The sequence below is a fragment of the Notechis scutatus genome, chromosome 2, assembly GCF_049901735.1.
Source record: "Notechis scutatus isolate UNSWTSFEM ecotype Mainland chromosome 2, rNotScu1.2, whole genome shotgun sequence".
Classification (NCBI taxonomy): Eukaryota; Metazoa; Chordata; class Lepidosauria; order Squamata; family Elapidae; genus Notechis; species Notechis scutatus.
This window is the reverse complement of record NC_142010.1, coordinates 106,073,856-106,145,944: the sequence shown is the minus strand read 5'-3', so window position 1 is coordinate 106,145,944 and position 72,089 is coordinate 106,073,856. Positions and strand designations below refer to the sequence as shown.

The following is a 72,089-nucleotide window of genomic DNA, read 5'->3' as shown; positions in this document are numbered from 1 at the left end:
CTCTTTTGCGGGGGTCAGAACTGAGCAGGCACGCGGCCATCCACCCGCTTTCGCGGAAGAGTAGAGACAGCAAGGCTAGAGCGGCAGCAGGGCGGGGCCAAAAGCGGGCGTGTTTTTCCTTCGCCGCTCCGAAGGCAGCAAGCGGGCTTTCAGAATCGGGGGAGGTGGGGTTGCGGGGCGGGGATTGTTAGCCAGCGAAGCTAGAGTGCTTCTTAGATGTGTTCCCTTTGCTCTCGCTATTACTTATTCCCCGTAAAAATCGTTTCAACAGCAAAGCCCTTTGCACATGTTTAGAGGCAGAGTGCCGATCATCTTCTTGCCAAAGACGGCAGCGTCGAGCGCTGCGCCTTCATGCAGACGCAGTTTTGCCGAGAATATATACATGGTTGCAAGGCGCTATTGTACCAAGCAAACTCCAACATGTAGCACATTGAGTGACCTGTTTAGCCAAATCTAATTCTAACTCTCAGCTTACGGCATACTGAAATACACATCAAGGTTTTTGACCATGATACAATAAACCAAACAATTGTCTCGTTCTCCTATTCGGCATCCTTTAAAAACTTCCCTTCCTCACTCCGACGGATCCGCGTTTCTTTGGAACCACCATCCATCCACCAATGTGTTTTTCTTCTAATTAAAACCCTTTTACCCAACCATGTGTCCTCCAGATGTATTGGATTGTATTAATATTTGAAGCGGTTTTTATTTTCATTCTCAAAGCTTATATTTGTGTCTATAAATGTTGATGTGGGTAAGCCCCATTTCTTGTTTGCATTCATTGCAAATGATTACTGTCTTGTCTTTTCCTAGCTATTTATGTTACTTACAATTTCATTACAGCGTCTTATTTTGTTCGTAATTGCTAGCCACCAAGAGTTATGTACCTGGGCGACCATACTACGGTAATAAGCAAAATATTGTTTTAATCAATACGTATTGAAATTTAAGTATATTTTATTAATGAATAGAGTAAGTTTATTTTAAAACTGATTCATATGCATATAGTGTTGTGGGGGGGTATTATGGCTTTAACCTTATCTGCCTGATTTCCCACTTTTTTGTTGAATGTTTAGGTGACTGAATAAGCTGTTGTAATGTGTGTGGCCATGCGCAAGGAAGTTTTGACACTATCAGAAACAAATCCTGAGATTTCTTGTTATGACCTTTTGCTTTCAGTATTGGCCTCTGTATGAAGTTTCTGGAGTTTTAGATATTAGTCATAACTCTTGTTATCTCCAGGAGAAAATCTTCTTCAGAGTCACTTTTTCCCCTTCCTCTCTGAAGTTGCCTAATTCATGTGCAATGATTGTGTTCACTGTAAAAATGTGAACAACCATAAACTAGCTATTTGAATATGCAGTAACTTTAAAATGATTTCTCTGAAACCAGTCCCCACCCAAGGTCATGCTCCATAACAACTTGCTTATGAAAGTACACAGTTGAGCTTATGGTTGTATAAAATGAAATTTTGGAATTGACTAATACAAAATGTGCTGGCTTCCAGCTTAGTTGACTTGAAAAAAAGAGTTTGAATCAAATCATGAGGGCAGTAACCATGAGCCACGACAACAATGTGATTGTCTCTAAAGTTTATCTGCTGGGAGAATAGTGGGCTTCTTTGTGCAGTTGGTTGGCCATTGGGAGAATAAACTGGAGAGCAGACTAGATGGGCCAATTCTCCCATCTAGAGATCCCAATTCCGCAGGGATCTGCTTGTATATTGTTTTAAATGTAACTCTTCTCTATACATATATGTTTATATTTGGAAGAATTTCAATTTGAAGTTTGTTCCTATTGGGTTTCAGATATGTACATGCATAATGATCTTCATTTGATACTTATTTCAGGAGAAAGGTTCCCTACTTATCTGTACATTATTTCTAAAGTAGATCCCAGAGTTAACTCTTCCATTAAGGAAAAGAGTGAACACATATACCACTCCATATATGTTCATTTTTCCCTTTATATTTTCTTGAATTTTTTTTTCAAATTGTATTTTAAATGTTACAGATCAAGCATTTTGTCAGATTGATTAAGCCAGCAGAGATTATATGGAAGACATGGGTTTATTAACTGAATAAAGGGATACAAGAAAAAAAATCAATGTGCTTTTTGGTTATTCTACATCTCTGGAATTTTAAATGTGCTAAACATTGTTTCAGGTTTTTAAATTTGTTCTTTTGTTCCAGTATTTATCCTAGTCACCACATAAAACTTGTCAACAAGGAGGCAAATTGTAGTGAATTTGAGTGCTTCCATCAAGAAAGTGTTATGCAAAAGTATCACAGAAGCAGTATGCAGAAGTTATTACTTCTGAAGGATTGAGTTATCGTAAACAGGGCTGCTGGACAACTGCTGGTACAGTAATAGAGAAGTTAGAACACTTCTTAATCCTGATTACCATAATGTAAGATTAAATATGAGCTTTTACTTTAATACTGGCAGTTCCTAGATTTCTTCTTTAAAGTTATTTAATTCTTATTCTCTAAATTTTTTCTAATTCTAACTTTCTTCAAACAATTGTATCCTTGAACTACTGCCTATAAGTCTTTCAGTATCAGCCAGAAGAAGAGTGACAGGTGATGCAGAAAGAAGGGAAAAACAATGTCACCTATTCTTGGATTTATTTTTACTCCCCACTTGCTTCAATTATGTCCACTATTGGCATGCAGCCTTTAATAGACTACTTTTGAGAGAATATGAGGTTTGATGGGGAGGGGGGAAGACTTCTTACCCCAATTTACATGAAGTTGCTAACCATATTATTTTGCTACATTTGCTTGACTGTACAAATTTGTTATCACGTGCATGACATTGCTACGCTAAAAAAAGCAATAGGATAGTATTTTCATTAAACATGTTTTTTTTAATGTAAGCCCTATTGAATTTATTGGATTATATTTCTGAACAAATATGGACTGTAGTTACATAAGCTAAAATATAAAGGTACATTATAACGAATGTCTTTATATATTCATAAATAATGAACAGAATGCACTGAAGGCAACTGCTTAGGTGCATGATTGAACGATTATTTCAGTTCTGCAATGAAATGAAATAAAGCTGTAATAGAATAAATGAGAAAATTCTTTTCTCTTTATGGGCATGTGGCTTCTTTGATCTTTACATCATATAAAGCCATTTATTAAACACTAGAAAGTACTTGTAATTTAATGTGTCTTCTAAATATCAATATCATAAGATCTTAGTAAGACTGTTCATAGATTCTGTCTCTAGTTGAGAAAAAAACCATTGACTTCAATTGGCCAGCCATATATAAATGAATTCAGTATTACAGTGTTTGAATTTTGCTTTCCACACTATATTTGAGAGGTTAAACATTCTGTTCTATAAGTACAGGAAACATCTGACAACTTAAAATGGGAAAGTGCTTATAGAAATAAATCATAATCTGACAAAGGAATGTACACACAACTGGAAAAAATCCATACCAGACGTCATGCAAGATAAATTGCACATGCAGTGTTATACGCTATTCCAGAAGAAAAGAAGATATGTTATAAAGAGAGTTCAAAGAATAAGACCCCCAAATAGATATTCTCACTGAGCTTGACATTAATGTACGCCACAAGGACTGGAAAATCAGTCAGTCACATTGACTCTAACTCTGTCTAAGAGGAAATAAATTATTGGCTGGCTTGTTTAAAATATAGCTGATTTCTACCCTGGTAATAAATAAAAAGATGTTTGTTCTTATGCGTATTATATTATGCACAATTATGTTCTTAATTTTATCTCTTCATAAGGTTAAGATAGCCTACATTCTAAAAATCAAAGGTCAGTATTTTTGGCTTCTGTGTAGAAATCAACTTCTGTTGCAGCCAAAAATCACTTTCTGTGCAATAAAATATTTTAAACATAAAATAATTCTGCATGATTTTTTTTAATGTACTAATATTTATCTAAAGAACATAGGTGTTGTGCTGGTTTACACCTAGTATAGCTCAATGCATCAGTCAAATAGAACAAGAAGTCAATAGCATATCCAGTCATCTTTTTGAGCAATTGATATTGAGAGACACATTTTATTTATTTATATATTACCTTTGACTCTACTTATTAGCCAAAAATCAGAAATTAAAACTATTATCTAATCACAACTCTACTATAATTTAAGCAACATTATTCTTCCAACTTCAAACAAATCCTGAGAAAAGTGCCATTTTAAATTTCAGGACATCAGATTCCAGATGTAATAAGTAGTACGGTGTTTAATACCAAATAAATTCTGAACGAAAGAGGGTCTTGAAACTTAAAGGAGCCATTCTAATCTACGGAAAAACTAACTGATGCTGATTGAACAGTCAATAGGGAAACTGAAAATACAGGAACATGAAGTGCAATCACATACAAATAGATGCTTCTCTGTTCAATGCCAAGACAACAAACACCAGCAATTAAAAAGTGATACATCTCTAAGGGACCCACCCAATGTAAAGATTGATAAAAGGCAGACATAGCAATGGTTTGAGAGAGATGGCATGATCCACAAATTCTGAACCTTCACCAAAGATTGAAAAGTGACTGCAGGAAGATCTACCAAAACTCTGTTACAACAGTCCATGCAAAATACGAACCATGAACTAACTGCTTAGCTCTCTCAATAAGTAAATGATTGAATTCTCAGGATAATCAAGAACTTCATTACCATTAAACTGGCAAGAATCAGAAAAAGATTGAGGATGAACAATCAGAATGAAAAACAGTAAATTCAGTATTGTATAGATTTAATTTAAAGTGATAAGAACAATCCAACTAAAGGCCTCATCAAAACAATCAGAAAAGGAAGCATGCACCACATCATCCAAACAGACACAGAAGAATACAGCTGGATAATGTCAGCTTATTCCTAACTAGGTGGATCACATATGAACAAGCAAGAATGTAAGTTATCATTATGTACGTATGTATATATGTCTTAATTAATTAAACCATTGCCAATTCCCTCTTGGGAGGAAGAAAGATTTATACATGTAAAACATGAATGCAGCAATAAAGTCTTTCACAATTAATTACTATTGAGATTAATACACTTCCTGCTTTTGTTATCAAATATGCAGTACTGTGCATTATCAAATATGCACTACTAATGTAGTGACATTGCAATATTATCACTTATATTAACTTTTCTCTTTTAAGTGGGATGTTGCATATTGTAACAATAGGATTGGGTGTTCTTTCTCAACACCAGAAGTCATTTTTGCTAGAACTGCTGATATTATCTCTTGGACTGTCACTTGTGAATTTTCATAAAGAATAGCATTTCTTAAAAATGTATCATTTCTATATAATTCAAGTTTAAATATATGTATACAGGAAATGCATGAATGGTTTAAGAACAGCATGTACATAAAATTAAGAGCCAGCTGAAAAAACGCAACCTGTGCATTTTCTATATTTCAGATTGAACTTAATTGCATATGAAATTAAAACTTGTGTCTTTGCATTTCATTGCTCCATTTTGTGTCATTCTCTTTTAAAGATTGAGAAGATAACATTCTAAGTCTGAGATCATCACACCATGCATAATTTATTTAGCCATGTTTTATTAAAAGCTAAGTCTGGGATCACACAACATGTCCCAAAGGTGCTTTTGTGTGTGGTGGGGTGGGGTTTCTTTGAAAACATTTCTCATCCAAGAAGCTTCTTCAGTTTTAACTGACTGGAGGGGAATGGGAAAAAAATTATATTCTTTGCAGTCATTTGATTATTAGCATTCTGAGGATCAGGTCATTAGTTCTCCGAAAGTAGTTGAGGCCATGGGGTTTATCTGTATTCTCAGGTCACCTGTATCAGAATATACATGGGCGTGGAACCTCATTGGGACTACTGAAAGGACTGCATTGTAAACAGGAGAATCTTCATAGATGTTCAAACAACATGCTAAACAAAACCAAATCATGTGATAATCTAATACAATGAACAAATCCAAACAATATATTCCCAGCCTCAAAGTAAAGGAGAAATGTTGTGTGCAGTACAAGTGTGACATTAAACACCTCCAACTATAATGCTAGACAATGGCAAAGCTTGACAAACCTCACCTCAAAAGTCATTTAAATAATCTGAACCTGCCACAATGTTAACAAATGTTACAGACATTTGTTCTTCCAGTATATTGGAATCGATCAACATATCAAAAATTGTGGATTTTTCAGACATGGGGTTTAACTGAAAGAGTGATTGTAGAAATCAAATGAAATCTTTATTATGGTCATAAACAAGGTTAAGAATGATGGTACAATACTGTAAAGTAAATCTATTTCCAGTTTGTATGAATGTTGATATGTGTTCTATGTTGACATTTGCATTAGTTTAATTTTGATACAGGTGCAGGCAAGCAACAGGGTCAAAGGTCTTAAAGCTATTATGTTTTATGTATCACTTCAAAGACTGTATTACTCCTAATGCTATTGTATATATTTTTCTTATTCATTTAAAATGGTGAAATAAAATAAAATAATCCAAAAGAAACTCTCTCACTCTCCATGGACATGTTGAAAAAATGTAAAGCAGTACAGTATGCAGCAGTCTAAATTTGACATTATTGTTAAATTCTCTGATTCAATAAAAATATTGTGTGCATCTATGTGTGTGAGAGAAACTTCCTATCTATCATATATATAAACTTCCTATGTATTTTTTCATTTATTTAGCATCTATTGGAGAACGAAAGGATCATCCAGAAAATGTAATAGTCAGCTGTGTACTGTTTAAATATTGTGATTTCATATTGTCAGACAGTACAACAAAGACACATTTTTCTAATGCCCAGCTGAGCCAATATGCAATGAATGAGCAAACCACAGTCAATAAAGCAAGTTGAAGACATCACTAAGAATGACTCAAAGAATGTGGACATTGAGAAATATAGGAATGCAGTGCAAGATACCATGGTCCTGGGAAGGCATATTAGAAAGAAAGAAAGAAAGACATCCCAAAAGAAAACTAATGTTTGTTAGCAAATATTAGAACAAGGAGAAGGAGAGATATTTGAGCCTAACACATCTGTCCATCTCTGCCCAAACAGAACACAAAGTGTGCCTTATTATTTCCACCTCACCTACAAATTAATTAATTTTATTTATTTATTAATAATCAATCAATCAATTAATTTAATTAATTAAAATAGGTATATGTGAAGTCAAAGTAGTTATTATATTATTCAGGGTTCAGTTTGAGTAAAATATAGCTCTTCCAAGGACAGAGTCAGTTTGGTGTAGTAGTTAAGGTGCTGGCCTTGAAACCATGAGAATCTGGATTATAGTCACTCCTCTAAGTTCAGGCATGAAAACTGGCTAGGAGAGTTTGAGCCACTCTCTCTCAACCTCACCTCATAGGCTTGTTGTTGTGGGGAAAAATAGGAGAAGAAAGGAGTATTGGTGAATTCACCACCTTGAGTTGTGTATGTGTGTATGTATAGCAATAGCACTTAGACTTATATATTGTTTCATAGTGCTTTACAGTCATTTCCAAGTGGTTTATAGAGTCAGCATATTGCCCTCAACATACTGGGTCCTCATTTTACCGACCTCAGAAGGATGGAAGGCTGAACCACTCTTGAGCAAGTGAGAATCAAACTGCTGAATTCCTGGCAGTCAGCAGTCAGCAAAATGCAGAATGTAATATTGCATTCTAACCATTGCACCACTATATCTGTCTGCCTATGTATGTGTCTGTCTCTCTCTCTCTCTCTGTCTCTCTCTCCCTCTCTCTCTCTCTCCCTCTCTCCCTCCTTCCTGTTCTGATTAAGGCTTCTGAAACCGTAATTATGCCCACACTTATTTTAAAAACAAGTCTTATTTTATTGCAACCCTGGGAATTATTTTCATTTCCAACTGACAATGAATCTCAAACAGTCCCTCAAGATAAGCACCCACCTTTCTTTTCTGTGAAGTGCTGCCAATAACAGAAGTGTCAAATAAACTAGAACAAAAACCAACTGAAGTACAAAGAGCTTCAAGAATGAATCTGAACTGAATGAACGACTTTTCTTCCTACAAAGGTTTCATCATCTTGGCCTATCCTTAATACTTTATGGAAGGGGCAATCACCTCCCAGCCTTACTCCCAAGTTGCCCTTTTGTTTCAACTGCTTTCACCTTCTAGCACCTCTGCACACATGTGCACCGGGAACAGGGTCTCCTGGGTCCTCTGCCTTGCTGCTGCCAGACACCAGAGACTCCGGAGGCAGCACCCCACTCCCAGATGGTCCTGGCCCCATCGCTGCATTGAATGCAGAACCCTCGTCTGAGTCCTCTCCAGATTCTCTGACTGGTCCCTGTTCTTCCCCACTGTCTGATTCCGCTGCCCTCTGCACAGGCTGCCAGTGAACCACAACACCTCCCTCCCTCTCCTTCTCCCTCCCTCCCTCCCTCCCTCCCTCCCTCCATCCATCTATCTATCTATCTATCTATCTATCTATCTATCTATCTATCTATCTATCTATCTATCTATTTATCTTTTATCTATCTATCACCACAGGATAGCATATATAGGATTAAAATTTGGGGGGCACCCCACAGATTTACAGAAATTAAAGTCTATAGTTTCCTATTTTTCAATTATTACTGTGGAAAAACAAAACATTATATATATGTATGTATGTATGTATGTATGTATGTATGTATGTATGTATGTATGGTGTTCGGCTTGGTTCGGGTATTTTCCCACGTCATTGTAGTTCTTTTAAAGTTGTAGCAACGTTTCAGCAGAATCTCATCTGCCATCATCAGGCTTCTGTATTGTGTCCGTCTGTGGGTCAGACTTTTACAGTGGTTTCAGATTTAAATTTGGGGCAGCCTATTGCTGTGCCAGAATGGTTTTTTCTTCATCCTGATTGGTTGGGAGTCTTGGTCTGTGTTTATTGGTCTCGGAGTTTGCTGTGTTCTGCTTGATGGGTGTCTCTGATATCTTCTGTCTGTTTTTTGGCTCTTTTTGTATCTTGATTGGCTGGCAGCATTGTGTTACTTTAATGGAGGCCTTTAGTGCAGCTTGGCTTCGGGTAAATGGACGGCTATCATTAGTTAGGAAGCTGGGTTTCATCTGGGTGCCTGGTTGGGGTGTGTTTCAGCTGGAGGTATCAGGGGGGATCTGTTTGTGCCCAGGTGTTTGCCTGGCTTGTGGTGTGGATTTAAATTTAAATCTGAAACCACTGTAAAAGTCTGACCCACAGACAGACACAATACAGAAGCCTGATGATGGCAGATGAGATTCTGCTGAAACGTTGCTACAACTTTAAAAGAACTACAATGACGTGGGAAAATACCCAACCAAGCCGAACACCATACATGTAAGTACCCGCGAAAACTTAAGAATATATATATATATATATATAGATGAAGCTGATAAAATAAGACACCAAGTTACCAACATCTTATGCACAAGCAAACCACCAAAAAGCAACTTACAGAAAAATGAAATCAAAGCACTACAAACCCTGAAAAGAGATAGCAGCATAATCATCCTCCCAGCAGACAAAGGGAATGCCACTGTAGTAATGGACAGAAAAGACTACGAAACAAAATTGACAGACCTACTCCAAGACTCCACATACAAACCCATAAACACAGACCCAACCACATATCTGGAAAAATTAACCAAGAAGAAAATTATAACCAGCCACATAAGCAAAGAGATCCAACACGCGATCATACCCAGAGAGAAATCTTCCAGATGCCCCAAACTATACGGCCTCCCAAAAATACACAAAGAAGGCATACCTCTCAGACCCATAGTCAGCTCCAGAGGAGCACCACTACAAAACCTAGCTAAACACCTAGCAAAAGAGCTACAGCCCCATGCTGAAACAGCAGCTTCTCATGTAAAAAACTCATACCACTTCTTGGAAATGATCAAAGATCTACACGTGGAGCAAGAAGATCTGCTTGTAAGTTTGACGTGGTTTCACTATTCACTCAAGTCCCGATAAAAGAGACCCTTGAAATCATCAAAAATAAATACCAACCAGCTAAACACCTCATGGAACTAACAGAACACTGCTTAACCAACACATATTTCATATACAAAGGACAAAGATACAAACAAATAGAAGGAGCTCCCATGGGATCACCACTGTCACCTGTCATTGCAAACCTGTTCATGGAAGAATTCGAATCCAGAGCCCTGGCCAATGCCATCCTCAAACCCAAACTATGGTTAAGATACATCGATGACACATTCGTGATTTGGCCCCATGGACAAGAAAACCTAAACAATTTCCTAACACACCTAAACAGCGCACACCCCAAAATCAAGTTCACCATGGAAACAGAAACAAACAAACAACTACCATTCCTAGATGTACTAATCTACAAAAAACAGATGGCACACTAGGACACACCATATACCAGAAGAAAACCCACACCAACCGCTACCTCAACGCCCAATCCCACCACCACCCAGCACAGATAAACTCCGTGGCTAAAACACTAATTACCAGAACCAAACGCCTGGCAGACAAGACACACATTAAGACTGAACTATGCACCCTGACTAAAGTACTGACAGCCAACGGCTTCCACAAAAGCAAAATCACCAGCTTGATCCACAAAAACACACTGAAACATAATAGAGACCCAGAAGATGAACAGACCTATGGAACAGCTGTCCTGCCCTACATAAGAGGTACTACAGACAAAATTAGTAAGGTACTACACAGACATCACATCAGGACTGCCTTCAAAACAGACAGAAAAATAGCAGCCATCCTTAGCAACCCCAAAGATAAAATTGACCTGGAAAACCAAGGCATATACGAAGTCCCCTGTGCATCATGCCCGGCCACATACATTGGACAGACCAATAGAAGAATAAGCACCCGCCTGGATGAACACAAAAATGCAGTCAAAAAGCTGGAACACACTTCCTCACTAGTCCAACACATGGAAGCCACAGGTCATAGCATCAACTTCAATGGCACCAAAACCCTGGCCACTATAGAAAACCCTAATCACAGAATCATCAGAGAAGCCATAGAGATTGAAAAAAGACCAGAAAGCATGAATAGAAGAGATGATTCCACCAGGCTGTCAATCATTTGGAAGCCTGCACTCACAAACAAAAAAATCTCCACACCACAAGCCAGGCAAACACCTGGGCACAAACAGATCCCCCTGATACCTCCAGCTCAAACACATCCCAACCAGGCACCCAGATGAAACCCAGCTTCCTAACTAATGATAGCCGTCCATTTACCCGAAGCCAAGCTGCACTAAAGACCTCCATTAAAGCAACACAATGCTGCCAGCCAATCAAGATACAAAAAGAGCCAAAAACAGACAGAAGATATTAGAGACACCAATCAAGCAGAACACAGCAAACTCCGAGACCAATAAACACAGACCAAGACTCCCAACCAATCAGGATGAAGAAAAAACCATTCTGGCACAGCAATAGGCTGCCCCAAATTCAAATCTGAAACCACTGTAAAAGTCTGACTCACAGACGGACACAATACAGAAGCCTGATGATGGCAGATGAGATTCTGCTGAAACGTTGCTACAACTTTAAAAGAACAACTACAATGACGTGGGAAAATACCCGAACCAAGCCGAACACCATACATGTAAGTACCCAAAACTTAAGAAAACATATATATATATATATATATATATGTATGTATGTATGTATGTATGTATGTATGTATGTATGTATGTATATGTATATGTATATGTATATGTATATGTATATGTATATGTATATGTATATGTACCGGTATATGTATATGTATATGTATATGTATATGTATATGTATATGTATATGTATATGTATATTTGTTTTCTGAGGTTCTATATATATATATTTTACCAAAATGGAGTGACATTTGTGAGCATAGATTCTAATAAGCATGAAACCTGCCTAATCTGAAAGAAAGGTACAGAAGTCAGGCTTCTTTAAAGAAAACAAAAAAAAACCCAAATCCTAATATTCTCATGAGAGACAATTTTTCACTTTTTTTATCCAGGATGTAAACATTCCAATTCAATATCCCTGTCCATGTAATATACTATTTATTTGTAGTTGGTATTTCTCTTCTCATCACATTCCACCAACACTGCAATTTTCTTAGAATTCCTAATGAGGGAAACTAGGTAGTGGCTTTTTAAATAAAATTCTGATACAGCTTTGCCAATGTATGTTTTATAGTATTATAAAGGCAGTTAAAAATAAAGCTTAATACTAATAATGATGGAAATAATGGTTTATCTTCCATTAAACTTTACAATTGTTTTCATAAGTTAGTTTTAAAATTGTTTGTGTGTATGTGAAAAACCACTGAGTATCACAATAATCTTAATTTCACTGTTAGAATTCTAAGCCAACGAACAGCACAGCTGACTCATCCTTAGGATCCTTATTTAATACATGCATTTGTTCTCAAATAATATACTTTTCCTGAGGTTGTTTTCTAATTAGTTGGGTTTAATCCTCAACTTACACATTCTTACCTCAGTAAGAGGTTGCTGGGACTAAGCAAACATTTTCTCTCATTTACTAAGGCATCCCCTTTGTCCCAGCTCAGAGCAAATAAGTCATGGAGATAAATGGCAGACCAGCAATTGTCAAAACACACCTGAAATGCTTTATGTTGGTTTTATCATTCAGGAAATGATTGATATACAATGTTTGTCCTATGGCTTCCTGATATAGGATGAAAAAGGTATCCAAATAAACAGGTTTTCAGAGGGGGAGGAGAGGGGGGGGAGAGAAAGAGAGAGAAAGAGACTGGTGAAGGTGAAGAGGTACCTTCAGTGATGGAAGTTTTCCCATTTGAATCAGAATGGGCTTTTAAAGTTCTTTTAAATTGTATACTTGAGGTTAGTCACTATACCTTTTGGGCTTGCTAGTGGAATAAAATGCTTGAATTAAATCAATAAAGATTGTCTTCAGTTAATAACTGTGGGGAGGAATAGGAAAAAGGGCTTGTGAGCATCATTCATTGAGTTAATATTAGAAAACTAGATGTTTTCCCATTACAGTTGCAGATGATTGGACACTTAAAGAAGTACAGATAAAGTACAAGTAACATTAATTAAATAAAAGTGATGTTTGTTCCTATTTTTAAAAGTGTTGTCTGATTCTAAATAATCTGTCAGATTAGTAAATATCAAGAATATCTCCAGCTGATCTCATCCTGACAACATGCATGGCCATTTGAGATCACATGCTGTTTGTCTTAAATGACTTCTCTTGCATAAATGACTAATTCCAAAAACGATGATAGGATAAAATTATGAATTGAAGTTATATGCATTGACCTATTAAGTTATGTGCATATGAGATAAATTAATTACTTTAGGCACAAATATTTGTTATTAGACAATATTTTAGAGCTTTACCAAGCTTATTATACAGTCTGTAACCATATTATATCAACCCTCCCATTTCTCAATTTAATTAAGAGCTAATTACATTTATGCAACATATATTAACAGGGGAGCCTCCTATATAGATGGCTGATTAAGACAATAGTCTCTCCTTTGAAATGCATTTCATTTCTGTTTCTCAGTGGAACATGATTGAATAAGTCATGTACCATGGCACTACCAACCTCCACTCACCCTTTCTGCCTTGCTTTGTAAATAGCTTTGAATGAGTCATATAGATGAAGATTAAATTAAAGCACAAATGCAGTTGATAGTGTACTGAGTTCACTTTAAAATCAATTATACTTTTCTTAAGGACATGTTCAAGGAAATGTTCCATTTATTATCGTAAAGTTGGAAGAGGGTATTAACCTGTAGGTAATCAAACCCAGCCTCCTACACAGTGTAGACTTTATATTAATTCTATTTCTTTGATAGCCTTGATATTAAATACTTTTGTTTCTCTATACATTCATAGTTCCATTGGCATTGAATTACAGTTCCCAGTCAGTTTTACTTGATGAGGACACTTCTTGCTGAACAAGATTTATTCCATTATACTGTATTAGGTACAGGATAGTATGAAGAGTAATATATCCAAATACTGATTCATCTAGATATAATGATGGGCAATAAATTTTGTCAAAGCCATAATCTCTCAAGTCAAGAATAAGCAATCTTTTAGAGCAATTGGATATATTTAGATCATTGAAAACATAATGTGAGCACTCACAAAATGGTTGCCATTAACAGGAGATTTTGACATTCATAACTTATGTCTTGGTAAATTACTGACACTAGCTGTGGTCAGTAACCAATATCCATTTACAACAGACAAAAATTGAAGACATTACTATTAACCCAGAATGAACAAAGTCTTGCAACAAAAGTCAAAGATAGCAAAAAAAGTTTCTTCCAACATATGAATAACAAGGAAAAAAATCAAGAAAACAGTCAGTCCGCTAAAGAAAGAAGACAGCAAGGAAATAACAGGCAGCAGAGAGAAAGCAGAGCTGCTCAACTCTTTCTTTACATCAGTCTTCATGGAAGAAGAAACTATGGCCCAACCTACCAAAAACATAACTGTAAAAGACAGATTAGAAATAAAAGTTAAAATAAGCAAAATAAATAGTAAGAGAACACCCGTCTGATCTTCATGAATACAAATCACCGGGACCTGATGGATTACATCCCAGAGTTCTAAAAGAGCTGGCAGATGTCATATCAGGCCCATTGTACCACATCTTTCAAAAATCCTGGATCACCAGGGAACTACCAGAGGACTGGAAAAGAGCTGATGTAGTTCCCATTTTCAAAAGGAGAGGGGAAACAAACCCAGAAAACTACAGACTAATCAGCCTAACATCAATACCTGGGAAGATACTAGAAAAGATAATAAAAAACAGAGCTACCAACATCTAGAAATGGGTAAAGTAGTAACTAGCAGTCAGCATGGGTTTGTTAAAAACAGATCATGCCAAACTTATTTCATTATTCAACATAGTGACTAAATTAATAGACCAGTGAAATCCTGTGGACATAATATACTTAGACTTCAGCAAAGGCATTCAACAAAGTAGACCACAACCTACTTCTTGGTAAGCTAGAAAAAATAGATAGATAGCACCAGTAACTGGCTGACAAACCGTATTCAACAAGTAGTCCTTATGGGTCTACGTCTACATGGAAAGATATAAGCAGTGAGGTACCACAAGGTTCCATCTTAGGCCCAGTACTTCTCAATATCTCCATAAACGACTTAGGTGAGGAAATAGTAGGGGAACTTATCAAATTTGTAGATGATACTAAGCTGGCAGGAATAGCTAACACCCTAGAAGATAGGCTCAAGATCCATATGGATCTTGACAGACTTGAACACTAGGCCCTATCTAACAAAATGAAATTCAATGTAGAAAAAAGTAAAGTCTTACTTCCACTTAGGCAAGAACAACCAAAAATACACATATAGACTGGGTGAAATCAGGCTTAATAGCAGTAACTGTAAGAGGGATCTTGGAATCTTAGTGGACAACCAGTTAAATATGAGCTAGCAGTGTGCAGTGGCAGCCAAAAAAGCCAATGCAATCCTAAATTGCCTTAACAGAGGATACAATCAAGATCTATAAAGCCTTAGTAAGATCACAGCTAGAATACTGCATCCAGTTTTGGTCACGACTTATCACACTATAAAAAAGATGTTGAGACTCTAAAAAAAGTGCAGAGAAGAGCAACCAAGATGATTAGGGGATATATATGAACATATGAAGAACGGTTACAGGAATTGAGCATGGCTAGTCTAGTGAAGAGAAGGACCAGGGGAGACATGATAACAGTGTTCTAATATTTGAGGGACTGCCACAGAGAGGAAGGGATCAAGCTATTTTCCAAGGCACCCAAAGGCCAGAGAAGGTATAATGGATGGAAATTGATCGAGCAGAGATTCAACCTAGAAATAAGGAGAAATTTTCTGACAGTGAGAACAATCCACCAATGGAACAACTTGCCTTTGGAAGTTGTGGGAGTTTCATCACCGGAGGCTTTCAAGAAGAGATTGGACTGCCATTTGTCAGAAATGGTATAGAGTTCCCTGTTGGGGGGTTGGGGGGTTGGACTTCACTAGATAACCTACAAGGTCCCTTTCAACTCTGATAATCTAATCTAATCTAATCTAAACTTTCCAGGAAGCTGTACTATGCTAGTTTACTTGGGTCTTTATTTCTAGGAGGTTGATTCGGAAGGAAGAGAGGGAGCTGAAGGCATCCGTTGATGCAGTATTTCTGATATGAAGGCAAATATCGCTCTGGAATATATAAGGGAATTGTGTAGTATAAGACATAACCCAATATCTTAAGGTTTTCAAGGCAGAGATATCAGTTATGTCAACCACTAACCAATCTATTTCAAAGCCAGTGAAGCACAGAATGAAGAGACTGTTGAAAGATAAGAAAGGATGGGAAGACTATTCGCATTAAAAAGCATGTCGATGCAGGCCAATTAACCATTCAATGTTGCTTCATTCTTGTTTGCTGTAATGATGCTTACCTAGGTGTCTGTGACTGAGAGTAATCAGCCTAGCAGCTGTGTTAAACCATCTAAGTTGGGAAACTGAAACGTACTCCCTAGAATGAGGAGTCTAATATGTACACAATTTCTGCAACTCCTTAAACTGGGCACACATGATTGTGTTCCATAGCAGCAACAGCAGCATAGTTCCAGGAAAGGTTCAAAGACTTGTCGAAAGTTACATGAGCATGCCTTAGCACGTTTCAGAGCATGATATTTTGCCTCTGAAGTGCTGCATGCATACTATTGGGTTAACCCCACTCATTTATTTAAATTTTACATATTACAACATATAAAGATATCTTTCTAGCATGCACAAGAATCCTTTCATGAACACTACATGCAGTAATTCAGTAGTTACGTGTAGAAAAACAAAGAATTATCAAATTGTACTACAAGTATCATCTGGTCCAACCCTCAGCAATATTCTGAAAAACCATTTAAACCATGACGGGCAGCTGTCCAATCTCTCCTTAAAAAATTTATACGATTTTGGAAATCTGAATGCTTAAAACAAAACAAAAAACCAGCACAATCAAATGGAAAGGAATGTAACAGAGAGCAATGGTCATGACAAAAACAAAACAAAACCTCAGAGTTTCATATAAAATATAGTATAACTCAGTTACCTTTATAGCAGAAAATGCTGGGGGGAAAAAAATCTGACAAATCTGGTTTCTATAAATTAATCTTGACTTGACTGAGGCAGAAATGTCTCCCATGGTGAAAAACAACCCTTCATTATGATATCTAAACATTGCCTTACAGATAATCATTGTATTGTAACTTCTGTTTCAGAAATGTTTTACAAGTCATTATGGCTCATGTGATGTTTGTCATTGGGGAAGTACTAGACCAAGGATTATGTAACATTTGCAATGGCGAAAATTCACAGACTATAGACATTTCATTTATCTTCCATCTATAAACTCTGTGAAAGAGGGTCTGAAAAAGAAAATGGGATTCTATTTTCATAGAAGCAGTGTATTTTGTTTAAAAACAAATAAGCTACAGACTGAGTTCACACATGGTAAATCATTGTTTAAACATAATTTATTGTATAGTTTGAATAAACCACAATAGCTGGAATGGTACAGCCTAACGAGCCATAAAGTGTGCTTCAGAATGGCAAGATATACTCTAAGGCAAAACTATTTTTAATTCGTGTGCAAATACTTGCTCCTCAAAGCTGTTTAAGCTCAGTAGAGAGATTTCACTCAATAGCAGATCAGAGCAGTCCACAAGGCATTTTCTGGAGACTATAAGGATCAGACAGGCTTACAGTGGAAGAAAGCAATTTTTTCAATAAACCAGTGCCAAGCTGTTTAACCAAAAGTTATACAAATGAAGGCAAATATACGTGTCTCAGGATAATGTGGCATAATCCAATTTGGGTCAGTCACCGGGACCTTAATCTTCCAAGATTTTGGACTTGTGTTTGATCCCATCCTCAGGGAACCTCTCTCTCTCTACCACATTCCGGCCCAGATTGGATCCTGCAAAAATTATACTTTGAAAATGGCTCCATGCCTAATACCAACCCCGAAATAATCTTCCCTTGAAGACTATATTGAGCAATCTAGTCGCTACATTTTGCATCAGTCACCACCTATCTCAGTCCCCCAAAGTACAACTACAGGAAGACCATATTTTAATAGCAATTGTCCAGTCCATGTTAAAGACAATACTCCTCACATTCCTCTCATCTCAATATTTTGTTCCAGGTAGTTCAGAGGTCTACTTTGGCCTTCCCCCAGGGGTGGGATTCTACCAGTTCGCACCTATTCGCTAGAACCGGTTGTTAACATTCTAAGCAGTTCAGAGAACCTGTTGTTAGAAGAAATTACTGGCCTAATCCTGTAAGGAAGGCAGGAAGGAAACATTCTGCTGTTGCTTACAGAAACTGCCTCTCCGTTAACCCTTATTACATTCTTGGCAGGACTAGACTTCCTGTCTCTGGAACTTCTGTGGAGTTTTTTCCCCTCCTTTGCTGGTACTTTGATTGTGTGGAGTGACCATTCAAAGTTACAATGGCACTGAAAAAAGTGACTTATGATCATTTTTCACACTTATGACTGTTGCAGCATCCCCACGGTCATGAGAGGCCAGGTAAGGAGATGTGTGCCTCAGTGTGATATTGAGTTGGCCACACCCAGCCAATACATGACCACCAAGCCATGTCCACCCAGTCACATGACCACCAAGCCATGCCCACCACCTAAGCCACACCCACAGAACCAGTTGTTAAAAGTTTTGAATCCCACCCCTGCCTTCCCCCAATTGAGGTCTCTCTTGAAATTTTGTGTTTTAACTTCCAAACTTCCTGTCCAATTCCATCAACACATTTGGAGCTGAGAGCACTAGAAAAATGAAACTGCAAAGAGATTATTCTTGCATTCTGCTTTTTCCATGATTGATTCTCTAGCTGTGCAAATGATGGTTTTGAAGAGTAAAAAAGTTTGAAAGTATTAGAGTAACAAAAGAATTCTAGCAGAGCATTTTGAAGAAAAAGTATTGACAGTAAATCTAGAGGCAATCTTTTAGACCTAAATTAAAGGTACTCTTTTGTCAGGGATCAATGAGATTAAAGGCCTGGAAATAATCCCTGGTGGCAATGCTAAAATACTTAGTCCCTTGATTCTAGCCAGCATTTACACAGTAGTACCAATTGTTGAATTTGGCTGTTACTTTTCAACCATGTTTTGAAAAGACAAATAAAGAATTGCAAATTCATTGAATAAATTTATAATTCTGTTTAGATGCAAAAATATTCTTTTCAATCTCATAACGTAGCAACTGTTACAATGTAGAATTGGTGTCGTTCCCCCCCCCCCTCCCCCCCAGTTCTGACTGCATTCTGACTCTATTTTGGTTAAGTATCAGATTTGTTTAGCTTACTCTTGCTTTTATTGTGTCAAAATCCTACCTAGGATTTTGCTTTCAGCGTAACTTCATGAGCTGGCTTTGTCTTTGGGCTTTGATTATAAGAGCTTCCTGCTTAGATCTGGAATTGCAATACCTTGTTTATTTGCCACACTTTTGAACTCTTGTACTGAAGTCTGCCGGTTTTATTGCCAACATCTATGCTGGCTGGATATTTTGCAGCAAATGAAAAAATAAGTCTGCCAAGGGGATGTGCATCAAGATAAATATCTGTTTTAACAGTCCCACAAATGGTTTGTTAAACAGGAAATTAATGTTTATTAGATGCAAGGTTAACCATAGGTTATCTTGTTTTTAATGTACAGGTCATCTTTGCTGAAAGAAAGTTTCCAAGGGAAGGAATAACATACACATATACAGAGTTACAGATGTACATACTCATCTAACTAAATCATTAACATCTCTACAGAGACTAATATAGATCTTTCTTGCAAACCATTTTTGCCAATTGTAAGCAAAATTGATTTGAGCAAACTACTAGCCTGCACATTCAAGTATTTGTGTAAAATCCTGACAGATCAGATTCCACATATTCCAGCCTTCCTTTTCCAACAATGGTTAACTACTTTCAAAGCTGGGGCTTTGAGCTCATCAGTATGATCATTAATGGTTAACAAGCTACTTTTTATTCAATCAAAACCCTATGATTTTTCAGGACAATCCTATTTTGTAAAAATCGAGGTATTGACTGAGTTCATGCAACATGGCATGCAGCACATTCAAATACCTTTTTCATTCTTACCTAAGGTTTTATTAAGTGAGTTGCTCACCTACCATGAGCAACCCATTTCTATCTGGGCTAAAGAAAATAAAAAGCAGATTTATCCTTACTGGAAAATATATCCAGATGATCGACTATCTGTCATTTCATCTGTCCATCTATCCATGCATTCTTCTATAGATCACAAACCCCCTATCTTTTTTAGTCAGTACAACAGCAAATTGAATGCTAGCTGTATTTACTAGGTTGATCACCAGTTATTCCTTTATTTTTATTTATTTAGTATGCAACTGAAAAAAGCAAAATAAAAACTATATAGCAGCTGGATCAAGATCAATCTACTCTGTAGAGAAAGGCTAATCCTTTGCCTCTTCCCTTTGGTATGCTTCTAAATACGAAACACAAAAGTGGAGCAGTGAAGAATTAGTTCCATTTTAGTACCACTCCTGCAGTAATATTTTTCCATCACCATCAGCTAACTATTTATTTAGGTACAGATAAACATCAGGCCACCTTAAATGCTGCTTAACCAATACATCACAGTTAAAGTACCACCTATAGTTAATAGTTTTTCCATCATAATGCCTAGGTTTAAACAGAGGATGCCAATCTACAAACATCCATAGTTTTTAGAACCAAGTGGTTGGTCTTAGACAAATGGTGCTTGCTTATGATTCAGATATCTTTCAAAATCACTGCCAGTAAAGCTGGCAAAATAGCGGAGTGGAGACCAGTTTTCCCTGTGCTGAAAAGCTTGCATTTTCCCATTCAAATGTGCAATATAATCTGGGGGTTTCACTGGACTCACAACTCCCCTCCATTACAGGTGGCAGCTGTGGCCAGGAAAACCTTTGCACAGCTTCATCCGGTACAACAGTCACACCATTTCCTGGATCAGGAAGCCATTAAAAAAAAAAAAAAAAGCTCATGCCCTAGTCACCTCATAGCTGGACTACTGCAATGTACTTTTCATGGAGCTGGCCTTGAAGACCATTCAGAAGATTCCACTGGAGTGCAGTGGTACAGGCAGTGTGGGCATGCATTGGTGTGCTCATGTGAATCCCTGCTTTGTGAGCCATACTGGTCAACAACTTGTTTCCAGGTATGGTTCAAGGTGCTAGTTATGACTATAAAACCTCAGGTGGCATAGAGCTTGGTTATGTCAGGAACTGCCTGTCTTCTATGTTTTCTGTCTGGTCAGTTCAAACAAAGAGTGCTTTTTCGTCAATTAAACGGAATTTCATATACTGGAAACTAAGAAGTGTGCCTTCTATGTTGCACATTTGCCTTCTGGAATGAGGGGCCACGCCATCCGGAGATCAAGGTGAATCCCTTCATAATAATGTTCTGAGGGGTTAAAAGACCTAGCCCTTCTCCCAGGCTACGGCAAGTTGGAACGATTTTTGAATATGTTGTAGGACAGATTCATTTTCTCACTGACTGTGTCTGCTGTGTAGACCACACATTTTTTTATCTTGTTCTTATATTGTGAGCTGCCCAGAGTCAGTATGGAGTTGGGCAGTGTCTAAATCAAACAAGTAGGCAGACAGGTAGGTAGGTATGTAGGTCAGGCAGATAGGCAGGTGGATAGGCAGGCAGGTAGGTGGATGGAGGGTTAAGTCAACCTTGAGCTGGTCAGGATCAAACTGCTGGCTTAATTTATATGAAAAATATGAAAAAGTCAAATCATTTTATGCTTGTAACATTGATACTTTAAATTGTAACGAACACTGACAGAATATTTTTCTTTTCTATGTTTTTAATTGTCTAAGTCAGGGGTGTCAAACTCGCATCATCACGATGATGTCACGTGACGTATCGTGACTTTTCACCCTTTTGCTAAACCGGGCATGGGCGTGACCAGCATGTGACACATTCAGCCAATGGGCTGTGAGTTTGACAGCCTTGTTCTAAATTATTTCTAAAAATAGGATGTCAATCATTAATACTATACAAATATCATTGTATTAAAACAAAAGAATATATGAAGAATTACAGTGTGCAATACTAATAATAGAATAATAATGTGTACCTTCCCATTCACAAAGTCCTCTTTCTCTGTTATGCTTGGATATACACATCTTTTAAAACAAGCAGCAATGGAAATTGGAATTCTCAGTCCACTTCAAACAAGACTCACGCACATTGGTAAAGGGGGAAGCTGTGACCTCTTCAAATTTCCAAGTTATTATAAGCAACCTCAAAAATTAAATCCTTTATGTTCAGGTTCTCTTTTAATGTGCTAAACAATAACACCCATTGTCCCTTGCAAAAATCACTAAAGATACAACTTTAACAAATCTGGAGCACATCAGGCTGCTTTAATTATATTATTTGTGGCCTTGAAATCTAAAGTCTGTTGTTTATGTTTCAGAAAGACTGTCCCATCGTTTCCCCAGCTTCCTATTCCTTATTGGTGAATCACAATTCCTCTTTCCTTGCTCCAACATAATTACTGTAGGTACATGCCAGCCTATTGTTAAAGAGATGGTGGTGTTGGGAGTTAAAACCAACCCCGCTCCTAGAAAAATGAAATATCTTAGGAAATATTGAAAGGGCAGAATATTTCTCCTAAAAGAGAAGTAGAAACTCAGAGAGGCAGAAACTCAGCCCTCCCACCCTTGTTAATGGGCCATTAAGGCCTGGGCCTGTCTATTCTACAGAACAAAGATCTACTTCCTTCAGGCAGAGCCATTGAATTGCCCTTCATTGTACTTTCAACCAAATTTAGCACACAGAAAACCTACAAAGCTAGCTTTGACCTCTGACAGCAACCAATCAGGATACACTTCCTGTACCCCAGGAAGTTCAAAGTCTCGAGAGGGCATAAAACCCAGGGACTCTCAGCATCTCCTTCCTTTTTTTTTCACCCAAGAGCTCCAAGGCATGTAATCCTGTTCATCAATAAACCTTCTTTCCAAGCAACTTACATGATTCCAGTGTCTTTTTCCCCACTTGGAACTGAACCCAGAAGGATATTTCTTCCAACAGTGGCAACATGCTAATCAGCCATTTTTCTTTCTGTAAATATTTGTGGTTAAAGTAAAACTTTCACTGTTCCCAATGAGCTAATTTACCCTCTTTAGCTTAGTTTGGCATGTAAGTTAGCACGTGCATTTCACACCTTTGGAATACATCCCATTCATTGCCTGGATATCTGCAGGTATGAAAAGGCCATAATTTGGATTGTGATGTTGTACTTAGAGTCTTTGGAGGCACCACTCTTCGTCATGGATACTACTGTTTTGCTGAGTTTCCTTTGTGTGCATTTGTTTTTATGTGATTGTACATATACTTGTGAAAAAAATGCAGGAAAAGTACAGATAGCAAGTGCTCTTAAGCTCAAGTAATTTACTTACAGGAGGGTTACTGTATAAAATATAAGAGGCATATAAGAGATTCTATGAAACTTTGACAAACTAGGCATCTCTAGACCTGCCCCTCTTCATTTCATTAAAGTTTCACAGAAAACTGAAGAAAGGAAGCATGTATAAATCAAATGTAGGAGAGTTCCTTTGCATTCTACTCAAGTGAACTGGTCTGTTTATTTAATATTTGGAATTATGACATAGGCTGATGTTTGTAATAAGCAATCTTTTAGAAGTGAACTCTGAAACATTGCCCTAAGTAAATACATATGTAATATTTGTAACTAAAAAAACCTATGCTTACTTTCTTCTTCTTCTTCTTCTTCTTCTTCTTCTTCTTCTTCTTCTTCTTCTTCTTCTTCTTCTTCTTCTTCTTCTTCTTCTTCTTCTTCTTCTTCTTCTTCTTCTTCTTCTTCTTCTCCTCCTCCTCCTCCTCCTCCTCCTCCTCCTCCTCCTCCTCCTCCTCCTCCTCCTCCTCCTCCTCCTCCTCCTCCTCCTCCTCCTCCTAGTTACAGCCAGACTATTGTGGATATAAAGCATTCTTGAAAAGAAAATTAAAGTCCTGAGAAGGCAAGCTCACATTATGAGACAAGCCCAAGAAAACAAAGTATTGTGCAATATTTCATCTCAGAATGCTGCTGTTTGATACTGTTTTTGTCTGGTAATTAGATGTTTCATCTACTGCATTATCATTTGATGCAATTAAATGTAAGCCACATTGGAACTATGCAATCAACTGATTTGGTTTTTCAAACAAACAAAAACCATAATTTGCAATACAAAATTGACATGGAAAAAAAATCCACAAATAGATGGTCATACAATTATAAAATTGAAGCCTATTCCATCATAAGCACTATGGGAACATAATCCACAAACCAGAAGAGACTAACCTGTATTTCACAAGTATTAACAATACCACCAGGAGTGTAATGGGCTCTTTACAAAACAGCAGCAGTGCTGATGAACTACACTACAGTTTTGCAGTTGGTTTTTTTCCTCTCCACTGTATTCATGAGCTTTAGGATGCTACTGGAGAACTTGATATATCTGTGTGCTGCCGGTGGTGGGGCAGTAATACAGGTAGTCCTCAATTTACACTATTTGTTTAGTGACTGTTTGAAGTTAACAGAAATAAGTGACTTTAACAGATTCTTGCATTTACAAGCCTTACAGTGTCCCCAGGGTCATGTGTTCAAAATTCAGGCACAGAAATTTATGATGGCTGCAGTATTCCAAGATCATGTGATCACCATTTGTGCGACCTTCCCAGCTGACTTAATAAGCAGAGTCAATTGGGAAAGCCAGATTCATGTAGCAACTTCAATAATTTGCTTAACAAACATGGCAAAAAAGATGATAAAATCAGGCACGACTCTTTTAACAACTGTTTTGCTTAACAACAGAAATTCTGGTCCCAATTATGGTCATAAGTCAAGGTCTCCCTGTATTCCCAACTGCTACTTCAATACTATGAGAATAAGATACAGTATTAAGGACAAGATAGTTTGATTTCCATAGTTGCCTGGAAATAGCTAATTTAAGACAAGTCTTGGAAAATATTATTTGGGAGGGACATTTCCAATTTTAAACATACTAAGCCATGCACTGTTTTATTTAAATTCAAATGTGAATTTATGGACTGTGGTAATAAGTCTTTGATTTTCCTTCAGCTCTTCTTTCAGGTGGTGCCTGCCATATTTCCTGGACTACAATACTCATTATCCACAGCTGGCAGGTCACTGAAAACACCAGGTAGGGATAATGGGATTTATAGTCTGAATTGTAGTTATTGTTCTTTTTATTGCAGTTATTTAAACAACACTTTTCTGAACAATCTAGTATGATTTTAAAACAAAAAGTTGTTCAGCATTCATGCCACAGTGACATAGATAATAATAGTTTCATTCCTTACAAGCACTTGCCTTGTTTCTGCAACACCTTCCAACATCCATGGTGGCACAGTGGTTAGAATGGTTAGAATGCAGTATTGCAGGCTAATTCTGCCCACTGCCAGGAGTTTAATCCTGACCATCTCAAGGTTGACTCAGCCTTCCATCCTTCCGAGGTCAGTAAAATGAGGACCCAGATTGTTGGGAACAATATGCTGACATTGCAAATTGCTTATAGTGTTTATAGAAGGTTCTCACTTCCTTTTAACTCATTTTGAGAGCATTGTTAAGTTTAAAAAGTTAGAATAGTGGTGACCTTCTGCAGTTAAGGTTTATAATGGTATTGTGTAATTGGCCATACATGTTCATCTCCACCAATCTTCTTTTGCCATGCAATTCCGACTCCTATTTAGTATACATGTATATGTTGAATCCATCGGGATGTTTTTAAACAATACCTGTGCCAATCAGGTTTTTTTCTGTGATGCACTGAGTCACAAATTAAGACCAACTTTAAATAGCATGTTGATGATGCTATTTAATTGCACAATTAATACTTTAAACAGTCACAACTGCATAATTTCAGATTCCACATCAACATTATTTTAAGTGTCTTCTTGCTCCAGGTTCAGAAACAGATCTTTAACTGGGCTTGTTTATTTACATCAGGAAGCTGTTTGTATAGGTGTGTGGACAAACACAAGTAAAATATAAGTAAAAATATCCAGGAAGAAACTGTATACACTTCACAAATAAGAAGTGGACCTTGAAGAAATGGACTCAGAAACTGTACCTGCCTGTTTTTCATTAAAAATTGAGTTTACTGTGTGAGCTTGAAATAGAATGTGCCTCACTGGTGAATCAGATTTTTTTTGCAGATTACCACTTATAAATTATTCCTGCAGAGATCAATATCTGTTCACTGATGAGCACACGTGAAGCTACAGTTTGTTTAAAAAGAGTTTGTCCAATTAGCTGAGTTTATGAATCACAGTGATTGGGATGACACAATATTCTGAATGAAAATTAAGCAAGAAATATGATATGGTTTAGTACAATAAGTGTGGACAGCCACTTGTGGTTGATTTGATTAGCAAGTGTTGTAAATAGATTCAATTAGCGGGTACTTTCTTTGTAAATAGATATGATTTTTATAGTGGAATATAGTACTTTCAAGTGGAAACCAATTGTTTTGATCTGTTTTATTCTAATGTCATCCCATATGGTATTGAACCTGCCTTCCTTTCCCTGATGGATAATAATTGCTGAAATAAAGACCGGAAGATTCAATTCTGCTTATTCTAATCTAACATCTCACCAACTTTTGATACCAATGAACATGTTATCTGATGAACTGACATGAGTATACTGAGAGTTGCGTTTCTTAAAATGAAGATCTTAATCTGAGTAAGATTCAGTAAGTTGAGACTTTTCTGCCAATCATCAAATGTGCCTCATTCAGCAATGCATCAAGTCATCAGTCATGCTATAAAATCGAATCGAAGGTAAGTACATAGATTTATTTATCAGATTTATCAATATAATTTGCATGATGATGTCACAACAAACACCATCATTTGCTCCACTAAAGTTTCATTCTTCCCACTCAGTTTTGTGTTCAAGTGTTGGTGCTTTTCAGAATGGCAATTTGTCAAGCCACTTCTCCTTAACTGCATGCTGATGCCCAGATATAATGGTCAGAGATGTGCCGAATCAATTGTCCCTCCCCTCCCCCAGCGAACATCTAAAGTCTCCCAGTGCAAATAGGAAGTTCAGTATTCACAACAAACTTTGTAATGCCACAGAACAGTGGAAGCAACCCTCTACTGGGATTTGATCACAGTGGTTGCAAGAGGGATCAGTTTAATTAATGCAGGTAGTGCTTGACTTAAGACCACAACTGACCCCAAAATTTCTGTTGCTAAGCGAGACAGTTGTCAAATGAATTTTCTCTCATATTACAACCTTTCTTGCCATAGTTGTTAAATGAATCACTGCAGTTAATTAAGTGAATCTGGATTCCCCATTTAATTTGCTTGTCAAAAGGTTGCAAAAGGTGATCACATGGCCCCAGGACACTGTCATAAATCTGAGTCAAGCACCTCAATTTTGAACACATGACCATGAGGATGCTGCAATAGCAATAGCACTTACATTTATATCCTGCTCCATAGGTCCTCATTTTACCAACCTTGGAAGGTTGGAAGACTGATTAACTTTGAGCCTGTCAGTTTGAAATGGTCATAAGTGCAAAAAACAGTAATAGGTCACTTTTTTCCAGTGCTGTTGTAACTTCAAACAGTCACTAAGTGCTGTAGTAAGTCAAGGACTATCTGTAATTGGATCTGGAACCATCTGGGAGTCTCCTCAGCATTACAACTGCTTCTACATGTCTATGTACAAACCCCCCCCCCCACTTTTTTTTTTGTTTAAAGAAAGTCATTGAGCAAGTGCAATTTCATATTTTATACCAATTTAACCATGGCACCATAAGTCTTCAGGGTTAGAAAGGGGTTTATTTGCAGCAGCCTTGATGGTTAAAACATTTGCTTGGGTATAATAAATCATTTTTCTAAAAAGGAACAATATAAGGACGTGATGGCGAACTTATGGCATGCAGAATCTTTTGTGCGGGCATGCAAGCCCCAGGCAAACTTACCTCACTGCACATGCACGCGGCCTCCCAGCTGATTTTTGGGCCTTTTTCGGCCTCCCAGAGGCTTGAGGGAAGCCTCTGCAGGTTTTGCAGGCCGAAAAATAGGCCTGTTTTGTCACTTCCTGTATTTCCGGAAATACCAGAAGTGACGAAACAGGCCCAGTTTTCAGCCTGCAAAGGCTTCCCTCAAACCTCTGGCAGGCTGAAAAACGGGTGGAAAATCAGCTGGGAGGTGCAGTACAAGCAAGGGGTCGGGAGGATCACACGTGCATGCACAGGGGACAACATGTGTATTGCCTTCTGGGTGCTGGCATGCGAGCACAAGCGTGCACGCAATTTTTGGCACAGGAGCCCCAAAAGGTTACCCACTGCTGATAAAAGGGATGTACCAAATCCTTTGTCCCCATAGGCCAGGGCTGTCAAACTCCCGGCCCATAGACCAGATGCATCACACGGTGGCCACGCCCACGCCCGGTTTAATGAAGGGGAAAAAAGTCACGCTATGTCACATGCGCCACTGTGACAACATGAGTTTGTCACCCCCGTCATAGGCCAATTGTAATATATTTATTAACTTTTTTCAGAGCAAATGTTACTGTACTTAAAAATGTCAAAGGCCTGATGTTAACAAGTAAGGAAATGTTTGAAAGAAAGTGGCAACTAATTCAAATACTTAATGTCGTTTATATAACAAGTAGTCTATGGGGCCTAACTTTTGGTACATTCTATACTGTATAGTTAATGCAGAAGTACTAAAAGAGAAATAACTTTGAAGCTTTGATCACTAGCATTACCCTACTGGGCTTTTGTACGTCTGGGATGGACTTGTTTGCTCCTGATCCTTGTCTGCTCTCTGTGGTGAACATTTGTGATGTGCAGACCTGGATTTTGGCCTCAGTTTTGCCCTTCTTGTACCAAGGGAAGCTATAAGCTGGCATGCATTTCCCCCTCAGCTGCATTTTCCCCTCTTCACAGTTGCTTCTCTGTTTGTTTGTTTTTTAATGTCAAAGCTTCTCCCTTCTCATATCACAGACCGCCTTTAATTTCATTATTTTAAACAATCCGCAATTTTTTTAAAAAATGAGACACACTCCTAGCAGAAGTTCCAACATTCTTAGCTTCCTCTTTCTTTAAACACCCAAAAGCCGAGCAGTGAACGTTTAAAATTCGGTCTCGAGGCCTGCGAGGTCCCCCCCATAAGGAAAGCCGTCGGTAGCTGTATTCAACTGGCTGCCGTCACTCCAAAAACGGAGAGCGAGGTTTTTTCGGGTTTAGTTAGAAAAGCAAAGTTAAGAAGGCCAGGAGGGCACGGAACCCGCTCCGTACAAAGAAATCCAGTGCCGGTTTTAGCCGCGGTCTCTGGAGTGGGTGGTTTCCGAGGCGCAGCGGTTCCCCCGCCCTCCACTAAGCTTGGGACGCGGAGCGAGCGCCGGCTAGGAGAGCGAGGGCACTGTTGAGCCGAGTGGCCGGACGGCTGGGATGGGTTCGTGCTAGCGGTTTGAGTTTCCCTCGCCATGTAAGCGCAGGCTACGGGCGCTCTCCTCTCTCTTCCCTCCTCTGCTGGATCCGTTCTAAGGGCAGCCCGGCGGGGATCATGCGGAGAGCCCCGGCGCCCGGGCTGCTGCTCCCGCCGCCGTCACCGCTGTTGCTGCTGCTGGGTTTTTTGGTACTGGACAGGGGCTGCACGGCGCAATACTCGAGCGACTTGTGCAGTTGGAGAGGAAGGTAAGAAGAAGCTCGCTGGGCAAGGGGGGCTGCGTGAAGTTGGCGGACCTGCCGCCGCTGTAAGGTGTGTTTTCCAAAAAGGTTGGGTCTTTGTCCGGGCATATCCCAGCTCCTGGGATCAAGGTGCGCTCCTGCGGAATCCAGACTTCAGGACACCCCCCTCCCCCCTTTCTTGCTCGATCCCATTTTCCTTTTCTCTGGGATGGCGTTGCTAAGTCGGAGGCGATTAACGCTGCTTTTAAAGAGACCCTTTGAGGATCTCTCCTTCGTTTTATTGGGGGGCGGGCGGGAGGGAGGGAGAGCCGAAACTCTACTTTGTAGAGGGTCGTTTTTTTTCTTTTTCTTTCCTTAAAAAAAAGGAGGGGAAAATTCCCCTCTTGTGCGATCGGAGAATTTGAGTGGGGTTCACAGCGAAACGAATGCCAAGCTTGGGAATCTTGGATCCAAGAGAGCTGGTTCTCTTCCTCCCCACTCCCGCTCCCCCACCCCCACTTCATCCCAGAGCTGTCGGGGGTGCGTGTTGGGGGAGTAGGGGGTGGGTGTTGAATCCTAGCTGTCCTCGAAACCGCTTCTTCGGAGAAGTTTCGTTCGGGAAGGGAAGGGAGGAGGGGGGCGTATAGTTCCGCGTGGGCTTGCTAGCTCCAGAAGCTCCAGGACACATGGATTTGATTGTTGCAAGAGGGATAAAAGAAATCTTTTCTCTCCCCCCCTTCGGCTGTTTGCTCTGATTTATTGGAAGGAAGAAGGAGAGGGACACTTTGATTAACATTCCAGGAGTGTTCAGGATGAGTATATTGCCAAAGCAACGAGCGAAGGAAAGGGGGCGGGGGGGAAAGGGAAGCCGGAGAGCGCTCAGCAGACAAAGGTAGAGTTTCTCTCCTGGCCACCGCAGCACCCTCCACATCTGTGCAACTCAACGCCAGAATAACATACTTTAAACTTGGTGACCTGCTACCTTTTGTTTGTTGGTTTGTTTGTTGTACTAACTTCAGCGTAACTCGGGGAGGCTTTGCCAGTCGCCTTTGAGAGGGGAAAAACGGAGAAGGGTTTATAATCGGCGTGTTTGCGAATGTGTAAAGATTGTTTCGCCCTTATCAAAGTTGTGACGCTGGGTTTTTTTTTTTCCTCCTTTGCCAGTATATAGCCCCCCCCCCCTTTTTTTTAACCAGTCATCTCAATAGACCTGCCTTTTCATTAATACCTGAATTAGCACCCGGGCTTGTTTATTTCCTCAAAACGCCTTGGATTACTGAAGTTGGTTTCTGTTTTGGTGGGGAGATAGTTTATTCAGATTGGAAACCTGGATGTTTGCTGTGTACATTTGGAAGTTGTTCCCTGGAAACCGTAAAACTGGTGTGTCTATGTGTGGGCAAGGAGGTCTCCAGAGAGAGGCTAGTTAAGATTCTCCTGAGTTCCTTTGGAGTTCACCTGCTATATTGTATAACACAGATCTCATAAAATGTTCGGAGCTGAGCCTCTGTCTCTCTTACACCTGTGGCATAACGTCACCCCTGCTACTTTAGATTTTAATCAGGATTGCTAACAGAAAGCTCTTGGCCATAATTCCTTAGCTGTCGCAGCTATGTTAATCGTCATGCTTGTGAAATCTTTAAATCCCCTTAGCCTCTACATTTTTCTCTGCATCTGACTCCCTTCCTCCCACCCCTTTCAGTGATAAAGGTAGTCCTCAGCTTAAAACAAACAGTTCCTGTTGAGTGAATGTTCAAATTACAACGTGACTTAGGATCGTTCTTCCACACTTAATGACCATTGCAGCATCCCTACAGGCAGGTGATCAAAATTCAGAGGCTTGGCAATTCACTCATGACAGTTGCAGTATCGTGGGGTTATATGATCCCCTTTTGCAACCTTCTGGAAAGCAAAGTCAATGGGGAAGCCAGTTTCACTTAACAACCGTGTTACTAATTCAAAACAACTGCAGTGATTCAAAACAAATGTGGCAAGAAAGGTCATAAAAGGAGGCAAACTCAACAAATGTCTCTCTTAGCAACATAATGTTGGGCTCAATTGTGATCATAAGTTAAGGACCTACCTGTACTTTAAATCTTGTCCTATGGTTTTCAGAAATCTGCTGTAGATCTGAAAAGGCTTTCATTTAGTCATTAATCCATGGCTGCAACCTGTATTTGACGTTTACAAAGCAATTTATATTTAAACAAGTAGAATGACAAGGAATGATTTCTTTGGATTTATGCAAACTGAAAAGGCAATATTAGGGCAGTAGCCCCAGGCTTAAATGATGAGGATCAGTTTTTTCAGGTGTGCATGTGTGTTTTGCTTTGTTTTATGGAAGAGAGAATTCTTTTTGGAAATCCTTTGGGGAAAGATTGAACTCTAGCTATCACAGATTATCTCACCTGTTAAGAATTGTCACATGCCCTGTAGCAAAATAATTCCATTATCTAGAAAGATAAGTCCCTGAAACAGGGAACACTTGTTGAATGTCATGAGATAATTTTACAAGGCCTGTACCTAAAACACAGTTCAGCTAATATAGGGAACCATCTAAAGTTTTGCTGCCATATTCCTGTTGGTATGATTTGCTACAATTGCTTGGTGTAACAAAGTAAACAATTCTTTGGCAGCAGAGTTCTAATCAATGTAGAACCAACTTCTCCCAAGATCAGTATGATGTATTGCTTGAAATTAGTTGTGGACTCCTACACAAAACTTGCTGTAGCCACTGAATCTACACTTCATATGATTCACAAATTTACTTGAACTTATTTTGTATATCTATAATTATAGATGTTGAAAATATGTTAAAGAGTTTGTGTCTCTGTGTCCTTATTAGACCAAAAATATTCCAGACCAAAAATTCTTGGAACCATTTTCTGTTTGCTCATGTATTGAATGAACAATATCTTTCATGCCTGATTTTCCTTTTAATTGAAGTTCATAAATGCACATTGCATGCATGGATTTGATCACATATATGCCCCTTTTTTGAAAATGGGCATTGGCTTGTAGATGTCTCCCAAGACTTCTTTTTTAAAATGTCATACTATCACATTTGATTCAGGTGTGATTATTAACAAGATTGTGTGGAGGTAAGGCCATATCCTTGTCTGAATTATCTCTTCCTAAAATTAGTGGCACAATATTTCCATAACATAAAATGGAAATATTATTTGGGGGAGGAGCAACCTAAAGAGCACGACTTGCTAAAACTCACTTCATAAAATAAAGGACAGAGGCAGTATTCCCGATTTATATCTGTCTCTCAGCTGCAACACTAAACCATTAATATATTACTCTACTGATGAATGAAGTCTCTCTTCTGGGCTTGTCAGTGTCCTGAATGCCAGCCACAAGGGATGTGTGTGAGCAGCATGACTCACTTCCCTGTAATGGGGCTTACCCAACACTTCCCCCCCCCTCCCCAATCTGTCATTTAATATTTTAGTTTCTGGGAATGACGCATGCTTGCGGATACTTGCAATTGCACAAGAAAACATCAGATGTCTGAAAAATAGATGGAATTGACCAAACAGGTGGCTGTGGTATAAGTCACAATACTCTGCTGGCCATAGCAATCTAAGCTTCATGTTTTTAAGTCTCATCTCAGGCACCTCTAGGTAGGACTAGGAACGTTGCTTTGGATTCCTGCTGTATGGGTTTAGCTGTATGGAAGTTTTTCCTTATGGCTATTTCTATCTTTCTAAATGTATTAAGATGCATGATGTCCAGCAATAGGCATATATGTTTCTGAATCCTAGTCAGTAAGGAGCAATAGTAGGAGATGACTATTGCCTTCATATCTTACTCATGGGCTTTGATAATGATAATGCCTTGCAATACTTCAGTATTGGAGGCTTAAAGGGGCTTCAGTGTTCATGGAGAGGTTCATCCAGCCCTTCTCAGCAGTTCCTTAAAATAGTTGTGTTTTTCTTAATATCACATAGTTGCCTTTTACAGCAGCTTTGTGATCCTGGGGGAGAAAAAAAAAAGTTTGATTTAGTTCCAGCAAGTGCTGTGTGTGTGTGTGTGTGTTTCTCCCCTTTCTCAAAAACATCCCCCACATCCCCAAAGTATTGCCAGTGTGTCCTTAATCCAGTGTTTCTCAACCTTGGCATCTTGAAGATGTGTGGACTTCAAATTTACACAACCAGTGGAGGATTAAGGCTCACTGGTGCCCTAAGCACTGACAAATCTTGGTGCCCCCCTTTTTTGTACATACTGTACACACAAAGCCGTATTCTCAACTTTGTGGTGCCCCCTTTGGGCCTGGTGCCCTAAGCACGTGCTTAGTCTGCTTCATGGTTAATACACCACTGCACACAACTTCAGGTTGTCAAGATTGCCTTCATTAAAATCCAGTAGGCTGCTATTATAAATAAAAAACAAGAATGAGCTAATGAATATGAAGGGATAAATAGGTCACAAATTCAGCTTGGCCTTCTGGAAAGGCAAGTTCAGCAGGGCCAGTGATGAGAGGGACTCGCCATTTTTCTTCAAGAGGAGCACAAACTTCTGACAACATTACTTGATGCTGCAAAATAGCGTTTCTTTCTTCTATCTAACATGAGCTGGTGTCTCTGCTTAGAATCTGTCGAGACTCGTGATGAATAAACAGGCATTAATGTGTACGTGAGAATTCTTAAGAATGGTTAGCTTTTAAAATTAGACTTTAAACAAAATCAAGCAGTTGAGCTTCTCATATCCTAGGATAGCTGTGTGCCCTGCAGATGCACTGGGCTACACTTTTCAGTATCCCCTGGCCAGCAACAACAACTCTGAATTCTGAAGGCTTTTTGTCCAGCCCTAATTGCCCATCTTCAAAATTCTGGCACTTTTTCTCTAAGGGTTTTTATACAGTGATTATCCCATTGTTGTATGAAGGATTACAGCCTATTCTTTCTGGCTGTGTAACTTTAGAAGTTATATTTGTTACTGTGGCAGCAGATGAGGTCTAAAGTACAAGCTGCCACTAATCTGTGGTATCCGGCCTTCAAAGTTAAAAGATTTGAATGATAACAAAGGTGTAAATGCCAGCCAGGCCTTCCACTTAAAGTAAGTTCTTCTTTAAAAAAAAAATACAACCAAACCTGTTTTTTCTAAGTTGTCAAGCTGTTCCTGTAGCAGGCTGGTCTTAGAAAGGCCTGAAGTTCCCATTAGTGGATATAAATAACATTGTTCTGAACAAAAAGGGGAACCACAGTTATATATATATATATTCATAACTACTGTCTCTGTCAATGTATGTTTCACTTTGTAAGAATGAATACTGTTGACATATCTTGGTTTGGTTTGGAAGTAAACAAGGCAATTTCTTGTCTGTGGGTGGGATTAGGTAATTCTGAAGTTTTTCCATTAAGGCTAACTGCCTTAAAATGAATTATATGGCCTTACAGTTTTACCTTACATATGTAGGTAAAACTAAAATACTGCATGGATTAATAGCCTTCTACCAGCAAATGGAAAAGAAGTAAGTTATGATTTTTGGTTGTCTTGTTTGTGTAAGAACTTTGGTCATTTATTCTTGCCTTGAAATCAAACCAACGTCATTTTATATATGTAACACTCAAGGTGAGTGTCAATAGCTTCTTCTGCACCCTGAAAGTCAATGCAGGTTTGCTTCAAAATATGGGCACTTGCTTGGTTTAATACTTTGAATAATTCTTTGCATACAGCAGATAACAGGAACATGAGATGATTTGGCAAGTGGTCCTGGAAATGGCTATATATAAATGTGGATTAGAGAAGTTGCTTTGTTCTTAGTTCAGACATTTGATATCACCATATTTATCCGGAAAGGGAAGATTTGTTAGTCCATCAGACCTCTTAACACCTTCTGGTAATGAATCATCTAACCCCTGTCTAAGCAGATGTTTTCTGTCTCCACCAAATCTTTCAAGCCATAGAGAGCTCTCTTATCTCCACCAACTCTTGACAGTTTTAACTAGGTCATGAGCTTTTAGCCAAGTCAACTCAAGTTGTCTTGAAATGCATTCAGTATTGTGAATCATCTATTCAGTCGGAACTTGGTGGATTTGTATCCTGACTTGCTTGTCTTTTTAATTCTGCTTTATTCCTTTATAGTTTCTTTGATATTATTAGCTTCAATGAAAACAATGCACTCTTTCCTTTTAGTCACAAGAAAAGCTTGTGTGCTTAGTTCCAGAGTCACATATTGCTAAAAACTTCAAAGCATGAATACTCTCTTGTTTTTCTTTCAAACTGAAAGGTCCCATTTTGGCATTGGAGAGGTTTCAAATAATCCATGGTATTTTGAATTGGGAACTTCTTCCATTCAGGAAATTACATTATTAAGGCCATCGATAAAGTATAGGTTGTCTGTGGATTAATGAGTTTCAGGACTCAATTTTTTGCACTGGAAAGCTTTTTGTGTTTTGGAACAAACAGTGTGTTTCTGAGCCAAATGCATTGACTTTATTGTGAAGAAATAAATAGCAAATTCACACTTTCAAGTAGGACTTTACTGTAGCTCTTTGTAATATTCAGCCATGCAACAGTCCTACAGGCTTGGTTGAATTATAATTCTCATTTGATTAATGGAGGTGATCAGGAAACCAGAATTGGTAGGACCAGCAGTTGGTGCCTTGAGAAGTGTTCTTGATTCAGTTCTGAGTTTAACTTGCTGCCACAACAATGCATTGACATTTTGAGAAGAGTATTCTTATAATCTGTAACCATAAACACCAACAGACCCACCACTTTAACACTTAAAACTGGTGGTATCTCAGATGTTCTATTAAGAGTTGCATTTCTGAAATCAGTGAGGAGCATGAAGATCAAGAACTAGCTCATTCTTCCACAAGCTGTCAGCTCTTGATGTGCTTGACAAACTTAGTTTCCAGCCAATAAATTTATAATATGATGCTAATGATTAAAATTTAAGTTTCTTGAAGTTTTCCCATGAAACCTCTGAACAGTATATTTTGTTGCTTCTCCAGTATGGCAAGCATTTTATTTCAAATAATAATTGTATGTTGTCCCTTGTTTTCTCCCCACACTCCAAATTGTATCTCCCACAGCTAATTTACGCAGAAGATTAACATTAACATTTATATTATTAAAATTGCATTGACAGCTTTTTAATGCAATCTATTGGAAATCTAATGACTGATTATGGTACATAAATGCATTCTCATGTTGGTTGGCAGGATTGTCACATAGGGTTGAACTTGAGGCTGAAAGTTGTATCTAATCCATTTTTCTCATGAACAGTTTGGTCTTGTTGCTTAATTTATTTTATGGAAGGACTTAATTTGAACATTACTCCATGGTTTGGAATGGACTTGATGTTAGCAGACTTGATTAATTTGGCTATTTGAGGCAAGTAGCCAATACAACTTAATAAAATTGGAAGCTTTTCTAAACCCTTAAAAAAGCCTGAAGCCATTATTTCATTGTAGTTTTCCACAATCGTCTTTCAAGTCTTTTGCAGTAGCTTTTGTCTGAGTGCAAATAATATTCTTGTAAAATAAATCAAGGCACTTCTATTATAATGTCTCTATCTTTCTTTTTTCATAGTGGATTAACTCACGAGTCCCACAGAAAAGATGTTGAACAAGTCTACCTCCGTTGTTCTGAAGGAACCATAGAATGGATGTATCCCACCGGAGCATTGATCGTCAATCTGCGACCCAATATTATCTCTTCCTCTTACAAACATTGGACTGTTTGCATAAAACCTTATAAGAACTCTGCAGGAGCAAATATTTATTTGGAAAAAACTGGAGAACTAAAACTACTGGTCCAAGAGGGAGATCATAGTCCTACCAGTGTGTATTGCTTCAACTTTGACCAAGGTGGCCTTTTTGTTGAGGCTACCCCTCAGCAGGACATTAGTAGGAAGATTACAGGCTTCCAGTATGAACTGATAAGCAAGGGGATGGCATCTGATTTGCACATGATTTCTGGTGAGTTGTGATACTTTACTTCTATTTGGCCTTGCATCTGATTTACAGTTTGATTAATTTTTCTGTTTGTACTTGAACGGTAGCAGTGTTGTTTAATCCTAGGGCTGTTCAGTCTTCCACACTTAATTCTTTTTACAAAGGAAAAATGTTGAAAAGTTTAAACATAAACAACATATATAAATAACTTATTAATGGACCTCCTCCCAAGTCTGTCTATGCAACTTTTTGCTTGTTCAACTCCAGATTTCCAACTTGTTTGCTTTGCAATTGTTACCTTGAGGTGCGAGTCACATACCGGTTTATCCATGTTGTGAGGTTGCTTCCATTTCCTGTTCTCCTTATGAATATATTTAGATGGTGAGATAGGCTTCATCCCAGTTTAATAACTTAAAAGAGAGGTACACCTATTTGTAGGCTTGCTTCTTTATACATGGGTTGGTTGTCTATATATAGATTTTGCTTCCAAAAAAGAAGTTGGTATCCAAATATTAAAATTGCATGATGTTTCATGCATCCTGTCCAGCAATTTACCCCGGGGTGTTGTTGTTCATCCTTTCCCTTCTCCATTTGTTTACTTTTGTTCTTATATTGGACTATTTAATCTTAGTTGTGGAAGAGTGATGATTCCTTCCACCTCTCTAATCACTTTATGAGGGCCACAGTATACAGTGATATATGTACCTTGTTGTGTGGTGTGGTAAGTTGGAATTTTGCTGATTCAGCTCCTATATACGGAGAGGGGCACAACTGTTTCTTTAAACACATTATAACTGCCTTGCAGTTGAAAGTCATATTGAAATATTAACAAATAATTCATCCACTGTTGATTTCTCTGAAAGCAAACCGGGAAAATAAGGGCACTTGTGAGTGCTACTTCCTTCCTAGAGACCATCACTGATATGCAGATAGGTGAAAGAACCGTTAACTTCAATAGTCTTTTAGAGCTAACAATTGATATTTTCAACAGTTATCTCTTGCTTCTACCGTGTTTCTCATATAATAAGACCCGGTCTTATTTTTTTTTGAGCCCCGAAAAAACGGCTAGGCTGTCTTTTCAGGGGTGACTTAATTCCCCCCCCCTTGCATCTTAGGGCGGGCGGCGACAGCTTGGATGTTGACCTCGGCGTTGGTGGGGCACTTTGTATCAGGGTCAACGCAGGCAGCACCATATCTGGGTGTGCAACAAAAGTACTTCCTAACAGCAAGGGCCCCCCCGCCATTTCCCCCCATTTCGCATATTTTAATATAGGCCTTAATTTGGGGGGAGGGGCTTAATTTCATTTCATGCCTATAAAACATGCTGGGACTTCCTATTGGGGGAGGCCGTATTGTTGGAGAAACAGGGTACTAGGATGTACTACAGATATTAATAATGATTGCAACACAACTTATTTTTAGTTTTTGGCATGTTTTTCCTTATTTTTAAACAGGCTTCATTTTTCATCCCTGCAGCAAAAATGTCTTGTACAGATTTTTTTCCCTAGTAAGATTGACTTAGTTCAACAAAAAGTATTAGAAATGTCTGCTTTGTATTGACCTTCATGTCTTGACCTCTGGCTGCTATAAAACTGTAATGTCCCTTAGTAGCTGATAGGTGGCGCATTTGCCATTATTACTAACTTAAGACATCTTGCTTTCAAAGACATTTGTAATTCAGCAGCATTGTCTATCATGTTTTTAAAGTTGAATATTTTAAATATACCTGTCACTGCTGTAAAATCCCTTGTATTTCACAATTTTTAAATGTGTTTTCAGAACTTTTCCCAAAGATTATCTTTGTTTTGGAAATCAAATCCCCCCACTCCCTTTTCATCTCACATACAATATAAATGCTATCCTTCATATTATTTCTCATTGTTATTTGCCTTAGCTGGCTAAACCTGTTTATATTTCTTTAGTTGGCAGTCATTTTGATAGTTGGATATTATTTGGGATGTCTGAACCAAACATTAGCTCAGCTAATCAGCTCATTTTATTGTGAACATTTAATGACAAAATGAGAAATATTTTGCTCTTTAGAAGTAAAGTTTTGTTTTTAATCCAAATTCTAGTTTAGTTTTCCAGATTTGCATTCATTTCCTGGAATGCAGATGTGTAACTTGGTACCCATAGTAATTCCCCTGGTATTAAAGTCCCATTTTCTCTATATGGTCCAATCATATTAATATCCATTAAATGAGATTCTCTTCCAAGGTAAATGCTGATAGAATTGTGGCCTTAAGCTGCTCCTTTGAGGAACTGAAAGTAGATTGTGGGTGTTTGTTTGTTTTTTGGCCAAGTCAGACTTGCATAAATCCTAGTCCGACATGAGAAAAAAAAGTCACTTTGTCCCTTTTTATGGATATACTCAAGTAGAGCATGCTGGATCTCACCACAAGACCTACTGACCACATGAAGCCCTTATAAACAGAAGAACACTGATGCTGACATCCCCTAAACTCTGCTGAAGATGTTATCTAACCTGGTAACAAAATGTTTGGAAACCAGCCCACAAGCTCGGAGAATGACCTTTCATCCTCATCCTACACCCGAGCTCCAGCTATTCCCCATTACTGCATGTTATTTTTTAATAGAACTGGCTCTAAAGCTTTGAGAAGTCTTAAAATTGTTAATCTACTCTTTTCCTAAATGTTTTTATTTTTTTAGTAGACTGACTGCTTAAAAAAACCAAACCCAAACTCTTGGATATATTATTGGAATCTGCCTTTATTTTTGTTCTGATCTTGTCCTAATCCAGCTGTGATCAAAGTTCATGTGTCATCTTATCTTACTTTAAGGCCCTGCTGTGTCCCTAGTCATAACAGTGTTGCAAAAATCAATATATGAGCAAACTGTACTTGGTGGAGAACTGGGATTTTGATTGATACATCTAGCATTTTATTACTTGACACTCTTTTGACTCAGTCTGCACTTTGCAATTAACTGCTGTGAAAACCACTGCCTGTGAATTAGCAGCACATGAATTTTGTGTTGTAAACGAATGGATCCTGAGCTATGCTATATAGCATTATCTATCCAAATTGTCCAGTTTTTGGAAAGTTTCGAAAACAGAACTGGAGCAAGAGACACTACTCTGAATGAAGAAGCCATGGTGGATTTACTCACTCCTACACTTTTTGTAGGCTGAGTTTGTTGCCATGATGACAAATCCTTATGCTTATGATTGATAGAAGCAACTGTACCTTTCTTCGATTCATCACACTTTATCCCACTTTATCCCGGGATGAGTTTGAGACGATATTGTTATGGTGATGTCTTGAGTTCCTCTATGGTAGATACCAACAATCTCGTCAGTTCAAGAGCTAGAAATTGAACTGCTAGTTTCCTGAAGTTTGCTATGTTATGGTTAGAATTACATCATTAGGAAGAACTAATGCAAGAGTTGCTCAGAAATTCTGCAAGAACGTTATCCTTTTGCTGCTTCTGTCAGTCTTTCCTATGAGCATGACATTCGGATAAATGCCGTGCTTAAAGCGCTTTTCTGCTTTTTCATCAATAGTTTCTTATTATTATTGTAGTAATAGTCTTGTAAGCAGTTGGGCAGGAAAAGCAGGTGGGCAGGACTCTAAATTATCTAAAGATATTTATACAATAGGGAAGAAAGGTTTGTATCAAGAAGTTGAACACATGAAATGCAAGAGTTGTTCCTTCTAATGAAATCTTTCTCAATCTAATCCAATTTGAACAGATTGTATTTCCAATTTACCTATTTCAAACAGAGACAAGTACAGGACTTTATTAGCAGCATTCTTGATCGCTGTGGAGAAAATCAGAAAAATGTATAATAGCCTTTCTGCTCCCAATCCTACTGTGCAGTTTCATCAGTCACTTTAGAATGAACAGAAAGCATTTGGTGAAGAATTAGTCGAAGGTAACAACTGTGCATATATATACCCTTAAGAGTGTTCTGCTTGAGTTTGTTTTTTAATGAAAGGAAGAAAAGTTGGGGTCCCTTACTGAGTTTGAATAATCTTCCTTTGCAGCTGTTCATCAAGGATTCCAATCCTTTTATTCATTTAAAAAAGAAGTGTAGTTTGTGGCAGGTTTTTTCCATGTATTTTAAGTGTTTAAAAATGTTCCCTGAAAACCTATTCCTGTTCCAGAGCCAAGGTCTGCAAACTTAATTTACTGGAATTCAGAAATATAAAGCCCTGTTACCTTCAGGGTTTTTAATGTATTTTTTTTTTCAAAAGCAAGTTAAACTTTAACAAACATTTCTTCTATCTTGATGAGATCTGTTTCTTATAAGGCAGCTGGTTCTGCTGGTTAATGGGTTTCCTATATTTTAATGTCCAGTATGTAGTTGTAGGAATTTATAAATGCCAACATTCAACCATAATCAAGTTAAGGGATAATAACCAAGTATTTCCCATATGATTTTTGCTGAATTGAAGGAATATGGCCCTTGGGTATAATACTTCTTCAGGTGTGGTGTAAGGATTTATGGGGGTGGTGATGAGATGGTCTCTCCAAACATCTGCATGTGATAAATTTTAGACTGTTTCTGTGTAACAGCATTTCCCCTACCAGCTGCATAGGATCTCTTTTGATCCTATGATTCAATTCTACTTCCTAACAGAAAAGTATAACTATTTTTTCCAATTGTATATTGTTTAAAACAACATAGTAGTCTAATCATAAATGTCACACTATCATTCTCCTTAGTCAGTGATGGCAAACCTATGATACATTATCACATGCCATCATTTACCAACATCCAACAAGTGAAAGCATGGCCAAGAATGGGATGGGCTCTTGCGTGGCCTCCAGAGCATCTGCACATGGACTGGGCTTGCTTTCATGTGGTTTTCAGAGGCTGCAGAAACTGCGCAAGTCTCCAGACCCTTTGAAAATGCAATGGGAATGGGACCTACTTTTGCATGCACAGTTGCATACCGCTGTTCAGGGTAGCTTATATGGATGGGAAAGCAGAAAATTGTTTCTCTTTTGCTCAGAGGCGGTCAAGTTAGGCACTTTCTGAATGTGTGGCAGGCCAAGTCCAAAAGGTTTGCTATCACTCTTCTAAGACATGCCAAAAGGGTAGTCTACATAAGTAGTAGTTTATCAGCTACAGAACCTGGGACCTATTTGGCACATCCTGCTATATAAACAAGCTTGTTCAAAAAAGGCTACAAATATAATTATGAAATTTAACCAGAATGCCTTATCTTCCTTATTTAGTAAAGAATGCACTCCATAAGAGCTACATGGTAGTTTTATTACCCAGTAATTTTGACTGCAGGTGATCAATTTTTATAGTTAGCATGGCATATTTAATGTTTACACAGAAGATTTATATGAAGGAAGGTCTTATGCCTGACTCATAGTTTCTCCCTGCTATTGCAGTGTTCATTGAAATTCCTCTGAAGTGCTGACCTTTGGGTTTGCTTTACTTTGATTTTTCTTTTTAAATTAAGTCCTTCTGTACTGTTTTCCTATCAGTTGTATGGGAAAACCCCTTTAATAGCATTGTTATGGGGGCTCCAGCTATAAAATGTTGTCATGCTGACTCTTTAATTCCAATTATCAGTGGGTGGGATTATTCATTAAGCTACCAAACAAAATATTTTTTCCAATCAATATCCAGCTTCTTGGATTGATTCTCTGTCAAAACTGACAATCTTAGAAATCCCTGATAATTTCACTGTGATTATTTAGCAAGGAAATGAAGGTGTCTCTGATTGCATGCTATAATAAAAACAACTATAATTCTTTTTAGCTTTTCACAGGTCTCACGTTAAAAATATTGTGGGCTCAGGTGCACAGGAAAATGTTAAGAGCCTTTTTGGATATGAATCAAGGTATTTAATCCTTTCAGGACTGAACTGCCAGCACTTAGTGATGGTTACAGTGAATGTCTTAACCCTGGTAATGTCCATAACAGGGAGTACAATATTTTCAGGATGAGAAATAACTTTGGCCCAACATCAACATTTTAATTAGGCTTAAAAGGGTAGCTGATATGCCTTGACCAGATTCTCTTGTTTTTCACATTTTCCTTTAAATGTAATCCTCTTTCCAATAGCAAAAATCCAGAAGGGCAGGATTTTTGAAGCAAAGAAATGCCATTTGAACAGTTCTTAGGTGACCTTAAAGAGTCATGATTTGCCTTGGTCTTGAAGTAGACTTGATTTTTCCTCTTTGTTTTTCCATGTTTGTTTCTATCTTTAAAGTCTTTACAGTTGTTGTTGTTTATAGTCTCTTCTAACAGCTCTCTGAAATTCTTTGCTAAGTTCTTGAGATCCTTGTCTTTCTTGGGTTTGCATTTGGCTTGGACTTCTCTTCCTGGCAAACTCCACTGTTCTGACATCCAGTTTGTTTTCTTCTATTTCTTGATCTCTTTCACGTTCATTCTTAACAACCCTGGTTTTTTACGAATGAGATTCAGAACTTCAAAGAAACTTATAGTGTTCTTCTTGACAATGACGTACAAATGCTAAAGATCATACTGTGGAAACTTGTTTGCTTTGTTTTTCCACTTTAGCTTGATTTGGAACTTGCATGTGAGTACTTCCATCGTCACCTCTAGGACACATTTTTGCTGTTATAATAGAGCTCTTCCGCTTTCTTATACCAATAATTAGCCAAATTGAGTTTTGTGTACTCCCTCTGATGGATAAAAGTGTTGTTTCGATTGTTTGAAAACTGTGTTAACAATAAAAAAACAATTGAATTGGCAGAAACCAATATATTTGCTCAGGCCATACAATCCAACCCCATTTTCCTCCTTTTCAACTTTTCTAGCCTCCAGTTATAAGTAGCACAACTTGTTTGCCTGTTCCATCAATTTCAGATTGAACTTTACCATAAAACTCATTCAACTCCTGTCTCTTTTTTGCATCAAGATAAGCTTGGATAACTGTTATATTAATGAATTTTCCATGAAGTCTAATTGATATTATTCAGTCACTGATCATGTTGTATTCAAGTACAACTTACAACCATTCATTTAGTGACCATTCAAAGTTACAACGGCACGTTGTGGCAAGTTTTCACACTTATGACCATTGCAGTATCCTCCTGGTCATGTGATCAAAATCCAGGCATTTGGCAACTGGCTTGTATTAATGACAGTTGCATCTACCTGGGGTCATGTGATCACCATTGGTAGCCTTCCCAGCTAGTTTCCAACAAGCAAAGTCAATGGGGGAAGCCAGATTTGCTTAATAATTGCATGTCTCGAGCAGTAAACAGTGTAATTTTCTGAATGAACATGTCCAATTTCTTTCTCAAATAACAAATGTAGAAATTCTATGTCTCATTATTCCAATTATTATGCCTATGGCCCAGTATCAACCACTTGGCTGCATAATTCCGTAGGATTACATTTTCTTAAAATTTTTCTTTCCTGGATGTTTGTATGGAGAACAAATCACCTTATCCAATTCAACCACAAAAGAACAAGAATTATACAGGAACCTAGTGCTAGCTTAGAACTGACTGGACTTCTTTCTTAAATAAGGCTATGGGGTTATGTTTTCAATAATCTGTATCATGTTCTTCCAAATACTAGCAGAACCAACTAGTATATGTGGAAGATTAGTACAAGAAAGAAAGGCCTCTTACGGATTATAATATTTGATTTTTGATCCATCACTGGAAAGGGAAACCTTCCTTTTTGCCACTGCATTTGGGTATAACATATTTTGAAGCTAAAAACGCCACTTTTTGGGAAAAGATCATTATGTTTGGCTCACAAAACTCTACAAAGCTGGTTCTAGGGGCCTAGGTTGATTTAAAATAAACCAGAGCAAGTGACTCTATCCTCTCATATTCTTTCACCATTTTTCTTCTGCCCCCAAATTTAAGCCCCCTAAAATAATTGAATGTCTACTTGATACATTAGAAAAGGACGTATTCCCTCTTTAAATGATCCACCGGAACTTAGATCACCATTCTAGTCATTACCAAGTTAGAAGGCTAGAGAAATCAGTGGAATACCGACAAAAATATGTCAAGCAACAAATAAACAATAAGTAAAGGTTCTGACTGAAGAATGCCAACAAATTTGAAGCACGACACAGTAGTAAATAGATTGAAAGAGGTCGTGTATATCAATATCAGTGAATATTTAGGCAGTAAATACCTTCTGCTTTTTGAGATCATTATGGTAAGGAAGCATCACAGAGACATTCAACTAGAGATAAGGTAGATGGATTCAATTACAGTTGTAGTGGGTACAGCTTGGTACAGCTGAAGAATCGGTCTGGGGACAGATCACCCTGGTGAAGGCTTATATCTGATCACTAAAAGTTATGGAACATAATGACTTGAGAAAAAAATGGTCACATTGTGCTATCTGAAGATGATGGGGTTATGCATGAAATGGGATGGGCATATAGGCTTCAAGGTGAGCCTCATGTCCCATTTATTGGCTTGATATATAAAATTTACTTATAAGTTTATTAAATTTAATATCTTAGTCCTTATCTCAGTGGGACTTAAAACTGAGTAAACAGGTTTAGGATTATATTACAATGAAGATGATAGACTGAACACATTTATCTGCCCTTGAATAGAGTTGTATGGAGAGGAACAGGACATATACAAGCCCTGTCCCCAGGTATGTATTTGGATGCTAATGGAGATCTCTGTGCACTTCATTCAGATGCCTGAAAGAAATATAAGCTATTGTAAAGCTCTTTGTAAGCTTATCCAGGAATCCAGATAAGATGGTGATTAAACACACAATAGTTTCTGTTATTAGAAAAGTACTGAGCAGAATTGCCAGAGGTTCAGTGCTTACTGCAGCTCTTTCTGTAAGTTTATATGGATATCAGTGTAAGCTTAATTGATCTTAGTTCTAGAATTTAAATTGCCAGAACTTGAGTTATCTGATTGCTTACAACTAGAAAGTATCTAACCACACTAGAATGGCCAAATAACACTGAGATAAGTACAAGAGTTGCAGAGTTTTCTGACTTTCTGTTGTCAAGAATATTCTGTTGCCAAAGCGACCCAGAGGAGTATGTCCTTTAAGGTCGCTTTGTCATGAAGTTTTCATTCCATTTTGGAAGAAAATACTCCAGGAGTTATCTTCTCTCTGATTGGTCTGTTTTAGTCAGCCATGGCCCTGGACTATTTTGAACATTGACTATGGCTTTAAATGTTACAGTAAATTGCACAATGAAATGACACAGATCTGAAATGAGCCCAAATCCATGCCTTCTCACACCTATTCCTTCTTTTAGAAACAACATATAAAATATTGCTTAGGTTCTTTTAAAAAGCTTCCTTTAAGGCTTACTTACACTTTGATCTTTTTTTCACCAGCTTGCTCTCCAAGTTTAAGTTTAACCAGCTTCTCGTCATTTAATTCAATTCCACTCCAATCTGGATTCCATATGAAGTTGAGACATTTTACTGGCAGGGTTCCAGCCTGGGTTAATATATACAGTGCTTGCTGTTATTGTCCTGGTATCAGAGGCCAATGGAAAGTTATTTTTGTGCTGGAGCAGAATACCAGATAAGAACTTTTATGTACTAAAGGACAGGAAACTTGTGGTGAGCTATTTTATTGTACCTCTACCCCCTTGCATTTTAAGACTTTCCCCCTCTGCTCAAAAAAGAATATTTATGGTAGTTTAGATGGAATTCCTAGTTTCTGAAACGAAGGTTCTTTGAGTCAGGAAGCAATAAGATATGCCCCCAAGCTTTGGAGGGTTCACAGTAGCCTGAGGAAAATGTTATCTAAGCTGTTTTCACAATTTCAGAGCCACTAGTTCATGTGATTGTTCCACAATACCACATGTGTACAGAGCACATTGATGGCTACATCACTGGTACATGGTATGATGTCATAATAAATGACATCTATTAATGGATTATTAACAGGGATGGGGAGAGGTTAGCGAATTAAGATTATTAGTTTTGAACTTCATAAACGAATTGGTTCCAAACCAATATTGCACTGGTTGCATGTGAGCAATTTTACCATTGGGAATGCTCCTCTGCAACTTTCTTGTTATGGACACAGTTCCAATCACAATGACAGAGGGTTAAAACCCCAGACACTATTAATGCCTCAGTGCTTTCTTTTTCTCTTGCCAGGTGTGATTATTGTTCGGGTTCTTTTTTTGTTTTAGCCACAGAAATATTTGAACAAGATGAAAAACAATATATTTGGTTTGATTTTCAGAGCAAAGTAAATAGTGGACTACATATAACCTTAGCAGTGGGCCACCGGATAGTCAGATGATGATTCTTACCCTGTCTTTCGGAGGAATTCACACAAAGCAGTCTACAAGAAAAATGTTGCTGCAATCCTTGTGGGAAAAGCAAAACACTTGAAGGATCACATATTCAGGCTTGCTTCATAAAGCTTATTTCTTTTCACTGTTCAGAAGTCAAGGATACGCCAATTAAAAATAATTGGTGAGCCAAGGAGATTGTAGTAATCTCTCCACAGTGTGTCAAACTACAATTAGAAGAAGGACTGAAGTTATGAGAAACTGGCAATACGTTCTTCAAGGTCTGCAGAATGTCTGTGATTTACGAACTCCGTACTGGAGCCTTTTGATGTGTAACCCAGTCTCTCTCCCCCCCCCGCCCCCCCTGTATTTTTACAGTGTCAAATAGGAAGCAGAAGCAGGAAGCTTATCCAATCATAGTGGGCAAACATGAACAGTTGTGTTTGAGTCTGAGATAGAGCCATGCCTGGAGTATCTTTTGATGTCACAAAAATAAACAAATAAATTGTGGTAGATGACAGAGGTGGATAAGAACAGACCATCTAAATAGCTGGTGCTTATTTACCTGATTTTGGTGAAAGCTTTTGCTTTAAAAACTCTACCCCAAACTGTACCCCATATTTCTATGGTCTTTTTAGAGTTGCCAGATGCATCCCCTGAGTACTTCTTATACCTAATCGAAATTGCGGGTCTAATCCTTTTAAATTAATTATTTCCAGAAATAATTTAACAGAAACTACATGAAACCAAGTTAGACGTCAACACGATCTTTAATTCCCCCTACACTGTTAAGAGTTTACATTCATTTATAGCCCTCTAAGGAGCTATATGTGCAGGGTTTATCCCACGATGTTCAAGTTTGACCAGGAGTATGCACTTTTTTGTAGCCAGGGGTTACAGTTGACAGGATAGCTTTTGGGAGGTCAGGGGTTTTAGTGGGTGTGGCAATGGTGTATACTTTAGACTTATATACTGCTTCACAGTGCCATGCACTGTCAACCCAGCTCAGCTCCACCGTGCATGCGCCTCCCACTGGCCAATATAGAAATCAAAGCCTATATACCCATGATGGAGAACCTATTGCGGCACGCACGCATGTCATAGGTGGCACACAGAGCCCTGTGGGCACATGCACTGTCAACCCAGCTCAGCTCCACCGTGCATGCGCCTCCCACTGGCCAGCTGGTCTTCGGGCCTCTGCCGGCGCATGCGTGGGCCCCGGCATATGTGCAGGTATGAGCATGCATGGCATGCATGCAGGCATGGGGGAATGTGTGTACATGCATAGGACGCATGCACGTGTTGAATTTTGGGTATGCACGTGCACTTTCAGCTTTCTGTGCCAAAAAGGTTTGCCATCACTGCTATATACACGTATACATAAACCCTAGGAATTAAGCCCTTTTCAAATTAATGGGAATTTGGCAATTCTCTTCCTCGCCTGACAATTGAAAGCCACTTCTCTAGCATTTACATAAGGGTTCCACCTAGCCTGAGAAGGGTTGGATTCCACTGCCAGCTTCAGCTTTTATACTACCAGTGTTTCACAACTGTGATTTAGAGGAGCACAGGAGAATGGAGGGGGGGGGAGGATCAGATTACACACCCCAAACTAGAGCAACACTTTTAAGAGACATGCCTAAGTAGCACACTATGAATCAAGCTTGGGTTTCCTGTGTTTTCCCTACGTGTGATGATTTCTGGGTTTCTAATATCAAGGCAAATATGAGTTAGCTTGTATTTCTAAAGAAGCTAGATTATTTTTTTCTAAGTTGGAAGTGGGAAAAGCTAGCTCACATAAGGCTTGTTTTTTTTCTTCTTCTTGTCAGACACCAAGCTACTACCCCATGGTAGTGAAATACAGTTTAACCCATAAACACTTTTAATAAAAAATATTGTAATCCCAGGAGGCGCAGAGTTCTGCCTTTGAAACAGTTTTATGCATTTTGAGTATTCAGAAAGTGGATTTTTCCCTTAATGATTTCTTTTTCTTGCAATAAACTATCAAAAATCAAAGGGAATTTGAGGTTAATAAATTGTACATATTACTACTTTTTTTTTAAAAAAAAGGAGAACACTTACATTTCGTTTATATATTCCATAGGAGGAAAGCCACGCTAGGCTAATCAGAAGGAATCTGATGGCTCCTTTATTTCATTTTATTAAAAGCATAATATTTCGAAAGCTTGTGTATTTGTTAGTTGGAAAAGACCATCAAGAGTCGTCCAATAGTATATTCTTTTTTCTTTTCAACTGTAGATAGAAATTGCTAGGATCCTGTAGTGAAAACTTTTCACTATAGATGTGCAGAGCTTGGATTTTCGGTTACTTGTGGTGGTCATTGTCATTCCTTTAACTTTTTATTTTATTCTTATGTTCTTGTGCAGAACTTCTATCTGACCCAGATTTGAACTGATTAATTTGCTAAAATATGAATATGTTGAGGAAGAGCCTTTCCGATGACGAAGAGTGTTAAAGACTTGATTTATGAGTCATGTCAGAAATGTGGGATAAGGGATAGGATTCACTTCTTCTCCAAAACAATTGGTATTCTTATATGCTACTAAATCTTCAGGGGTCCCCTTCTCTGAGGGGATAACTTCTTCCTAATGTGAACATTCTGGAACTTTGGGGGAAGTTTGAAGAATTTGAAATAAAGTATTATTTTACTGTTGTTGTTTTTTAAAAAAAATCTAAAATCAGAACACCAGAAGTTAAGAAGGCTACATCTAATCCATCATGTGATGAATAAAGACCTGTTGCTTGTATTAATTCAGTGAAGTAAATGAGTAGGAGATTCAGTATAAACAAGAGTGCATTTCTCCTCTCCCCACCACAGTTTATACCTGAACTGCAGAATCTTCCCTTGCGAATTTGTCTGATGCTTGAATATGAATTCAGTAATTAAGCGGAGTTTCTTTTTACTCAGACAGCTGTAATAAAAAACACCAAGCAAATGAGAGTGCTTCCTCCCTCAAAAAAGAAGAACCCTTACAATGACCATGCTTACTCGGATTGATGGGAATTGTAATCTAAAACATAATAGAAGGCATTAGGGTACCTATTGCTTACTTTTTTTTCTAAAGTAAAAGTTTCAGAGGCAGTTATAAGAAGAGTGTTAGTAACCTTTTGCTGCTATTGTCACTTAGCCTACCTTACTAGTATCTTATATATTAGCCTGAGAAATTCAACGGGAAGCACCAGCTGCAAAAGCTATAACATCTAATTAGTGGGCAGCCTTTATTTCCTTGTTTATCATGTTTAATTGGCTTGAAAAACAGGTATTTGATGGAACCTGTTTGGGAAATACTTGAATTACAAACAATATATTAATACAATAATTGCATTGTTTTCAGTTGATGACAAATAGTAATAAATGGTGCACTCCCTTTTTATATATTAAAAGCAGTTCTGCCTCTTCTTTTTAAAGACAAATATAAAGGGTATGATACTTATTAGAGTAGCAGCAGCATTTCTTTCTCCTCCTGCTGTTGTGGTTGTTTGGCCCTTGAAGACCTCTTAGTTGAAAACAATTCCCAGCTGTTCCTAGTTCCCCATTTAAAGTTTTCAGTCCAGTCAGATTTCATCATAATTGTTGTCAGCCTTGTGGAAAATTTGACGTTCAGAGCCCATATATAATTATGGAAGAACTACTAGTGTTGGAACAGATTTCCTTCTACAATGAATATAATCAAGGCCTGACCACTACTATCAAAGTAGCTGCCAATAGTTCAGCAAGTAGTTTATTTTTGTCTAAATTGTGGATTAAAATGTTGCTGCAAAACCCTATAGAATAGTCACTCCCATACAGTAATAGAAGTATCAAATAATTTGATTTTAATGAAACTTGTAAACAAGACTCTGCTCCATATTCTGCTTCAGAATCATTCTAAAGATGAATGCTAGAATGACTGAACTTCATTTAATTTCAAATTTTCAATTTTGACATTAGATATAATTTATATTATTCCACAAAGGCAGATTGAGGACATTCTCTTGCATGGATTGGGTGCTTTAATTCTGTGCCCATGGCATATCTTTATATAATAAAACCAAAATGAGAATGTTCTAGGAGAAAAGCAGTCCAGTCTCAAGAAGTTTAGGGCTTCTCCCCATCCCAACAAAGAAACAAAAACAACTCTCAGAAGACAAAACATTTTTAATGCCCACTAAAAAATTTTGTTGTGAGAATTTCATATCCAGTTTCTCTGGAAATTGCAGAGAAGAATTCGAAGGAAAATTGATCTGTTAACCATTGCAGGGGAGATTATTTCCATGACTTTCAAGTATAAATGGATAAGGCAGGAACTGAGGCACCTGGTCCTCCAATGCTCATTATAATGTGACAATATAAAAATTCACCTTTCTCCCCTCCCTTCCTACCACTCCATAAAGGTCTTTGGATGCCCTAGCTAGTAAAGGTGAAAAGGTGGCAAGGCATATCTACACTTAGTTCAGGTCATGATACTCCCATCAGAGGAACTCCTCCTACCTGACTTAACATTGAGTCACTACGTTGACAGCAATATGCCATAACCTCCTCAACATCCAGGCATCTGAAAGCACATTGAAACTGCTCTTCCTATCTTGTACTTTCGGTTATTATTGTTGAACATCTGTGAGGTTTGTTTATTTTGGCTTAAAGTCCTGTGTACTGAGATTGTCTAAGCCACCTGGATCACTTGAAGCAGGAAATATAATAGATTAATTTACTTTATTGTCATTGCACCTCATACAACGAAATTAAATGCCATTTTCTTATGAAAATAAACACAAACACACTTCCCTCACACTCCACACATCGAATTGAAAACCCCTGATATCGCATTAATATTTATATTAATATAAAATATGTTCTTAACACATGGTCCAATGTTGAGGAAATTAGACAGCTTTTGCTCATAAATTGTAGTAGTAAGAGATGGATGCACTAACTAGAAAATCAATATGGAGATGTAGGAACATTCTACTGATAAGATTTTATTTCACTTGTAATTGTCTTGATACCCTGTTTCTCCAACAATACGGCCTCCCCCAATAGGAAGTCCCAGCATGTTTTATAGGCATGAAATGAAATTTAAGCCCCTCCCCCCAAATTAAGGCCTATATTAAAACATGCAAAATGGTGGGGGGCTTGCCATTAGGAAGTACTTTTGTTGCACATCCAGATATGGTGCTGCCTGCGTTGACCCCGATACAAAGTGCCCCACCAATGCCGAGGTCAACATGCAAGCCGGCGCCGTGTGCCCGCCTGAAGATGCAAGAGGGGGAATTAAGTCACCCCCAAAAAGACGGCCTAGCCATTTTTTCGGGGCTCAAAAAAAAATAAGACCCAGCCTTATTATATGAGAAACACGGTAGAAGAACATGACTGTATAAACCTTGGCAGCTGCTTAACAAGCAACTAGATCTTGGACAATCAGAATGTCTTTAGACCTTAGTTTCTTTTAGAATATCTGTAGTTGGTATTTCTTCTAATTTCTTATGCAACAGCACCTGCAAGCTCAAGTTTTCTTAGAAAGTAATAAAGGATTTTAGCTCTACTGTTTTTGTTATTCAACAATGGTACTGAATAAAAAGTGTACCTATTTCCAAGGTTACACTTAGAGAATAAGTTGAATTTCTCTTTCAATTGTATGAATGACCTGCTACTTAAAACAGAAGGGTCTTTTAGCTAGCAACATGCCTGTTAAAATGACATCACACAAACTGTTATTGCTGTACTCTATTTGAAAGTCTCTACGTTTAAAAAAAATCATCTAAATATAGATATAATTATTCATGTTTTAAATAACTGCTACATAAATCTGAACCATGAAGATTTAAATCCATTAAAGCAAGAATCTTCCAGTTTTCTTTTCCCTAAGTGCCATCTTGTCATGTTCGCTGGTGACACTGAGCATAGATGCTTAGTTAAATTGATGATTTTTCATTTTTATGATGAATGTAAATGCCCTGCTGGGATAACAAAGGAAGTTGTAGTTTTCCACCCATTCCATTTTTGGGTTTCCAGTGGGTAGATTTAATTAGCCTGCTGCTAGATAGGGCAGAGTTCTGAGTGAAAAGGAATTCCATAGCTGAATAGGGCATTATAGAAGCATCTGCACCACCTTCTCTGTAGAAATAGCTGGCTGAATATAAAAAGCAGCTACATTATTTCCTTGATTAGATTAGTGTGGGGTGTCTCTACTATTTCCAGGCTACACAGTTCTTAAAGTTGTAACAGATCTGGTCTTGAGTGTACACTTGATCTTCCTGTCTTCAGATGTATGTGTCAGCTATTTCTAACATCACAAAGCAGCCATTTTCCCTTGTGTTTCTTGCTACTTCCATCTCTTTGACTAGGTGAAATCTGGTAATTTTATGGATATGAATAGGTGTTTTTTTCCCGTCCTGGCAATAACACCACTGTAATCTATAGTCCTAGCATTTCCTGATGGACTTCCATCCAAACATTAACCAGGTCTTGATCCTGTTTGGCTTCCAAGCAAGATTAGGTTCAGCCAACTGCTCTGACTATTTATTTGTCTGCACCATAACTATTGGGTATTGAATCAAAGATAACAGAATCCTCCTGTGCCTTCTTTGACCCTCTGAAAAAGAAAAATTATTAGCAAGACAATCAGATACCCAGAACACTTGGCAGAATTTGTCTCCCAAATGATGTCATGGTAATTTAAATCCCTATTGCTGCTACCTCATGCCTCTTTGAAAGAATTCCACTTTGCTTCTGGAAAGCATCATCCATATCTCTTTGGTTGGATAAGCTATACTAGAGGCTAATAGTATTGCCATATTCACCCCTCTGCTTATTTAAACCCAGATATCTTCTGCAGTATCACCACGTTAATTCATTTGAATTCCTTAGCAGATATGATACTTTTAATACACAATGCAACTTCTCATCCCTAACTATTACTGCTGTTTAGAAATGTTCAGTTATTTTAAGTCTGAAATTTTCCCAACTTGAAAATGTCTCATCTCAGATTGAAAGCTTACAACAGCTATTAAGCCAGTTGTTTATCAAGGTCGAAAAGTGTTTTGAGCTTGAAACAGGACTATTTATAGATGATCCTCAACTGCCATCACAATTGGGATAGACAATTCATTGATAAATTGTTTGGTCATTTAGTGAAACATTAGGTGACTGTAACTTGTAACTTTCCTGCTGGCTTCCCCATTGACTTTGCTTGTCAGAAGCCAACTGGGAAGGTCCCAATTGGCTATCACATGATCCTGGGACACCACAACTGTGCCCAGATCATGATCACATGACCATGGGGGAATGCTGCAATTATCATAAATGTGAAGACTGGTCATAAATCACTTTTTTCAGTGCTTTGTAAATTCAAATAGTTGCTAAACAAATAGTCCTAATTCAAAACTTGGAATAGTTGAAACAATGTGATCCAGGTTCCAGACATTCTGAATATAAAACATTCTGAACATCCTTGAAATTTGTCCTTTTGAATAAAATAGAACTTTGTTTGCTATATTCCAGTTACTTCATCAGGTATTTACTATGTCTATTAAATCACATTTGTTTTTTTCTAAAATAAAGAGTTCAAGCTAATTTTTATTTCTAACATTGGAGGATTAGTGTTAGGCAACCAATCTGATAAATTTACGAGCCAGTTCTCAACTCTGATTTCCATTAAACATTTTAATAGGTCCCACCAGACCAACTGTCTTCTACATGATACAAGTCCTTACATGATCCTTCATTTGAGGTTTTGGCTTTGAATTCCCACCAGAGATAGTTAAAATCTTTCTGATGAAGGGCATGTTTACCAATCTTTATGCAACTCAATTTATATGCAGCCATAAAACATAATATGGATAAATTTAGGAACTTGGCAAATAAATGTCTTTATGATAAATCCAGGAGTCTTCCCAGTGTATGTATTTTTGTGGTTTCTAGCCTTTGATAAAAAAAATCTCACTCTACAGCTGTTATTTCATTACAGTCCTATAAACTGACCATTTCCAATATTTCTGTATTTCAGTGTTTTTCTACCTTAGCAACTTTTAAGGTTAGTGGACTTCAACTCCCAGAATTCCACAGCCCTCCCAAATTCTGGTAGTTGAAGTGCACAAATATTCAGATGAGAAACTCTGTAGTTATTAATACCAATGAACTCCTTTGGAAAGGACTGATAGAACCAGGTTCCTTGTTAGAGAGAAACCTTCCTTAATGGGAGGGAGGCTCAAGCAAGGAAACCCAAGAAGGCTGGGTCTGACCCTACCTCCCTTTGAATGCCTTAGAGCAAACTTTTTGGCTCGGGGGCCGCATTCACTTTTAAAATTTGACAGACGGGCCGGGTCAGCACAAGATTTTTGGGAATCGCCCCCTTCCCCCTTCTTCTCCTCCTTTCCCTCCCCTCGGAGGCCCCTGAGTCAGGAGTTGCTACTGCCGGCACGGCTCACGCGGCTCCAGTCCCACGTTGCCTCGGGAAGGGAAAGGCAAAAGGAAGAGCCGCGGCGGTGCTTTGCAACGGCAGCAGCGGCACCGAGGTTCAGGCTCAGCGGCTCCTGGTTTTGCCTTTCCCTTCCCAAGGCAACGTGGGACTGGGCCGCAGGAGCTGCGCCGGTGGTAGCAACTCCTGACAGCCCCAGCTGGACACCTGAGCAGAGCCCGGGCAGAACTGCCTGTTGCTGCTGCGGGCGCTGCTGCGGGCGTCTGGCTGCCCAAGTAAAGAACCGCACCAGCTCAGGGCAACTGTGAGGAGCAAGAGGGGAGAGGCAGAAGAAGGAGGCAGAGAAGGAGGAGAGCACCTGGCCAGTTGGGGAGGCTTCTTGTGCTGCCAGTTGGGGAGGCTTCTTCTCCGCTCCACTCTGCTTCTCCAACATCTGGCGCTGCCCTGTTCTGTGCGCCGGCTGCTTGGACTTGCTGGGCCTGACACAGAACAGGGCGGCGCCGGATGTTGGAGAAGCAGAGCGGAGCCGGAGATCATTAGCTGCCTCTTTCGCAGCACAAGAAGAACAGGGTGGTGCCGGACCATTGGAGAAGCGGAGCAAAGCCGGAGATTAGTAGCTGCCTCTTTCAGCTCAGAAAGCTTCCCCCAACCAGCCGGCTGGTCTCTTCCTCCTCGGCCATACAGAACAAACAGGCAGAGAAGGAGGAGAGCAGCTGGCCAGTTGAGGAGGCTTGTGCTGCGAAAGAGGCGGCTAATGATCTCCGGCTCCGCTCTGCTTCTCCAACATCCGGCACCGCCCTGTTCTGTGCGCCGGCTGCTCGGACTTGCTGGGCCTGACACAGAACAGGGCGGCGCCGGATGTTGGAGAAGCAGAGCGGAGCCGGAGATCATTAGCCGCCTCTTTCGCAGCACAAGAAGAACAGGGTGGTGCCGGACCATTGGAGAAGCGGAGCAAAGCCGGAGATTAGTAGCTGCCTCTTTCGGCGCAGAAGCTTCCCCCAACCAGCCGGCTGGTCTCCTCCTTCTCTGCCTGTTTGTTCTGTATGGCCGAGGAGGAGGAGACCAGCTGAGAAGCACGCTGCCAGGTGGGGGCCATGCAGCGCAGGGCAACACGCCACCGCCCAGCCCTGGCGAGGGAAAGCAGTGGGCGTTCCCGGGCGGTGGCCTTGGCCCCGCTACCAGGAAGCGGCTGCCCAGCTCCGTGTTGTGTGTGCAATTTTTGGCGCGTGGCGCGGGGTCTCTTTGGCCGGCCCCAGTTTTTTTTCAGAGAGGAATTTTTTTTTCAGAGGCGGGCCGTATTAAAATGACCAACGGGCCGGATGTGTCCCGCGGGCCGTAGTTTGCCCACCCCTGCCTTAGAGCCTTCTCTAGTCTTTCCCATAAGAAAACTGCCAGTCTGGAAAGATTCTTGTACTATAAGCAGAGAACAATAAAGTAGCTAGTTTGAGCTCTACTGTTCTGACCCAGGCTTTGTCAAACTTAATAAAACACAAACTGATTTTAAATGTAAAACCTATTTTAATGTGATGCTGGGAATTGCTTGCATTCCCAGCCAAAACTAATTATACACAGTTCCTCCAGATAAGAGGTTTCAGTGCTGTAGAATGCTGCTAAAAAACAGAAGTCCAATTAAGGCTTAACATAAACCAATCTAAAAACCCAACAAAAACTGACCAGAGTACAGAGCTTCAAGAAGGACTCGGAAATTACTGAACTGCTTTGCTTCCTGCAAAGCTCTTCATCATTGAGGACTGACTTTTATCCCTTATGGGAAGGGCAATCACTTCCCAGCCTTACTCCTGAGTTGCCCCTTCTGCTCTCGCCTTCTAGCAGCTCTGCGTACATGCGCACTGGGAAGAGGCTCCCTGGGGCCCTCTGCTTCGCTGCTGCCAGACTCCAAAAGCTCTGAAGGCAGCACCTCACTCTCAAATGGTCCTGGCCCCATCCCTGCATCGGATGCAGGGCCCTCGTCCAAGTCCTCACCAGACTCCCTGACTGGTTCATTTCGTCCTCACTGTCCAATACCTCTGCCGTCCGCACCGGCTGCCAGCGAATCACAACATCTATACATGTGGATCTGGTTATTCATGTTTGATGGTCACATTACAAATGGGACAAACAGAAGGAAAAAAATGTTAAACTCTCACAAAATATACTGTATTTCTACCCCCACCCCAAATCTCCCAAAATAAAATGGAGGAAGTGGTCACAAGATCATTTAATAGAGTATGATAAATTGAGAGCCAAAGTTGATTTCCTAAAGAAGAAAAATGAGGAGAAATCAGTAACAACGCAGACTTTATTTATTTATTTTTATCCCACCATATGCCATATGCTAAATAAACAAACAAATAAAAAATAAATTAAATATCCCACCTTTTTTATATATATATATATATATATATATATATATATATATATATATATATATATATATATATATATATATATGTATGTATGTGTGTGTGTGTGTGTGTGTGTGTGTGTGTGTAAGTCAAGGCAGGAAATATATCTCATATTCTTTCCTCTTGTCCCCATAATAACAACTCTCTGATGTAAGTTGGCCTAAGAAAGAAAGACTAACTTAAAGTCACCCAGCCAACTTCCATGCCTAAAACAGGACTAGAACTCACACTCTTCTGATTTCTAGGCCAACAGTCTTTAAGCAGCACAACAAGGGAAGAGGATTCAGAGGCTTGAAACGCATAAAATGTATGCTGACTGGTCTTTTTTAAGCCAGAAAGTAAGCATGAATGGGTTCTTTAGTTTCAGTCACTAATTACTATGCTGAAGGAAGAGGCAGCGTTCACAGAGAAACTGTGGCCCAAGCAAGAGAGGTTAACCCCCCTGTCCCAATATGCGGTGGTACTGAACTGTGTCAGGTCTACAGTCTTTACTTTGTAGCTTAAGACAAAGTCCAAGGGAAAAACATGGAGCTGCACATGGTATTTTAATGTATAGTGTGACCTTCAGACCTCTGCCTAGCTTCACAAACCAGGGATGCAGGTGTAGACTGCCTCTGGCTTTGTCCCACAACCTTGTGGTGCAACTGCTGATGAATAAAGGCTACTGTGTAAGGGCACAAAACAGCTGCTGTCTCTTTCCTAGATGACTCTCTCTCTCTCTTTTTAAAAACTTCCTCTCTGTAGTCTCCTCTAGGCTCAACTACATCTTAAGGCATGGCTATCAGCTGCATCTTTATTTATGTTCTTATTTTAAATGGACTAACCAGTTTTGTTGGGATAATGAGGAATAATTTTTCCTATTGCAATTTCTGATAATTGGAATAAATTCCTAGAATCAAAGATGTTGAATTGTGAATGTATATGTAATCTGCAGGAATTTTTGGTTGCCGAATCTTGAGGAATTACATTTTAAAAGTTTATCCTGACAAGTTAACATCTGCCAATTTAAGGGAATTATTCTGCCAGGAGATACAATTCCATGTAGAATATAGATAGATATCAAAGGATTATTGTAAGAGAAAATATCATATTCTGGATATGACATTACATGAAATGTCCAGAATATGGACATTTTCATAGAAAATATTGCTCTGAAGAAGTAGACTACACATTTGCTGACTGAATTGAATGGTGCATTAAGGTTGACCTTTAAGATGTTCCTGGGTAGAACTTTTATCCTTCTTGAGATACTAAAATGCCCTTCTTTGTTTCATTCTCAGCCCCCTGCCGACCTTGCAGTGACACGGAAGTTCTCCTGGCTGTCTGCTCCAGTGACTTTGGTAAGTTTCCTTGATTTCTGGATAACTGCTGAGTTCACCGTTGTTCTGTAAAATCCCATTCTTCCCTTGTGATAATCTGCTGGATTTGGCCTACAGAAACTTCACCAAACAGTGAACAAACTGAAAGCCCCAGATTGTAACCAACAAGGGAGCCCTTTTCTGCTCATTTTGGAGTAAACAAAGTGTATCCAAGAAGTACAAAGGGGACAAGGGAGGAAAAGCCTTTATGGGGTTTTAGCTCTGAAGAGCTTCAATTAAATCATTGTGTTTGGCTAGTTCTTTTCTACCACGGACAAAGAAAGAGACGGGCTGTGGTAATAGTGGTGGAAGTTCAAAGGTTTTTAGGAGCGAGTAATAGGAATTATCCTCTTGATGTTTCTAAATAGACCCTTGATAAAAACTAAATCCCTGTTTCTGTGGAAGTTGTTGCTTTTAAAGATGAAGTTTATACTTGGTTCTGTAGGAAATAATTACAACAGGGTCTTTTATTTTACTGGACTCCTGACCTTTAAGAAAGGAAGGACTTTCTCAAAATGTACAGAATGAAATAAAATATCGGTAAATGAAACTTTTTCGGGAATAGAAAATATTCTCTTTTTATACTGGCCCAAAACGCTGACTAATTTTTCATTAAGGGTTACTTTTTAAAAATATCATTTGGGGAGAAGGGTTTTATAAAACCTGAAAGCAAAACAGAGTCAATTCAGATAACCTTCTCTGAGTCATTAAGAAAAATAGTTTGACACGTAGATATCCAATAGAAATCTTCTGTAGACTCTCTGGATAGAAAGTGCTACAATATGGTTAGACTTTATCAGTATGCTTATCAGAGATCCAGTAGAATTACGTATTTTTTTTCTCCAAGTACATTTTGCCTGCAAAGATTGCCTGCCTGAAATGCTCAGATCTCAAATAGACATAAACACAGTGATCTGTGCCAGCAAAAGGTATCCCTTTTTCTGTTATGTCTGCCCACAAAGAGACAAGTGGTTTTCCTTAGTATGACCAGTGGGGTAACTGTTTTCCTCTTTATGGTAGTGAAATAGCATTAAAGAAATTTTCCCACACTTGGAATCCAAAGTAAATGTTGTAATGAAACAGCTGGGCATGTCTGGTCTTGGACATGTGCTGCAGATATAAATACAGTCTATTAGTATTGTGGATATAATAGGGGCATATTCTGAACAGGGAGGAGGATGCAACACCCAGACATTGTGGTGGGATTGCTCTTGCTCCGTCTTGATGGAAAATATTGCCTGGACAGGTGGTAGCTTGCTGTGTGTGTTTCTTCAGGGCAGAATGCCAAATAATTCAGTGTAAATGTTTCTGGCCATTAATAGAATGTGATTTAAATTTCTAGGGTAAGTTTGGTTGTAGGCATTTATTTATTTTAATAGTGAGGCTTATCCTGTTTAACTAATAGGCAAACTGGTCTTCTCCAGGTGTTTTGTCCCCTCCAGGTGTTTTGGTTTGGTTCGTTTTTTTAGGTTCCTTTACACATGGATATTTGCAATTGTATTCTGAAACTTCCCAAAAGCTAAACACTGCTCCTTTCTTCATGCTTGTTTCACAGATGAACTCTTAACATTATGCAAATGAAGAAAATATTTGTTTCTATATTTTGTCAATGTTTGCAGTGCATAGATTGAACATTTAATGAAGAAAATACTCGTTTCCCTATTTTGTGATCTTTTGTAGTGGATAGATTGAATGTTGTTTTAGACACAACTGAAATCAAGAACTGACGTGGCTCTAAACCCCAAGGTGATTGCAGTAGGCCGTAGTAGATTAAACATGGATCATAACCTTTCTCAATGGTGAGCCCTTCAAATCTGTTGGACTAGCACTTCCCAAAATTTCCAGCTTTTGTCAGAATTGTAGTCCAACATACCTGGTTAGCAAAAAAATGAAGAAGGGTAGTTTATGATATATTTCTTTTCTGATGATTTAACAATTGACAATTCCTAAAAGAGCCAAATTTCCCAATATTTTTCTGGTTTTTCCACTGAAGAGATAATTTGACTTACATTGGAAGATTGATGCATACCATACATCAATATTAAGGCTTATTAGATAGCCATACCAGAACAATTCCCAAACTGGTAAAAGTAAAACTTTCCCTGTCTGGTTGTTTTTGACTCTAGGGAGTGGTGCTCCTCTTTGTTCTTAGCAGAGGGAGCCAGTGTTGTCCAAGATGTTTATGGTCATCTGGCACATAGAACACTGTTACCTTCCCCTCAAAGTGCTACCTATTTACATACTTGCATTTGCATGTTTTTGAACTGCTAGGTGGGCAGGAGCTGGGACAAGTAACAGGAACTCACCCTGTCACACAGTGCTCGGGTCTCTGTCAGCCTTCCAGCTGACAAGCTCAGTGTCTTTAACTGTTGAGCCATTGTGTCCCTTGCTTCCCAAACTGATGTCTCACATTTGTTCTCAATCTGGTTGATTTGGGGGAGTAGTAACCCAGGACACCTAGAGTTAAATACATTGAGGAAGGCTGCTATAGGAATATTACATTTCAAAACTTGTGATCTGGACATCAGGTTACAAATCAGCACTAATTTTTAACTTTTTAACATTCTCTGAAATATCTAATGATATTTACGTATGAAGCTAGTTAAACTTTGGTTCGGTGCATTACTGTAAGGTCTTGGCTGGAGATTATGAGAGTTAGGAACTCATATATTCAGAATGCAATATTTTTGGCAACATTACTAGTTTTTGTTTAGTTTTGAAAAAATGATTTAAAACAGACTTCTTAATCCAACTTTGCATCATGTTTGTTTTTCATTTTAATTTTAATACGTTGTAGTTTGGGGAGTCATTAATAACAAACAATGTGCTGAAGCTGAAGAGGTACTCATATAAAACTATAAAATTGCTTTTCCTGGGTGTGTTTTAGGTACCTGAAACAGGGAACAAAACCTTTCAAAATATTACTATATTTGCATAAACTTAGAATTATATGTACAGAACTTAAGGTTTCAATGCAGTAATGTATAATTTAATGCATAAATGGTGTATTTAATTTTGAATTTAATTTTAAGAACACAACAGAATTTGCTTATTTTGGGGTAGGAATCTTAACATCTGATCCTGCTATTCTTTTTCTTCCAGGATCCCACTGAGTAAATATTTTGTTAACCAAAATCCCATATATGTTAAAGACAATGATAAATGCTCACATAAAAGTAGATATCAGGGTAGCTCTGTATCTAATTGGGGTTTTTTTTTTTGCTTGTGTTTCTTCCTAGTTGTCAGAGGTACTATCCAAAGTGTAATCAATGAGGAGGATCAGCAAGATTCTGTTATCAGTATAAACATCAACAGAATCTACCGGCAGAAAACAAGGATCTTCAACTCTGCTGAGGAGAACGGTCGGTGGCAAGGACAGATCAAGACTCTGCTTCAATGTGGGGTAAAACCAGGAGAGGGAGACTTCCTCTTCACAGGCAGTATGCACTTTGGGGAGGTCAGGTTAGGCTGTGCCCCACGTTTCAAAGACTTCCAAAGGATGTACAAAGAAGCCAAGGACAAAGGACTAAATCCATGTGAAATTGGCCCAGACTGAAACGATGTTCTTCAGCTGTAGGTTACTCTTAGAGCTCAGCCAGAACTAATTCTTAGTTGCTGCAGATCTGCTGATTTAAATGGAACTAATAACAGAGAGGAACCATCTGATGTCAGGAACAAAATATTCTCCTTTAAAGAGATCTGTAAGAGGACACTGGATGAGCATTGAGTATGGTGGATCATTGAAGTCTAGAGACTCCTTATTGCTGCTTGGAGGCTGGACTTCTTACAAATCCCGAGGTACTTCTAACCCTTACGACTATAAGAACCACACAAGCTGGTCTTCGCGGCCAATGGCTTGGCTTGCTTATGGAATTGACTGAAGTACAAAGCTAGAACACAATCCCATATTTAGTCCATTTGAACTAAATTATTTTTATAAGTTCCCAGGGGTGGGGAGGAACGAAATGTGTCACAATCCATGTCTTAAAAATATCAATCAACCAATGAACCTTTGAATCTTTTGTAATGCTAATGTGTAAAATGTGTTAAGCAGATGTAGCATTTTGCATGGTATACACAGATGACAATGTGGTAGAAGCCGGTGAACCCATTTTAACATTGATGCTTTGTTTAAAAAGAAAAAAGGAAAGGAAAAAAAAAAAGGCTTGTTGTACATTTTTTTAAAAGGTGGTTTCTTATGACAGGAACTTATGGAATTAAACACTTGCTTTTCTTTTTTAAAGAGAGAGAATGTACAATTACCACCTGCAGTTTATGTTCAGAGTGGATGAGTTGTTTCCATTCCAGAGAAATAAAATGTTCCTGGATTTGAGCCAATGTTGTTGTGATTCCCATGCTGCTTCTGCCTTCTGCACTTTTAAATTTAACTGATTGGTATCTGCACCAAGGTGGCAAAAAAGCTATTTTAAGTGCAGATTTTGTTTATGTAAAACACTTGCACCACCTTCCAGGGACTGGAAAACTTGCCTTCTATCTGAAGGCGTTTGAAAAGCTGATAGCATCTTGAATTGTAACACTCTAGTCACTACACCATACTAGCTTTGGTCAAATCTGGGCAATTAAAGAGTGTTGCTCTTCATTTACAGAATTTACCTTCTTGTTTATAAATGAGGCTTAATATTTCATAAAATAATTTCTACAGTGTAGAAATTAATGACAATTGAAATACGTGAGCATCCACAGTGGAATGAAATACAAATTTAATATAATGGAGATGTCTTAGTACAATCCACTCGTGCCTAATATATAGTTATTACTACTTTTTCATTGGGAATTGAATTTCCATTTATTCTCAGTTCTGTTATCTTCATTAATATTCTTCCACGCCAGTCATTCACATTCTCGGCTTTTGGTGTTTATTGTGAGGACTAAAAAAATTGCAGCGATTATATAAAACAATAGTAAAGAAATTGATTATTTAGCATTCCACAACCACTTTGAAGGCCTGGGATAGCCTTTGTACATTATAAAGCCAATAATTCCTTATGTGTCCAATCACACTTGTCCAATAAAGAATTCTATTCTATTCTAATTGATGTAAAGTGGTGTTGCTATAGAATAACAACTCAAAAGGTTTTTCTGCATACTTTTTTCATTTTTACTTATACAGTAATATATATTGAGTCCAAATATTCAGGTACTTCCATTTGACCCTTTTATAAATGTATATACTCCACTTTTGATCAAATGGATCTCCAGATTTACTTTGTGCACCTTCAAGTTCAGCGTTGACTCCTGGCAACTGTCTGGTAAAATCCCTGCAGTTTTCTTGGCAAGATGTCAGAAGTGGTTTGCTTTTGTCTCCTTCTTCCGAGTGCTGAGAGAGTGTGACTGGCCCAAGGTCACCAAGCTGCTGTGTGCCTAAAGTGGACTAGAACTCATTCTCCCAGTGTCCAACCTGCTGCCCTAATCACTACACACCAAACTATATCTCCCAAATTAACTTGCAACAGATTAAAATATGTCTATTACAATAGTTGCAAATTGAAAATTGCAATAAAATCAACAATAAACACTCAATAATAGCACACTGCATTGTTGTTGTTATTCTTCTATGTCCTGCCAAGGCAAATAAAAGCTTTTTTGACTGGTACCCAAGCACTCACAATATAGCATCTCTTTCCCTCTTGGGCCCTTAGTTTCCTCAATAAGTCTTCAGGCCTTTCAGGTTTCTTCTGAAGGAAAATTTCTTCTGATTATATCCCCATATTCTAAAGTTAATTTATGCCTTCCCAGCATGTCCATGAAGCATCTATGTTTGTCCTTTAAATACTGGTTGGAGTCTGGCTTTTCTCTTGAAGTTACCAACCACGCTGATCACTCCCTTTCTAGTTCTATTCTAAGTTCTTTGTCCTCCATACATCTTTGGCTTTGCCATATGGCAAGTTCTCTTTTGTGTGGGAAGTTTTCAAAATTGCTGACATGCATTGCTACATGCTTATTATCTCAATACTGGCAGGTGCACTCATAAAAATTAAAAACTCTATAAGGGAGGAGTCGACAACAGTAATTTAATACACAGCCCATTTTTTTAACAACAAAAAGTCTTTAAGTGAAATATCATAGTAATGATCTTGATGATGGGCCACACCGGATGGCCAGTGATGCTAATCTCTGGCTTTATGTTGTGTTGTCAAACTTAACCTGTGGCTAAGGCCGTTTCTTTGAAAGGCTGTCAGATTAGTTGAAAAGAAAGGATGGTGAGTTGTAAATTGAAGTGGAGAGCCAACTTTCTTGCTATGAACTAGGAAACTTTATGTATCTCATGAATTGCCATTTTCCTTCATACTAAAGCTAATATTATATTATATGACTTTTAAGATTTGGCAGCATTTTAAGACTCAAGGTTTTTTTTCTCCTTAAAAATATTTTAAAGATCCCTTTGAAAGTTGAAGCTGATAGTTTCAAAAACAGCAATATGCGTTTGAATGATGCAATTGCAATGAATTAATTTAAAGCAAAAATGTTAGCGTGTCTGAGCTTTCTAAGTTTGAAAATCTATAGTATTGATAATGGGAAATGTTGGGAAAATAAAAATCATAACTAAAATTTTCAACTATAGCCTTTAGGATCCTGACTTGTCAGCTTGATGTGACAGGTTCCTAAGGGCAGTGGAAGAGGAGGCTAGTATATTGACCTCACTCTGGTAGAGAAGAACTAGAAACAGCAATTCATGATATGAAGAATGATAAAGGTGTGGGATTAAATGATATTCATATTGAACAAATAAAGATTTTGCCAAGCAATGGTGGTTATCACTTTTTAATGTATGTGTGGCCTCAAATTATATTCTGAAGATTTGGAGGGAAGCCCAGCTTATTGCACTTCTGAAACCCAGAAAAGAACTGAACGACCCAAAGAATTTTTTTTGTCCAATTTCCCTCCTTTGCCATTCCTTCAAACTCTATGAGAGAGTTCTATTAAATAAAATATTTCCTGTCATTGAACCAACTCTTATTCCTCAATAAGCTGGTTTCCTCACAGGCCAGATATTTAAACTCATCCAGCACACAAGAGGATGGCTTTCAGTTAGGTCTAATCATGGGAGCTTCTTTTGTGGATTTATCTGGGGCCTATGACACGATCACAGAAAGTTTCTCTTGGAATTATATAATATCGCCCATGATCTTGCTCTGATTAAATGTATTGATTATTTTTCATTACCTTCTAGGGAAAAAAGAACTTTTGGAGAGCCTAATAACATGGCCTTCCACAGAGGAATGTTCTTGCCCTCTGTTATTCAATATACACACCAATGATCAACCTATTGGTCCTGATACATTGTCTTTCATCTGTGCTGATGATTTGGCACCTACTGCTCAGGGAACTAACTTCTGGCTCTTAAGAATATGTCAGAATACTACAATGAGAATGGGCTAAAACCTAACTACCGAAAAACAAGAAATGACTGTGCATTCCATCCCCCAAAACAGGCAGTCCAGACGGAGGCTCGATATTATCTGGGATGGAGTGGCACATTACAAAAAGCCACATTACCTTGGTGTTACATTGGACCAAACATTAACCTTTAAAGACATGGTTGCAATTTATAACAATATATCTACCTGTAATAATCTCCTCAGAAAGCTAGCTGGAACGCTTTGGGGTACCCACACCATTACTCTTTGAATGGCCACCCTTGTATTGTGTTACTCGGTGGGAGAATACACCTGCCCTGTTTGGGGCCAGTTTGCACACCTTACACAGGTGGATAGGATGTTTAGGATACATGCCGCATTCCTGCATTCCTCCCCAGTTGACAAACTATATATCTTGGCAAAATGGCCCTGCCAGGCACTATTCTTCAACAAGCTGGCTTCCTATATAAGTCACAAAACATGGATTATGGAAAGGTATTACATCATCCAGCAAACCAATTATTGGCCAAGTACCCCCTACAAAAAGATTGAAATCAAGAAGGAACTTGAGATGGTTACACCACAAAACACCTCAAAGATAAGGAGATGTTCAAAAAGAACAATTACAAAGATAGAAACTTCTAGTTAAACATCTTCATAATTGGATAGAACGGATTGAGGAGTTGCCCGGAGGCTCAGAGGAGGAATGGACAATTTGGAGATGTTTAAACAGACTGCACAGTGTTTTGCCTAGAACTAAAGACCACAGAGGACAAGGATATGTACTGCAAATATGGCACTATTCAAAGAACTACCCATCTTTTACAGGGCCCCCTGGGACTGATGCATATAGAATGACTTGCTGGTTTGAAATATCCTTACCATCAATGTGGCCCAGCATTGGGCTAGAACTGTATAAATTTATGTTGTATTAAAAATTTTAATCTATTTAAATTTAAATGAATAAATTCCCACTTTTCTGCATTTCTGACACAAGGCGAGATGAGTTTGACTTGTCCTTACCTTTCCTGGGGTGGTTGGGGACTTTTCTACAGCTGGAGAGAAGCTGTTATTACCCATCAATCCAAGAAGAATATGTTTTATATTAAATGTAGGACTACTTTATATCAGTTTAATTTCCATGGAAGACAAGTTAATATCTTCACTGGAAATCCTAGTCTGAAAGAAGAATTATCCTTGCAAATAATAACTCATTCAATATGGCTTACCCATAAATCATGTTTCAAAGGAAGAAACTTCTTAATTTCTAATCTCTTTGATTAGAAGTTTCAAGAGTGGGCTGTTTGGATTGGCAGAGGTGTGTACACCTTGAGCTGGAATAATAAGGGTGTGGCAAATAACATCTTCCTGTGGTAACTTTGGAGCATACCATTGTATTACTATTATTTTGATATTGTAACTACTTGTTGGGGTAGGTTTTTTTTCTTTGTAACAGGATCAGTTTTCATGCAAACAACTTGTGCAAACTGGCCTCTATCCAAGAAGAGCTCATCTATTCATTGTAACAAAATGTTCCATACAATGTCCTAGAAAAGCATGAGGCAATCAGATTTCCAGTCCACTCATAATTGAGATCAAGAGCAAGAGCATCAGTTTGAGAGAAGAGTCCCTGTTACTTCTGATAGTTGGTGGGCAAACCTTTCTCTTCCAGCGAGTAATGGAATGACCTATCGCGTTGGTAATTGGTTGGGAAATAAGACACTGCTGAATGATAGAGGATAGGCATCCATAGGACATCTATCTATCTATCTATCTATCTATCTATCTATCTATCTATCTATGCGATCTCTTAAAAGCAATCCATCGATTAAAAAAAAAATTGATATCAACAATTAGGCAAATGGATTTTAGAAATAAATTATGCATGCTATTTTAATAGAAGCATTTAGATTAGGCTTTCCGAACCTGGGTGTCACTGTTCCAAGCAATGTATCCAATTCAATCAGAACTCTTATATACCAGGTAGATTCAAAAGACCCTTTATTGAGTACATAGGCTTGGCACTTCACTTAGTGAAGTGAAGCTACCATAGCTCTACAGGATTTCCATCCTTCAGTAACATAACAAGGCTTGCAACTCCCCGTCCCTTCCAGATGTTCTTGGTCACATAGGTTAATCAATAGCAATGTCTCCCTCGATATCAGCAGCTGTTTGGCATTATGACCTTGCTCTCTGTGTTGGAACTGGTCACTATTACGTTCAGCTAGGCAATACACCCTACTCTTCAAACCCCTCTGTGTTTCATCCCTCATCTCTCTTCTTGCTGTCCCACTTTCCACTCCCCACGTGTGACAACTAAGAAACAGCACAGATAAGCATGGCTTCGACTGACGCCATTTTGGAAGTTGACACTGGGATCTTCCAGATATATATGTTTGTAAAATGAATTGGGAGGAGTTTGCAGTATTAAAGTAGGGAAAGCCAACATGTCTATTTGAGAACAATTACTAAGGCTGAGAGTCCCCGCTTTTAATGTCCTCAACCTAATACGCACCTGAATCCCTTTATAGCAAAGCAATCATAAAAATCCATCCATTGCCTGCTTTAAAAAATATTTATAATGCATTTACTGGTTTGGTTCTGCAACCCAACAGAAGAGACACAGACTTCAGAGAATAATTAGGACTACAGAAAAAACAATTACTATCAACCTGCCTTCAATCGAGGACCTGTATACTGCACAAGTCAAAAAGAGGGCTGTGAAAATATTTACAGACACCTCACATCCCAGACATAAACTGTTTCAACTCTTTCCTCAAAACAATGCTAGGAACACAAAAACAACTAGACACAAGGACAGTTTTTTCAGAATGCCATCACTCTGCTAAACAAATAATCCCCTCAACACTGTCCAACTATTTACAAAGTCTGCCCTACTATTACTGTTAATCTTCTCATCACTCCTTATCACCCTTCCCCTCCAACTTGTGACTGTATGACTGTAACTTTGTCGCTTGTATCCTTACGATTTATATTGACTGTTTCCTAGTATGATTTGATTGCTTATTGTACCCTATGACTGTTATTAAGTATTGTACCTTATGATTCTTAACTCTTGACGAATGTATCTTTTCTTTTATGTATACAGAGAACATTTTACACCAAGACAAATTCCTTGTGTGTCCAATCACACTTAGCCAATAAAAGAATTCTATTCTATTTGTATTTCAAAACCAAATTTTCGCAGGACATTTTGCAATACAATAATGTACTATATTGATCCTATCACACACTTACAGAAGGAAATTTCCCTGAGGACCATAGTTTTTTCAAAGGTAAGTGCACCTATGATTACACTAAAAATGGTCATTAACTGTTAAGCAAAAGTGCTGAGACAATGATTTTTGGGGACTCTGACCTGAAAGTGTAGGTTTTTTTAAAAAAATCTAAGATAAAAAATTCTGTTTAACTCATGATTGCTCACATACTCTTGATACATTTTTAGAGTTTCTATAGAAATCGCTGCATGGAACATCGATATGATTTCATCTTTGAAGCTGAAAAAGTTTTCCTTGGTCAGAAGGTGGATTAAAGTCTTACAAGGAAGCAGATATAATGTATTTTCAAAGTTTGAGTATCTACCAATATAATCAATTTTTTTTCTTTTTGATCCTTCCCACTATTATGGGTTGGTTATAATGAGACTGGTATGTGGGTTCTTTTTTTTTCTTTCCTCTTTTTAAAAGAAATCTATACGGAAACTTGCTTGTGCAGAAAGAATATTTTAATTCATAGAAAGTAAGTAATTCATTACTATCCTTTCGGTTCCTAGTGTGTGAAATTCAAATTCTCAGGGGAATCATCACACACTAGTTTTGCTACAATTGCAAACACACCAGTTTATATAAGGGTGGCAGATTGCTTCAGCATCTAAGTGCATTCATTCATTCATTTTTCATTTTGTTTTGTTTCATTATTTCATTTCATTTGTATGACTACCCTCATGATATTTGTCTTTGGATGAAAAATAGCAAGTTAAAAATACCAATAAAGAAAAGAGAAACTGAGCACATTAGACATTCCACATATCCACATTACATCCCCACCCCCAATAGGCTTTCTGTCACAGGGCCCAGAGAAAAGCCAAGTTTTTAATGTCTGTGGAGATTATCAGTCATCAAGGTCATAGTTGCCTCAAAGGTGCTTTTTTCTTCAAAAAGCAACTGGTTTGTTTTTTCCTTGAGGAAGAAGAAGAAAACATTTAGCTTCTCATCCATGAAGCTTCGTCAAGAAGCCCTGTCATCAGAACCGATGAAGCTTTGGGATGAGAATGAAAATGTTTTCTTCTTCCTCTAGGTAAAAACAGTCCAGTTGCCTTTTGAAGAAAAAAACAACAACTTTGAGACCAACTTTTTAATGTCATATGAAAATAAAAGTCAGGGTCAGGTAACTTTCTTAGGATATGCTGATCCCCAGGATAGGTGCAGTGATTAAATCTGGAACTCAAGAATACACAAGATGGGGACATTATAATGAACATGATTTCTTGACATCAAATCCTAAGCAAGATTTTATAAGTATATGTATATGTGGATACCCCTATGTGGATGAGCTTACAGGAAGAGTACAGAGGGGCAATATTAAATATTGAAAAGAGCCTAGTTCTCTGCAGAGATTTCAGGGATTAGATTTCCTTGCAAGATGCTAGATTAT

At 38.4% G+C, this 72,089-nt stretch overlaps 1 protein-coding gene across 1 annotated transcript; it reads left to right on the top strand.

Annotated features, from left to right (window-relative positions):
* The first annotated feature begins 29,453 nt into the window (after nt 1–29,453).
* Nucleotides 29,454–64,369, top strand: METRNL (meteorin like, glial cell differentiation regulator). The gene is made up of 4 exons (XM_026667608.2): nt 29,454–29,759; nt 37,278–37,666; nt 59,959–60,018; nt 63,276–64,369. The coding sequence occupies exons 1-4, from the start codon at nt 29,629–29,631 to the stop codon at nt 63,590–63,592; spliced, it is 897 nt and encodes a 298-aa protein (XP_026523393.1). The 5' UTR covers nt 29,454–29,628; the 3' UTR covers nt 63,593–64,369.
* Nucleotides 64,370–72,089: the final 7,720 nt, after the last annotated feature.

What these genes read in the sequence shown, in the direction of transcription:
- METRNL (XM_026667608.2), top strand. Translation starts at nt 29,629, where the DNA reads ATGCGGAGAGCCCCGGCGCCCGGGCTGCTGCTCCCGCCGCCGTCACCG. An exon ending in TTGTGCAGTTGGAGAGGAAG is followed by an intron (nt 29,760 to 37,277) that starts GTAAGAAGAAGC and finishes CTTTTTTCATAG; the next exon opens with TGGATTAACTCACGAGTCCC. An exon ending in TGATTTGCACATGATTTCTG is followed by an intron (nt 37,667 to 59,958) that starts GTGAGTTGTGAT and finishes TTTCATTCTCAG; the next exon opens with CCCCCTGCCGACCTTGCAGT.